At 41.1% G+C, this 69,358-nt stretch overlaps 2 protein-coding genes across 4 annotated transcripts; one reads left to right on the forward strand and one right to left on the reverse strand.

The window, feature by feature from the left end:
- Positions 1-10,921: 10,921 nt before the first annotated feature.
- rnf150b (ring finger protein 150b) lies at positions 10,922-36,597 on the forward strand. 3 transcript variants are annotated; one of them, XM_060937763.1, is made up of 7 exons: positions 10,922-11,654; positions 20,409-20,659; positions 23,825-23,896; positions 25,266-25,348; positions 27,201-27,303; positions 32,824-33,028; positions 33,788-36,597. In XM_060937763.1, the coding sequence occupies exons 1-7, from the start codon at positions 11,204-11,206 to the stop codon at positions 33,931-33,933; spliced, it is 1,311 nt and encodes a 436-aa protein (XP_060793746.1). In that variant the 5' UTR covers positions 10,922-11,203; the 3' UTR covers positions 33,934-36,597. The 3 variants fall into 3 exon arrangements, with proteins under 3 accessions (XP_060793746.1, XP_060793747.1, XP_060793748.1); XM_060937764.1 differs by having other exon boundaries at positions 27,201-27,297; XM_060937765.1 differs by lacking the exons at positions 25,266-25,348; positions 27,201-27,303.
- On the reverse strand, positions 36,551-60,291 carry LOC132895915 (protein phosphatase methylesterase 1-like; the record flags this gene model as incomplete). The annotated part of the gene is made up of 15 exons (XM_060936658.1): positions 36,551-37,060; positions 39,667-39,701; positions 41,143-41,210; positions 43,835-43,899; positions 44,734-44,778; positions 45,096-45,219; positions 48,109-48,235; positions 48,343-48,408; positions 48,570-48,660; positions 49,990-50,144; positions 50,872-50,923; positions 51,644-51,701; positions 58,684-58,776; positions 58,917-59,016; positions 60,179-60,291. Coding segments are annotated over 14 exons (1,182 nt in total), but the record flags the coding sequence as incomplete, so codon positions are not given.
- Between the last annotated feature and the right edge of the window lie 9,067 nt (positions 60,292-69,358).

Here is a 69,358-nt window from a genome sequence, read left to right on the forward strand (position 1 = left end):
TGTTCCAACATATTGAGAAACATCTCTGAGCTCTCAGATGAGTTTATCTCCTGAGCTTCTTCCTGTGAACATTTCATTAAATTAGTAACAGATCAGGTTGTCTTTGATGAACAGAGGTGGACAAAGTACCCAACTTCATTACTTAAGTCAAAGTACAGATCCTGCTGGTTAAATGTTACTCCGATACAAATGAAAGTTGTACAGTTAAATGTTTACTTACAGTGGTGCTTGAAAGTTTGTGAACCTTTTAGAATTTTCTATATTTCTGCATAAATATGACCTAAAACATCATCAGATTTTCACACAAGTCCTAAAAGTAGATAAAGAGAACCCAGTTAAACAAATGAGACACACATATTATACTTGGTCATTTATTTATTGATCCAATATTACATATCTGTGAGTGGCAAAAGTATGTGAACCTCTAGGATTAGCAGTTAATTTGAAGGTGAAATTAGAGTCAGGTGTTTTCAATCAAAGGGATGACAATCAGGTGTGAGTGGGCACCCTGTTTTATTTAAAGAACAGGGATCTATCAAAGTCTGATCTTCACAACACATGTTTGTGGAAGTGTATCATGGCACAAACAAAGGAGATTTCTGAGGAGCTCAGAAAAAGCGTTGTTGATGCTCATCACGCTGGAAAAGGTTACAAAACCATCTGTAAAGAGTTCGGACTCCAGCAATCCACAGTCAGACAGATTGTGTACAAATGGAGGAAATTCAAGACCATTGTTACCCTCCCCAGGAGTGGTTGACCAACAAAGATCACTCCAAGAGCAAGGCATGTAAATTGTGTTAGCATAACTCCGTTTTAACAGTGTCCAAGTTAACTAGCCATGTGTTAACTTTAGCCATGGACAAGGCGATGGCAACTTGGCAGGCAAATTCATGGAAAGTCATTTGACTAACCAGACTGCATACCTATTGCAATGTTATCGCTAGCTCTAAAAGCATAGACAACTTCACTGCAAGCTTTCTCTTGGAATAAAACATTTACAGACCTCAATATGCTTCCGCAGGTTGGATGGTGAGTTTTTGTAGGCTGTGATGTGGTTCGTTTTAGGTAAACAAAGCAAACATTTAAAATGAAATAAATCTTTAATCCTTTCAGAAAACTGAAACATGGGTTCATGGGCCATGAATACATGCATTCCCCAGAAGAACCGCCTCCTTCCATTCTGCCATCAACTGATTGTGTTCAAATAATGCTGCTGATAAATCATTGAACTTGATTTTACACAGTCTATGGACGTGACGTGACCCTAGTGATTACTGATAGACTGTTTCAGTGTCACCTGTGAAAAAACCAATCACGTTTTAGAAAAGAAAAGAAGAAACATCCATTTTCATAGTAACGAATAATGTAATTACTAACACTGGCCACTAGGCGGTGTGTCTCATCTCATCTCATCTCATCTCATTATCTCCAGCCGCTTTATCCTGTTCCACAGGATCGCAGGCAAGCTGGAGCCCATCCCAGCTGACCACGGGCGAAGGGCAGGGTGCACCCTGGACAAGTTGCCAGGCCATCACAGGGCTGACACAGAGACACATACCCCTTTTCCACCAAATCAGTTCCAGGGCTGGTTCGGGGCCAGTGCTGGTGCTGGTTCACAACTTGTTTAACTTGCAAGCCAGCTGAGAACCAGTTTGCTTTTCCATAGCTCGCGGTGCTAAGGGAAGACATGTCATTACATCGCTGTATACATCAGTTACGTCGCTACATTTGCATAAACCTTGGCGCGAATATCGAAGCAAAAACAACACGGAAGAAGCAGCAGCAGCAACAACAATAATAATAATGGATGACTTCACGTTTGTACAGCTGCTGCTTCTCGTCGCTTAAAAATGGCGATCTTTGCCGGTCTTGTTATTGTTGTTGGTCTTAACAACTCCGCCCCCCACTGACGTAAGCGGTTCTTTCCTCTGGCCCAGCAGAGAGTTGGTGCTAGCCTGGAACCAGTTTTTCTGGCCCCAGAGCCAGTTCTTTGTCAGTGGAAACAGAAAACCCGGTTCCAAACTAAGCACTGGCCCCGAACCAGCCCTGGAACTGCTTTGGTGGAAAAGGGGCAATAGACAACCATTCACACTCACATTCACACCTACGGTCAATTTAGAGTCACCAGTTAACCTAACCTGCATGTCTTTGGACTGTGGGGGAAACCGGAGCACCCAGAGGAAACCCACGCAGACACGGGGAGAACATGCGAACTCCGCACAGAAAGGCCCTCGCCGGCCACGGGGCTCGAACCCGGACCTTCTTGCTGTGAGGCGACAGCGCTAACCACTACACCACCATGCCTAGGCGGAGTGTATGACTGGTAATTACTATAACACTGGTATGGTGGCAGGGACGCACAGGACTGAAACAATCAGAAAACAACTCGATGGGTTTCTTTATGTGTCCACACTCTATGCCTCTGGGGCTCTGCTCGCGAGCTCCACTAATATAGTAATAATAATAATAATGACTGGCTTTTTACGTGGTATTTCAGATATATTCCATTCAGCTAGCGTGATACTGAACTCATCTTCGACTTGTTCAATATCATGCTTGCTGAATGGAATATATCTAATATACCACTCAATGTGGGGCGGTACGGTGGTGTAGTGGTTAGCACTGTTGCCTCACAGCAAGAAGATCTGGGTTTGAGCCCCGTGGCCGGCGAGGGCCTTTCTGTGCGGAGTTTGCATGTTCTCCCCATGTCCGCGTGGGTTTCCTCCGGGTGCTCCGGTTTCCCCCACAGTCCAAAGACATGCAGGTTAGGTTAACTGGTGACTCTAAATTGACCGTAGGTGTGAATGTGAGTGTGAATGGTTGTCTGTGTCTATGTGTCAGCCCTGTGATGACCTGGCGACTTGTCCAGGGTGTACCCCGCCTTTCGCCCGTAGTCAGCTGGGATAGGCTCCAGCTTGCCTGCGACCCTGTAGAATAGGATAAAGCGGCTAGAGATAATGAGATGAGATGAGATACCACTCAATGCCAGCCAATATTATTTAAATATTGCTAAGAATACTGCAATGTGAGGTTGGCTTATGGCAAGGATTCCCTGATGTTAACATAAGTTCAGCAAGTAACAAAGCCTTTATAAGTGTGCAACAGCTGCAATTTCAGTAGCAAGCAACATGTAGAAATGTTACAGCAATGTTTAAATTAAGATTATCTCACTTCTATGCAAAATAGGTATTATGCTATAAAGAAGTGACAAATCCAAACAATTGGCTTGAATGACTCCTCTGACCAATCCTGTGGTGCACATTTCTTCAATTAGTACCCATTTACTATTTAACATGCAAGAATGGAAGAAAAACTATCACCGTGGTTTCAGCTACTCCTGTTATATGTGACCTGACATTAAATGTGTATAGAGATATTCATCTCATCTCATCTCATTATCTCTAGCCGCTTTATCCTTCTACAGGGTCGCAGGCAAGCTGGAGCCTATCCCAGCTGACTACGGGCGAAAGGCGGGGTACACCCTGGACAAGTCGCCAGGTCATCACAGGGCTGACACATAGACACAGACAACCATTCACACTCACATTCACACCTACGGTCAATTTAGAGTCACCAGTTAACCTAACCTGCATATCTTTGGACTGTGGGGGAAACCGAAGCACCCGGAGGAAACCCACGCGGACACGGGGAGAACATGCAAACTCCACACAGAAAGGCCCTCGCCGGCCACGGGGCTCGAACCCGGACCTTCTTGCTGTGAGGCGACAGCGCTAACCACTACACCACCATGCCGCCCGTATAGAGATATTATGAAGAAAAATCTTAGGTGGAAGTAGCAGAGATCGTTGATGGTTCTAGTGAGTGTACTTAGCGAGTGCAGCTAGCTTGTTTTGCTAATCTGACAGCAAAGCTAGTATGAGGTTTAACAAATAAGAATTAAATTGTAGAATGGGCTTTAGGCTGTACATCTCGACTATTGCTGTTTCTCATTGGAACAAGAAATAAAAATGCTGGACAGGTCACGCCTACAAGAATCAACATTAGTGTTTACTACACATTTACAAGAAAGGAACTACAAACAACATGCTCGTGTGATTTTGTGTGTGTGTGTGTGTGTGTGTGTGTGTGTGTGTGTGTGTGTGTGTAATTGTATGTCCTTCTTCAGGTTTTTCACTGCAGTCGGGGTGAGGTGTGTCGATTAGTTCCTGTTCTCACCAGGCTTTCTATTTTTCTCTTTTGATGTTAATAAGAGAAAAAAATAATAATAAAACCCCAGCTTGTGTTATGTTTCTGAGAAACTGCAAAGAAGCATATTCCTCTGTTATGAAAATGTTGGAAAGCTTAAAGTTACAGCTTTACTCTGACTGTTGCAAAGCATTGACACTGGAGACTTCTTCAGTAACTGTTACATTAAGGTCTCCTTGCCATATCAACAATTATGCACATTTTTAAAAACCAGTCTATATTGTAAAAAAAATCCCTGTGTAAGTTGCTACTATAGAAACCATAACATATGAGAATGAGCCTTGTTGTGAATTGGGAATTCAACTCTAATATACTGTATATTCTATTTTTTCTTTCTTCAATCAGGACAAGTCTTCAGCACACACTTGGTGAAAAAGCAACACTTTTTCAGGTGTGTTATTAAAGTGTTATGGCTTGACTGTTCTAGCTGTCTCTGTTTTGTCTTTTCTGATGTGCTACTCGTGCATTTTTGCAAGTCGCCAGTGGTATGTCCACGGAGTTTACACTGTCCATGCTGGAACGGGATGGAAACCTCATACCAGGAGTGAGAGCAACCACCACACTATAATACCATCAAACTCAGGCTTTACAGGATGGCAGAACAGCCATAGCACTAACCTCCAGCCAGTCAGCATCCAGAGAGCACCGAATACTTTACATGTCCCTGCTGGAGCTGAGTCAGGTCTTGAGGTGAGCTCACACGTGACAGAGGGATCAGTCCAAAGGTTTGATGGTCTAGGCAGCCATGGTGCGTTTACCTGTCACAGTCTTCCTGACTGCAGTTACGCTCTGTCTAGAAAGGGAAAACACAGAGCACGAAGAAACACACGCTCTCTCTGAGACTGAACATACACTCTCACAGCAAATTCCCCAGTGTTGAATTAACACTTTCAGAGTTAATTTGTGACCAGTTGGACATATATACAGTGGTGCTTGAAAGTATGTGAACCCTTTAGAATTTTCTTCATTTCTGCATAAATATGACCTAAAACATCATCAGATTTTCACACAAGTCCTAAAAGTAGATAAAGAGAACCCACTTAAACAAACGAGACAAAAATATTATACTTGGTCATTTATTTATTGAGGAAAAGGATCCAATATTGCATATCTGTGAGTGGCAAAAGTATGTGAACCTTTACTTTCAGTATCTGGTGTGACCCTCTTGTGCAGCAATAACTGCAACTAAACATTTGCAGTAACTGTTGATCAGTCCTGCACACCGGCTTGGAGGAATTTTAGCCCATTCCTCCGTACAGAACAGCTTCAACTCTGGGATGTTGGTGGGTTTCCTCACATGAACTGCTCGCTTCAGGTCCTTCCACAACATTTCGATTGGATTAAGGTCAGGACTTTGACTTGGCCATTCCAAAACATTCACTTTATTCTTCTTTAACCATTCTTTGGTAGAACGACTTGTGTGCTTAGGGTCGTTGTCTTGCTGCATGACCCACCTTCTCTTGAGATTCAGTTCATGGACAGATGTCCTGACATTTTCCTTTAGAATTCACTGGTATAATTCAGAATTCATTGTTCCATCAATGATGGCAAGCCGTCCTGGCCCAGATGCAGCAAAACAGGCCCAAACCATGATACTACCACCACCATGTTTCACAGATGGGATGAGGTTCTTATGTTGGAATGCAGTGGTTTCCTTTCTCCAAACATAATGCTTCTCATTTAAACCAAAAAGTTCTATTTTGGTCTCATCTGTCCACAAAACATTTTTCCAATAGCCTTCTGGCTTGTCCACGTGATCTTTAGCAAACTGCAGATGAGCAGCAGTGTTCTTTTTGGAGAGCAGTGGCTTTCTCCTTGCAACCCTGCCATGCACACCATTGTTGTTCAGTGTTCTCCTGATGGTGGACTCAGGAACATTAACGTTAGCCAATGTGAGAGAGGCCTTCGGTTATTTAGAAATTACCCTGGGGTCCTTTGTGACCTCGCTGACTATTACACGCCTTACTCTTGGAGTGATCTTTGTTGGTCGACCACTCCTGGGGAGGGTAACAATGGTCTTGAATTTCCTCCATTTGTACACAATCTGTCTGACTGTGGATTGGTGGAGTCCAAACTCTTTAGAGATGGTTTTGTAACCTTTTCCAGCCTGATGAGCATCAACAACGCTTTTTCTGAGGCCCTCAGAAATCTCCTTTGTTCGTGCCATGATACACTTCCACAAACATGTGTTGTGAAGATCAGACTTTGATAGATCCCTGTTCTTTAAATAAAACAGGGTGCCCACTCACACCTGATTGTCGTCCCATTGATTGAAAACACCTGACTCTAATTTCACCTTCAAATTAACTGCTAATCCTAGAGGTTCACATACTTTTGCCACTCACAGATATGTAATATTGGATCATTTTCCTCAATAAATAAATGACCAAGTATGATATTTTTGTCTCATTTGTTTAACTGGGTTCTCTTTATCTACTTTCAGGACTTGTGTGAAAATCTGATGTTGTTTTAGGTCATATTTATGCAGAAATATAGAACATTCTAAAGGGTTCACAAACTTTCAAGCACCACTGTAAACACTCTGGGTGTTAATTCAACACTAGGGATTTTGCTGTGCTGTTACCCCTTTTCCACCAAATCAGTTCCAGGGCTGGTTCGGGGCCAGTGCTGGTGCTGGTTCACAACTCGTTCAACTTGTGAGCCAGCTGAGAACCAGTTTGCTTTTCCATAGCTTGTGGTGCTAAGGGGAGCCACGTCATTACGTCGCTGTATACGTCAGTTACATCTCTGTATACGTCAGTTACGTTGCTGCGTTTGCATAAACTTTGGCGCGAACATCGAAGCAACAACAACACGGAGAAGAAGAAGCAGCAATAACAACAACAAATAATGTGCCCCTTTTCCACAAAACCAGTTCCAGGGCTGGTTCGGGGCCAGTGCTTAGTTTGGAACCGGGTTTTTGGTTTCCACTGACAAAGAACTGGCACTAGGGCCAGAAAAAACGGTTCCAGGCTAGCACCAACTCTCTCCTGGGCCAGAGGAAAGAACTGCTTACGTCAGCGGGGGGGCGGAGTTGTTAAGACCAACAACAATAACAAGACCGTGAAAGATCGCCATTTTTAAGCGACGAGAAGCAGCAGCTGTACAAACGCAAAGTCATCCATTATTATTGTTGTTGTTGTTGCTGCTACTTCTTCTTCCGCGTTGTTTTTGCTTCGATATTCGCACCAAGGTTTATGCAAACGTAGCGATGTAATGACGTATACAGCGACGTAACTGAAGTATACAGCGACGTAATGGCGTATACAGCAACGTAATGACGTATACAGCGACGTAATGACATGGCTTCCCTTAGCACTGCGAGCTATGGAAAAGCAAACTGGTTCTCAGCTGGCTCGCAAGTTGAACTAGTTGTGAACCAGCACCAGCACTGGCCCCGAACCAGTCCTGGAACTGATTTGGTGGAAAAGGGGTAATGGATGACTTCGCGTTTGTACAGCTGCTGCTTCTTGTCGCTTAAAAATGGCGACCTTTCGTGGTCTTGCTATTGTTGTTGGTCTTAACAACTCCGCCCCCCCGCTGACGTAAGCGGTTCTTTCCTCTGGCCCAGCAGAGAGTTGGTGCTAGCCTGGAACAGGTTTTTCTGGCCCCAGAGCCAGTTCTTTGTCAGTGGTAACAGAAAACCCGGTTCCAAACTAAGCACTGGCCCCGAACCAGCCCTGGAACTGATTTGGTGGAAAAGGGGTAATGGATGACTTCGCGTTTGTACAGCTGCTGCTTCGTGTCGCTTAAAAATGGCGACCTTTCGTGGTCTTGCTATTGTTGTTGGTCTTAACAACTCCGCCCCCCCGCTGACGTAAGCGGTTCTTTCCTCTGGCCCAGCAGAGAGTTGGTGCTAGCCTGGAACAGGTTTTTCTGGCCCCAGAGCCAGTTCTTTGTCAGTGGTAACAGAAAACCCGGTTCCAAACTAAGCACTGGCCCCAAACCAGCCCTGGAACTGCTTTGGTGGAAAAGGGGCTTGTGTCAGCATACAGCCGGCCAACTGGACCACACCACACACATACTCTGGTTATCCTGGGGGGGGGGGAGCAAACGTTCTGGAAACTCTGAAATCTGAGAGAGAAGAGAGAGAGAGAGAGAGAGAGAGAGAGAGAGAGAGAGAGAGATTCCTTAAAGTGTAAAAAGATAGGAAGAAAGAATAGACAAGAAAAAAGAAAAACAAACAAGAAAGAAAAAAAATTATTTTAAACTGTGTCCATTTTTTGTTCCATGTGGTTGATAATAAAAGCACGTGTGTGTGTGTGTGTGTGTGTGTGTGTAAAACAGTAAACTGAACGGCTTGTCTCTGATTTCTTTCTTCTTCTTGAGCTTTTCTGTAACTCCACCACTGGGTGGCGCTGTTGCACGGTGTTCTGTGTGACGTCACCGGCAACCTCTACGCGTGAGGAGAAGAAGAAACTCTGAGGGCTGTGTTCCGATCCGCACATTGCTCACTGTGAAGTGCACTGTGTTTAGGGGTTAGTGATTCTTGAACCAGACTGTAGAACACGTTCTCATGATCCTGCTCCTAACATTAATATTGAATTGCTGGCAGAAAAGAATGAACACCCACATGAACAGAGTTTTTCTGTATATTGCAAAAACTACTTAGCTACTACCTTTCATGGATATCTACAACTTTTTACAGATGGCTCAAAGAATATGGAAAATGGCAAGTGTGGCATAGGACTTTACATTCCAAAGTTCCACAGGTCCTATGGGTACAGACTGACAAACTTCCTATCAATTTACTCAATAGAACTTACTGGAATAATCACTGCTCTACGTTGCCTTGAGGAAATCAAACCCTTAAAATCAATTATATGTACAGACTCACTGTCAGTTCTACAAAGCTTCTCATCAGGTAAAACAGCAAGAGATGACTTGCTTCTTGAATTGAAACATTTGTTAGCTCAACTTAGAAGTCTAGGACTTACTGTCCAATTTTGTTGGGTTCCAGCTCATACAGGACTCAAAGGCAATGAAATAGCAGACAAAACTGCCAAGGAAGCATTAGACCATGACAATGTTGAAATTCATGTTCCACTTGGGAAAAGGGAAGTTAAGTCTATCATTAAGTCGGAGATTATAACTAGATGGCAAGATGAATGGGAGGCTGACACTAAGGCCAAGTTTACATTAGACCGTATCTGTCTCGTTTTCTTCGCGGATGCACTGTCCGTTTACATTAAAACGTCTGGAAACGCCGGGAAACAGGAATCTGCCAGGGTCCACGTATTCAATCCAGATCGTGTCTGGTCCGGTGCTGTGTAAACATTGAGAATACGCGGATACGCTGTGCTGAGCTCTAGCTGGCGTCGTCATTGGACAACATCACTGTGACATCCACCTTCCTGATTCGCTGGCGTTGGTCATGTGACGCAACTGCTGAAAAACGGCGCGGACTTCCGCCTTGTATCACCTTTCATTAAAGAGTATAAAAGTATGAAAATACTGCAAATACTGATGCAAATACTGCCCATTGTGTAGTTATGATTGTCTTTAGGCTTGCCATCCTTCCATTTGCAAGTGGTAAGTGACGCGCATGCCCGACATGCACTGAGATCACACACACAGCGGCTCAGTCCCGAATCACTGCTCGTGCGCTCCACTCGCGCGCTCTGTGAGCTGCGCAGGGCCGGAGTGCGCACCCTCCAGAGGGCACTCGCTGTTCAGGGTGGAGTGATTTGGAGCGCAGGATGCCTGTGGAGCCGAGCGTATCCGTGTATTGGCGTTGCTGTGTGCACGCGAATCGTGTATTGGCGTTGCTGTGTGCACGCTAATCGTTTTAAAAACGTTAATCTGATGATCCGCTGATACGGTCTAATGTAAACCCCACCTAAGGGTAGACAGTACTTTAATATACAACAGCAAGTTGGGGGGAGGAGAATAACAACCATGGGACTTAGCAGAAAAGAGGAAGTGACCTACACAAGGTTGAGGTTAGGACATACTGGTCTCAACGCCACACTTCAAATACTTGGGAAAACTGATGGGCTTTGTGCTGAATGTCAGTTCAAGGAAGACGTAGAACACATTCTCTTCAGCTGTAAGAAGTATAACGATCATAGGGAAAAATGGTTAGAACAAAAAGGAGACATTCATAACGTTCTGAAGGAGGAGGGAATGCAGGGAAAGAGGATTAAAGCCCTTATGATGTATCTAACAGACACTGGACTAATGGGAAGAATTTAGCTTGTATACTTTCCTATTCCGGGCGGCTGACGGTGGTGTAGTGGTTAGCGCTGTCGCCTCACAGCAAGAAGGTCCGGGTTCGAGCCCTGTGGCCGGCGAGGGCCTTTCTGTGTGGAGTTTGCATGTTCTCCCCGTGTCCGCGTGGGTTTCCTCCGGGTGCTCTGGTTTCCCCCACAGTCCAAAGACATGCAGGTTAGGTTAACTGGTGACTCTAAATTGACCGTAGGTGTGAATGTGAGTGTGAATGGTTGTCTGTGTCTATGTGTCAGCCCTGTGATGACCTGGTGACTTGTCCAGGGTGTACCCCACCTTTCGCCCGTATAGTCAGCTGGGATAGGCTCCAGCTTGCCTGCGACCCTGTAGAACAGGATAAAGCGGCTAGAGATAATGAGATATTCCCCTTTTTTTTTCCTCATGCCGATGACTTGACCTGACCAACTCACACACTCCTGTACAGTAGGTGGCGATATACAATTAAATATTGTGAAACGCCAATAATCGAAAGAAGAAGAACGTTCTCATGAAATCCCACAATGCACCGGGGTGTTGTTCAGGACCGCGGAGTCGGTTTGGGACAAAACTATGGTGGTGTTTATGTGACGGAATGCAGGCGCACTGTGACAAACAAAACTCGTGAATCCGTTTATTAAAATCTGTCAAACACACGGTGGTTGTGATTCAGATGTAGGGGTTAGTGTGTAGGGATCAGGGCGCTATTAGAAATGCGACACACAAGAGCATAACATGGACTCGCGTTAGGAGTGGACGCGCTCGCGCTTCTGCACCCGAGAGCAAAGGGAGAATGTGGCGCTCGGTAACGGAGGCATGCCGCGGCCTCGCGCTGGCTGTGTGGCTCGTGTCGCTGTGCTCGGTGCGCGCGCCGTGCCTGGACTTCGCGGCGGAGAAGGAGGAGTGGTACACGGCCTTCGTCAGCGTCACGTACGTGGACCCGGTTACGGCGGAGCTGCGCACCGAGAAGAGCGAGTGCGGCCACTACGGAGAGCACTCCCCCAAGCGCGACGCCAAGGGCTTGCTCGCCACGGCGGCTTCAGCGCGCGAGCGCTACGCCTGCGACCCCAACACGCGCTTCGCCGTCCCCGACCGAGCCAGCGCGTGGATCGCCCTGGTCACGCGCGGAAACTGCACGTTCAGGGACAAAATCCGCCACGCGTCCGGACAGAACGCCTCCGCCGTGGTCATCTTTAACGTCGGGGCTTCCGACGCTAACGAGACCATCACCATGCCGCATTCAGGTAATTCTCAAACAAGCCGTTCAACATGTTCCGCTTTAAAACAACACCAGAAACAGGACGCACCGGTTTACAGCCAGCGTGACCAAACAGCTGGGAGAAGATCACTGACACCTCACCTGAGCCTGTGTGCGCTGTCTGTCAGAGAGAGAGATACCGGTCAGTTTACTCTAGAAAGGAAAACAAGTACAGGGAGGGAAGGAGGAAAGAACTACAGAATAGACAGAAAGGGGAAGGAAATACAACTTAAGAGCCATTGCAAGAATGTTAAAGGAAGAAATACAAATCTATCAAAATGTCGACAGGAGAAAGGGAAGAACCAGGAAGTAAGTAAGGTGGATGCAAAGACAGACAGCAGTAAAGAAATGAATGAGAAAGTAGAGAAGGAACAAAAGGGTAGAAGTCATGAAAGAAAGGAGGAAGAGAAGAAATCTGGGAAAGGAAAAGGGCAGTAAGGAATAAGGAAAGAAATGGAAAGGAAGAATGAAGATATAGGCTGAAAAGAATGAAGGAAGGGTGTCACAAAAGGATTCTTGCAGTGGTGCTTTTGTGGCTGGGGACTTTGGGGGCCGCCGCTGACTTGCTGACTTTGGGGGCCGCGGCTGACTTTGGGGGCCGCCGCTGACTTGCTGACTTTGGGGGCCGCGGCTGACTTTGGGGGCCGCCGCTGACTTGCTGACTTTGGGGGCCGCGGCTGACTTGCTGACTTTGGGGGCCGCCGCTGACTTTAGGGGCCGCGGCTGACTTGCTGACTTTGGGGGCCGCGGCTGACTTGCTGGTGGTTGTGTGTACTGAACTAGACCGAGAGGTACATGGTATTTATACTGTTTGAATTGCAGTTTACTCAAACTCTAAATTAAATATTAGAATATTTTGTTTTTTTTTTTGCGTGTGTGCAGTATGCTATAATTATCAAAATTGAAATAGAAAAATGCTTAAAGTTTTAGTTTACGTCTAATGTTTCTAGAACATTAAATTTTCACTTTCTTAAATAGCTGATGGAAAATATTGGACTTTTTCATGATCATCTAATTTTTTTTTAGATGCACCTGTATAGCTGGTTTTTCCAGTGCAAACCGTGACCTCGGTGGGCGTATCAATAGTTTGGAGAGGATGTAGAGTACAGCAATGGAGAATGCAACAAAAAAGGATACATATTCAGAAAAAAATTAATGAAAAAAATATCTGCAATTTGGTCAAAAAGCAGCAATTGTACATCGTCTGCATTTTCAATAGTCTCTTGTTGTACCATATAATTATTGAAACATGATTTTACTTTAATGTTTAACTTGCTATTGATTCTATCAAACTTGTCCACAAAAAACAAGTATAAGCTGTTCGATTTACTGTTAATTTCAATCTCTTGGTGGTTTGAAAAGCTGTTTTTTATTAGTGCGTGTCCTCATTAGCCACGGGCTAAACTGTAAGATTGATGATTTATTAAGAAGGGAGCTCATCATAAACTACATTAGAAATGTTAGCAAAGTGCTAATTCACGCCTGAGACAAAAATATCATAACTCCAAATAAATAAAAATCCACCACAGATTTAGGATATTAAACTTTTTATATGCGCTCTTAAAATAATATTGACTATTTTAAAACGATACATGTTCAACCTGCACACCAAAGTGTCTGAAATACTTCTGTTGTCATGGTAAAAAATAAATAAATAAATAAATAAAAATCTCAGGAATTAGCTAGAGAATTGAGAATTTTGTAAATTATGGAGAATGTTTCTTCTTTTGACAATTTTTGTATGTTCATAAGTTATAAAGTACTGAGTTGTTTATGGGAGTACAAAATGAGTTGAAGGGGGGGAAGCCTTTAGCATAGATTTTTTTTTTTTTTTAATCTGGGGTAAAAATAAACCGTGCTAATGCACTTAAATCTGATGTTTTTTCTTATTGAATACGATTTCTTATTTATTCTTATTTACTCACTCTTTTTGTTTATTTTCCACAAAGTATTACAACATGTCTGGAATATGACCGATCTGCTTGTTTGGTGTTTCACTGAGGTAGCAATGTTAAACTGTAGCTAACAATGTGCACAAGATTAAGACCAAAAATTACTGAAAAATCACCATGTACTCTTCTCAAACTATGTTGAGTTATTCAAAATGCTTAAATAGACTAGTTAGCGTGGTTTCATCCGATACTGTATGACAGTTATTTTTAAAAATGTATGCTGCTAGATCAGATAGCATAAAAAAAAGCCCTGCAGTGATGGCCATTTTGAATCTGGAACAGCTTGATTTATGTTTTCATTGCTAAATGAAACTTTATTCTGATATTTTATGAAGCTGTAGCTCAATAAATAATATTACTAATCCAACTCCTCATTTATAGTGATCATGTAAATCCAGTGCCTGATGCTGATTAAACTGCTCGTAATTTTCATTGCCTATTAGCAGGTAGCTCTAATCTTCAAAAGATGGGAAACGACCATTAGGATAACATGCATAGTTCATGTCTTTTGGCTGATCAAATACATTTGAGTAAAATGGATAAGGTATTTCTGAGCTTTTTTTTTTTTCATTAATATTTTAACGGTTTAGTGTCTGTATGCTGCCTGTTTTGGAAATGGAAAACTTGCAGCTGTAAATTTGTGTCTCGGCTCTGACTAATGCCTTCACATAGAAGCTGAACATGTAAACAAGCAAAACTTGCCACACAAGTTCTGCTTGATTTATACCATTTTTTTTATTCAGCGTTCTCAGAAGGATGATGTAATGTCGTCTCTGAATTCCCTTGGCTCATCCTGGATCAGAGCCTCCTCTATGTTAAGTCAAGTCAAGTTTATTTGTATAGCGCTTTTAACAATAAACATTGTCGCAAAGCAGATTTACAGAATTTGAGCAACTTAAAATATGAGCTAATTTTATCCCTAACCTATCCCCAATGAGCATACCTGTGGCGACGGTGGCAAGGAAAAACTCCCTCAGACAACATGAGGAAGAAACCTCGAGAGGAACCAGACTCAAAAGGGAACCCAGCCTCATTTGGACAACAACAGACAACATGACTATAACATTAACAGTCCTAACAAAGTCAGCTTCATTGACGCTATAAACCCCCCACTGACGGAAACCTGAGCGCAAAACTGTTCACGACAACTGTAGTCAGCAAGTCAACTGCAGTCCCCAGCCACAAGAGCACCACTGCAAGAGTCCAGAGCGTCCTCCAGGCGTGGCCCCCAAATGTCCACATGGAGCTGCCCTCCACAGGAGCGACGTGATGAGACTCCAACCAGACACAGGGCACCAGGATGGATCAGGCAGGTCCGAGGAACAGAAGAGGTCAGCATCTCGATCCCAGGACAGACATGTAACTCAGAGGGACAGATTTTTTTTTGGGGGGGGGGGGGAAGAGAGAAAACACAGGTTGTTTGGTATGCCCAGTGTCACCTGAATAAGTAGGAACAGTATGCATGTTGCACTGAGTACAAGCAGGGACTCTGGCAACTAACTATGACAGCATAACTAAAAGGGGAGAGCCAGAAGGTAACACAGGCATGAGGGAGCCCCGGGACATAAAGCAGCAGCCACTACACCGTCAACAAATTCGAGTGAGCAAGCGAGTGGGGACTGACAGCATCCATACATCCCAGTTTACCAAAACACTCTGACACTCAGATCTGGAGAGTCTGAGGACTCTCCAGATCTGCTCCTTTACCTCATAAACAACATTAACAAAAGGCTTGATTAAACAGATAAGTTTTCAGCCTAGACTTAAACACTGAGACTGTGTCTGATTCCCAAACACTACTTGGAAGGCTGTTCCATAACTGTGGGGCTTTGTAAGAAAAGGCTCTGCCCCCTGATGTAGCCTTCACTATACGAGGTACCAGCAGATAGCCTGCACCTTTTGATCCAAGTAGGTGTGGCGGGTCATAGAGGAGCAGAAGTTCACTCAGGTACTGTGGTGCGAGACCATTCAGTGCTTTAAAAGTCAATAGTAGTACTTTATAATCAATACGAATGTTATGATCAGTTATTTTGGTCAATATGAGTGTTTAGTCAGTTTGAAGAAGTGATGTGTTTACTAAAAACAGTGATTCTGGTTCTGTCCTAGTGACCAGAAGGTTGTGAGTTCAAGTTCCGGCACATCCAAAGAATTGTTGACGGATCCAAGACCGTTAACCTTTATCTTTTCAAGTTCTTTGCAATTATAAAAATGCTAACCCTACAACTCCAAATTAGAAAAAGTTGGGACGGTATGTTGAAATTGGAGCTGAAAACAAACATTTGTAAATAATCTTTGACATGTATTGCACTCAAAACAATACAACAGCACATTATTTGATGTTTTGCCGTGCTCTCTCATTTTATTGTATTTATTTTATACACTTTTTTAAAATAAACATCTTTAATTTTGATTATTGCAACACATTTCAAAAACTTTTGGGACAGTAAAGCCTTTACCACTTTAATGTTGCCTTTCCTTCTCACAACAGTTAAAAGATATTTTGGGACTGAAGACACCAACTGAAGTATTTAAATCATTATTTTTGTCCCATTCTTCTTGCAAACAGGCCTTAAATGAACAGTCCACCGTACTTCCATAATGAAATATGCTCTTATCTGAATTGAGACGAGCTGCTCCGTACCTCTCCGAGCTTTGCGCGACCTCCCAGTCAGTCAGACGCGCTGTCACTCCTGTTAGCAATGTAGCTAGGCTCAGTATGGCCAATGGTATTTTTTGGGGCTGTAGTTAGATGCGACCAAACTCTTCCACGTTTTTCCTGTTTACATAGGTTTATATGACCAGTGATATGAAACAAGTTCAGTTACACAAATTGAAACGTAGCGATTTTCTATGCTATGGAAAGTCCGCACTATAATGACAGGCGTACTAACACCTGCGCGCTTCGACAGCGCATTGATACGGAGCTCAGTATCAATGCGCTGTCGAAGCGCGCAGAAGGTGTTAGTACGCCTGTCATTATAGTGCGGACTTTCCATAGCATAGAAAATCGCTACGTTTCAATTTGTGTAACTGAACTTGTTTCATATCACTGGTCATATAAACCTATGTAAACAGGAAAAACGTGGAAGAGTTTGGTCGCATCTAACTACAGCCCCAAAAAATACCATTGGCCATACTGAGCCTAGCTACATTGCTAACAGGAGTGACAGCGCGTCTGACTGACTGGGAGGTCGCGCAAAGCTCGGAGAGGTACGGAGCAGCTCGTCTCAATTCAGATAAGAGCATATTTCATTATGGAAGTACAGTGGACTGTTCCTTTAAGGTGTGTAATAGTACGGGTCATCGTAGTTTTCGTGTTTTTCATTTCAAAATTTGCCACCATTCTCTATTGTGGACAGAGGCTCTTCTTCCTCAGTCATGCCTTTGTAATGTGTACAGAATGTGGTTTTTCATCTTGTTGAAATATCCCTGGAAAAGATGTCTTGAAGGCAGCATATGTTGCTTCAAAATCTCTCTGTACTTTTCTGCATTAATGCTGCCATCACAGAATTGTAAGTTACCTTTGCCAAGGGCATTGACACAACACCATACCATGACAGACCCTGGCTCTTGGACTTGTTGCTGGTAACAGTCTGGATGGTCCTTTTCGTCTTTGGTTCACAGCACATGGCATCCATTTCTTCCAAAAAAAGAGACCTGGAATACTGATTCATCTGACCACAATACACATTTCCACTGTGTGATGGTCCATCCCAGATGCCTCTGAGCCCAGAGAAGTCGGTGGTGCTTCTGGACACAGTTAACATAAGGCTTCCTTTTTGCACAGTATAGTTTTAACTGGTATTTGTGGATGTAACTCTGTATTGTGCTTGACAAAGGTTTGCCAAAGTAATCCAGAGCCCACGTGGTTAGATCAGCTATAGACCCCTTTCACATGACGTCACCGCGCCGCGAGATTTTGTTAGGCGCCATATTGGAAGACCAAATACATGCACTCACAATATAAAACAAAGTACGAGCGAGAGTAAAATGACACGATGGATGATAATTCTGGTTATGTGAGTACATTACCAGTTGCAGAAAGGGCACGGTATGTGGAGAAACTGGCTGTGATTGATGGGTTTGACCCATATGATAAGACTCGCGGCAAGGGAGAATGGAAACATAAGGAGGACCGGACACCAATTCTGCCATCTGTTTGCTACCCAGACATTGTAAACTATTTGTTGTTTACACCCAGTGCCTACACTCAGTGTTCGAACTATGCCGATATTTTCGGGGGGCCCCTTTTTTCCCTTGGGGGTGTGTGCTTGCACTTGTCTCGATGCGCGGATCTCCAAACACATGAGAAGCCTTGCGCTTGTCTCGGAGCGCGGATCTCCAAACACATGAGAAGCCTATCTTGCGCACATATTACGCGGACTCCACACCTCCACACACGCATCGCGTCTGAAGTCATAACTCATCAGGGGAAATCGTGTCCGCATTGGCATGTTCAAAAAACAACCTCACGTCAACAATGATACCACACACAAGAAAAAAAAAAACAGTCAGGCTACTCAACAACCAACCTGGCAGCAGCGAGCAAGCCCCAAACCATCCTTTATTATTATTATTATTATTATTATTATTAAATTGTAGAAGTCTGGGAGGCTTGCTCCTCATACAGTTTCAACTTGAGGCCAATTTATCATGTTTTAAATCTGAATTTCTTGTGTTTGCTTACCTCAAAGTGTCCGCAGATCATGCACAGACTTATCCATTATATCCACAGTTTTTTGCCAAGTCTCACACAGGTTTCTTTCAAGTCTACTGTTGGGCCAATAAATCATAAATAAAACAGCTCAGATTTGTTTGTTTAAGTCGTTTGCCACTCCACTTTATTCTCATGGGTTCACATACCGCTGCCGTTATTATCCCCTTATCACGAGTTTGTTGATCTTCCAAAATGGCGCAGGGTCTGTTTACTTCCGGTTTCGGGTGACGTCAGTGAAAGGGGTCTATAGATAAATGACGTTCTTGATGCAGTGCTGTCTGAGGGATCAGAGATCATGGGTGTTCAGCTTAGGCTTGCGCCCTTGCCTTTTATGCACTGAAATTTTTCCAGATTCCTTGAATTGTTTAATGATTAAATGCACCATAGAGGGTGAAATACCCAAATCCTTTCTTAGCTTTCTTTGAGGAACATTTCCTGTGCTCCTCAATATCATCTGATGGACCTACTTCTATCCTACTCTCCCATTCACAGTCTCAGATCTTCATCTTCTGGTCCATTTTGTTCCCAGATTTAAATTATCCACCATGGGTTCCAGGGCATTTAGGATTGTAGTCCCCAAGCTGTAGAATTCTCTCCCTCACAGCCTTTGTGATTTGTGCATCTCTTCCCAAACTCCACTTAAATCCTGATCTCTTTTCTCTCTCTGCTATCCCTCCTCTCCTGGTCACTGACTGTGTTTTTTCTTCCTCAATGTTTTGAGCTAGTCTGCTGTCTTTGTCCATGTTAACTATTGACTTTGTTGTTTTTCCTTCTCTGTGTCTGAGGTTACGTCTTCATTTGATCCGTTTTGATTTTTTTTTTTTTTTGTAGTGCAATACAGCTAGTCTGCTGTGTTTATGCTCATGTTAATTGTCATTTTTATTTTCCTTTTCTGTCTCTCTAATCTGTTATGTCTTCTTTTGTTTTTTTTTTTCGTAGTGCCATTACTCCTCCGTAAAGCGTCCTTGGGTTGGTGAATATAATAAACTTGCTGCTGTTAAATATTTCAGTGCAATTCTCGCACATTTGTCAACAAACTGGAGATCCTCGGCCCATCTTTTGTTCCTGAAACACAAGGCCTTTCCTGGACACCACCAATTTTATATAAGATTATGATTACAATCGTCTGTTGACGGGCAGCACGGTGGTGTAGTGGTTAGCGCTGTCACCTCACAGCAAGAAGGTCCTGGGTTCGAGCCCCGTGGCCGGCGAGGGCCTTTCTGTGTGGAGTTTGCATGTTCTCCCCGTGTCCGCGTGGGTTTCCTCCGGGTGCTCCGGTTTCCCCCACAGTCCAAAGACATGCAGGTTAGGTTAACTGGTGACTCTAAATTGAGCGTAGGTGTGAATGTGAGTGTGAATGGTTGTCTGTGTCTATGTGTCAGCCCTGTGATGACTTGGCGACTTGTCCAGGGTGTACCCCGCCTTTCGCCCGTAGTCAGCTGGGATAGGCTCCAGCTTGCCTGCAACCCTGTAGAAGGATAAAGCGGCTAGAGATAATGAGATGAGATCATCTGTTGACGTCACTTGTTTCAAATAACATCATTATTTAATTGTTTTGCCTCATTACTAGCCCTAAATGAAGTAGCCCAGACAAAGCATGAAATAGCTTGTGTTCATACTGTCTACAATGAAGTGCAAGTCGTAGTAGATTTAAAAATCACTGCTTTATTTTTATTTGCATTTTCCATACTGTCCCGCCTTTTTCTGATTTGGGGTTGTATTTCTAGGCATTATTATCCAGACACAATTTCAAGCTTGAAGTTTTTTGTAATCTTTCAAAAAAAAATAAAGTACAAATAAGCAAAACGAGAAGAACCATTCTAATGCATGTTCAGTAAATTTTATTAATTTTTATTTCTAATGCATGTTCAATACATTTTTATTAATTTTTATTGTGTTTTTGCAGTGTGAAAACTTGAGGTCTAAAATGTTTTTGATTTTTGCCCATAATTTTATTTTTACTTAATATTTCTCGTGTTCTCTTACTTTTCTTTCCTTGGCCTTATTTTTTTTTCTCTCCTGTGCTTTCTACTTTGTCATTTTCTTCCTCCTCCCTCACTCACACATTCAGGCACAGGTGACGTGGTAGCGATCATGATCCCCGAGCACAGAGGCCGTGAGCTGGTGCTGTTGCTGGAGAAGAACGTGACTGTGAACATGCACATCACCATCGGGACACGCAACTTGCAGAAGTACGTGAGCCGCACATCCGTCGTCTTCGTCTCCATCTCCTTCATTGTCCTCATGATCATCTCGCTGGCATCGCTTGTCTTCTACTACATCCAGAGGTTCAGATATGCCAACGCCAGAGATCGCAACCAGGTATATACACACACCACAAATATGGCCATGCAACATGAATGAGAACAGTCAGATTGAATTCATGTGGCTTTTTTGCCTATATGAATGCGTTGAGCAGTGTCTTCATCATCCAGCGCCAGCAGCACGGCAAAATGGGAGTGTGCAAAAATATCGTTTTATCGTTTTGTACAATTTGTCTGATTTGATCGATTTGTAACATTTTATGGATCAATCGTTTAGGGTAATTCGCTTTTTTTGGGGGGGGGTGCTGAACGATTTTCCAGGTTCATTTCTGCTATGATTAAACAGGGCCAGAAAATTAAATAGATGGACTCTGAACGCAACTATATTGTGTATGACAGAATAGGATGTCACTCCAGTGCAATTGTATCCCTTTCAGAAGCTTTTTTAATCCAGCCTTGAACTGGTGTGTTGGGGTGTTTTTTGTTATTTATATTTATTTATTGGAGACTTTCTAAAATAAATCCATAAGAAATCTGAAACTGAATGTCTGCCTGTTTTTTGTGATTATTTATCCATTTTTCCATGTTGGAAATAATTAGCATGTCTTATCCACTTGCAATCCCATCATACACTGTTTTGGAAGATAGCTACAAACATCAGTGGAGGACGGCGACAATAGCTGCGAAAACAGAAAAAGCTAGCCATGTGGCTTTTTTTTTTTTTGTCTGCCTTTTTTGCCTGCTGTCCTCCAGAGCAAAATGCAATGCATCCATTTAGTTGTCTCACAAGAAATATATATATATATATATATAATTTTTTTTGTGTGTTGGTGATGCAGATGATTTGTGCAAAGGTGTATTAAAGGGATAGTTCGGGATTTTTGACATGAATCTGTATGGCATCCCCATCAATAGTGTCGTGCAAACACACTGACTTACCCCTGACAGCATCCTGTGAGTCCAGTTCTTGTCCAGTTTTGGTCCAGACGAAAGTAGTCCGGCAAGTTTGTTGGGGTCACGAAAGTAAAACGTTTTTCGTCTCAAAACAGTATGTGTTCAAAAGAGTGATATATTTGCATCACAAAACCGTTACCAAATAAAAAGTCAGACCTCGCAATCGCTTGGCACTATTTTCTCTCCCTTCTTATCACTGCGCGCTGCCGGCTTCATCCAGCTGCGGCTCCAGCTTCAAGGATAAGCTGGAGCCGCATAAGTAGGAGTCCCGGCGGGTGGTTTGTATTCGATTCGTTTATATCCCGACCTTGTCAGCTGTCAGATTTATGTTCATGGACCCGGTAAGCTGGTAAATAATATTTATTTATTTTTTTCTTTACCAAATTCTAAGACAAAACGAGAGCGCCGGAAAGGGAAAACCGAGCCGAGCCGCCTCACGGCTGTAATGCAAATTGCTTTCCTCCTCAGTATACAAGTGCGCTTCCATGGCAGGGAAAAAGAAACTACCACTGCTGCCTATGTAGTGCCCTATTTATACAAATAGGAGTCATTCAGGATTCAGCCATGACACGGAGCAAAAACATGGCTGAATCCTGAATGACTCCTATTTGTATAAGTAGTCAGCTGGGATGGGCTCCAGCTTGCCTGCGACCCTGTAGAAGGATAAAGCGGCTAGAGATAATGAGATGAGATGAGAGGGCACTACATAGGCAGCAGTGGTAGTTTCTTTTTCCCTGCCATGGAAGCGCACTTGTATACTGAGGAGGAAAGCAATTTGCATTACAGCCGTGAGGCGGCTCGGCTCGGTTTTCCCTTTCGGGCGCTCTCGTTTTGTCTTATAATTTGGTAAAGAAAAAATAAATAAATATTATTTACCAGCTTACCGGGTCCATGAACATAAATCTGACAGCTGACAAGGTCGGGATATAAACGAATCGAATACAAACCACCCGCCGGGACTCCTACTTATGCGGCTCCAGCTTATCCTTGAAGCTGGAGCCGCAGCTGGATGAAGCCGGCAGCGCACAGTGATAAGAAGGGAGAGAAAATAGTGCCACGCGATTGCGAGGTCTGACTTTTTATTTGGCAACGGTTTTGTGATGCAAATATATCACTCTTTTGAACACATACTGTTTTGAGACGAAAAACGTTTTACTTTCGTGACCCCAACAAACTTGCCGGACTACTTTCATCTGGACCAAAACTGGACAAGAATTGGACTCACAGGATGCTGTCAGGGGTAAGTCAGTGTGTTTGCACGACACTATTGATGGGGATGCCATACAGATTCATGTCAAAAATCCCGAACTATCCCTTTAAGGTGCGCATGTGTACTGTTTTAGAGGACCGATGCGTTCACATTACTTAGATACAGGTCACTTATGAATGTAAATTGTCAAGAAAAGGCAAATCTAATCGGAGCAAAAAAATCAGAATTGAATGACAAGGCTTGAAACGTGAACATTAACCTAATACTTGTATTATCAGGTAAGCACACACCACAATCAGAAAAAAACACAAACACATGTGATGTGCACACACTCAAGAACAGCATGTTCTCTCACACCTATTAAGATAACAGTAAAGTATGAATTGCATTAAAAACATGTTGGGGGGGTGTGGGCTTCTTGTTTTTTTTTTTTTTTTTTTTTTTTGTGAGCAGTGTGGTTAGTTCAGCAGTGTCAGTGCTATGAGTAATGTGGAAAGAGTGCAGTCAGGCTGCAGCATGTTTGCTTGTAATGTTCTGTACAGATCCCAGTCTGCACTCCCGATGTTGGTTTATGGATGGTGAAGTGTGCTCCGAGGCTGAGACATGCAGAGCTGAGTGAGAGATGGGGAAAGAAGTCGGCCATTGGGGCTGATCCTGCTGCTGCACTTTTATTACTTCTGCTTTCTTCTCACAGCTGTGTGCGTGCGAGGGGGGAAAATAAGAGACCAGTGATAGATGGCTGTTAGCTGTTTAGTGCAAAGACTGCTGTCTGATGGACAGAGAGAGAGAGAGAGAAAGAGAGACACAAAGATGGAGAAAGAAAAAGAGTGAGAGAAAGACAGGGAGATTCATGAAGAGTGATGGAGTGAGAGAGGCAGAGAAAGACTAAAAGAAAAACGGAGAAGGAGACATGGAGGGAGAAAGCGATGGATCGAGAGAATGGGGAAAGAGAGAGAGAGCCATGAACTGAGAGAGATGGGGGGGGGGGGGGGAGACTGGTGTGTTCTGATGAACTGATTTAAAATAATTTCTGTCGTGTGCGTGTGTGTGTGTGTGTAGCGGCGACTTGGTGATGCAGCTAAAAAGGCCATCAGTCAGCTCCAAGTACGGACCATCAGGAAAGGAGACCAGGTGAAAACTCTCTCTCGCACGCGCGCACACGCGCACACAGTGTGTGTATTGAGGTATTTCACTCACGTGACTAAGTCATGTGATGCTGCCATTTTGGACGGCACGGCTCGAATCAGTTTGAACGCGAGGAAGGCGACAAACGAAAAACATAAAAAGAAAAAGGAGCGAGATGCAGAAAACACCTTCACTATCCAGCGACGTAGGGCATTTACAGGGCGAGCAGAGGGAGAGGTATTTGCAAAAATTGAGGTTAGCAGGCTTGGAGAACGACGTTTACCTGCTTCCACCAGGATTGTTCACTGACAGCTAAGATTTGTTCACATTTTCATTTACTTTCGGTCCTCAGGATAAACAAAATGTTATTAAATGTCATTGAAATAACTTCTTAGTCTGTTGAGACATGGCCCGTTATAAGTTGTTTTTTTTTTTTTTTTTCCTTTACTGTATTTACTAGTTTACTGAGCGCGCTCCGGGGCTGGCCGGGGCTAGCTAGCGCTCCGGGGCTGGCCGGGGCTAGCTAGCGCTCCGGGGCTGGCCGGGGCTAGCTAGCGCTCCGGGGCTGGCTGGCTCAGTAAACTAGTAAATACAGTAAAGGAAAAACTTGAGACTGAAAGGTTTTAACAGTCATCCAAATGACTGAATGTAAACGTTGCTACAGCAACATACTAGGTACTATGATGTTGACATTAGCTAGCTTGCCGTCCAAAATGGCGGACACCGGGGCGTCACGTGACCCTGTGACGTCAGGTGAAATACCTCAATATACAGATCCTACAGCGTTGATATCCGAATTGAGCAAACATTACTATATAAACTGTACCCAGTGCAAAAGTTTGAGCACGCACTCATTTTGTCCTGGGGTGTACAAACTTTTGCACCAATGTGAATGGTTTTTTGTTTTGTTCTTTTTTAATATAAAGTTTGTGTGTTCATACATAAAGGTTATTACTTCCACCAACTTTGTTGGAGAAGGTTATGTTTTCGGCTCTGTTTGTCTATTCCCAATGTAACTCAAAGTAGTGAATGGATTTTGATGAAATTTGGAGGAAAGATGAGCCATGGGCCAAGGAACAAATGATTACATTTTGATGCAAATGCAGATATGTATGCAGATCCAGAACATAACTAAATGAAGTAAATTTAGTGTACAGCTTTAGTATTACCCTAGGTTCAAGTGGATTTTTTTTTTTTTTTGGATGTGGCTTGGCGGAGGTCTGAACTTTACCAAGTGTCCTTCTAGTTTATATGGGGCAATGAAATATTTGAGAAATGTAAAGCAGGACATGGTGTTAATGGTACTTTACAGTTTGTTTTTTTTTTTTCTTTTTCTTATTTTTTATTAACTGTGTGTGTGTGAGAACCTCTCCAGGAGACAGAGTCAGACTTTGATAATTGTGCTGTGTGTATCGAGGGCTACAAACCTAATGATGTGGTGCGAATTCTCCCCTGTAGGTAAGGGCATGATAGTGAATGAACACACGTGTGTGTGTGTGTGTGTGTGTGTGTGTGTGTGTATGTATATATATATATATATATATATATATATATATATATATATATATATATATATATATATATAGTGGTGCTTGAAAGTTTGTGAACCCTTTAGAATTTTCTATATTTCTGAATAAATATGACTTAAAACATCATCAGATTTTCACACAAGTCCTAAAAGTAGATAAAGAGAACCCAGTTAAACAAATGAGACAAAAATATTATACTTGGTCATTTATCTACTGAGGAAAATAATCCAATATTACATATCTTTGAGTGGCAAAAGTATGTGAACCTCTCGGATTAGCAGTTAATTTGAAGGTGAAATTAGAGTCAGGTGTTTTCAATCAATTGGGATGGCAATCAGGTGTGAGTGGGCACCCTGTTTTATTTAAAGAACAGGGATCGATCAAAGTCTGATCTTCACAACACATGTTTGTGGAAATGTATCATGGCACGAACAAAGGAGGTTTCTGAGGACCTCAGAAAAAGCGTTGTTGATGCTCATCAGGCTGGAAAAGGTTACAAAACCATCTCTAAAGAGTTTGGACTCCACCAATCCACAGTCAGACAGATTGTGTACAAATGGAGGAAATTCAAGACCATTGTTACCCTCCCCAGGAGTGGTCGACCAACAATGATCACTCCAAGAGTAAGGCGTGTAATAGTCGGCGAGGTCACAAAGGACCCCAGGGTAACTTCTAAGCAACTGAAGGCCTCTTTCACATTGGCTAATGTTAATGTTCATGAGTCCACCATCAGGAGAACACTGAACAACAATGGTCTGCATGGCAGAGTTGCAAGGAGAAAGCCACTGCTCTCCAAAAAGAACATTGCTGCTTGTCTGCAGTTTGCTAAAGATCACATGGACAAGCCAGAAGGCTATTGGAAAAATGTTCTGTGGATGGATGAGACCAAAATAGAATTTTGGTTTAAATGAGAAGCATTATGTTTGCAGAAAGGAAACGACTGCATTACAGCATAAGAACCTTATCCCAGCTGTGAAACATGGTGGTGGTAGTATCATGGTTTGGGCCTGTTTTGCTGCATCTGGGCCAGGACGGCTTGCCATCATTGATGGAACAATGAATTCTGAATTATACCAGTGAATTCTAAAGGAAAATGTCAGGACATCTGTCCATGAACTGAATCTCAAGAGAAGGTGGGTCATGCAGCAAGACAACGACCCTAAGCACACAAGTCGTTCTACCAAAGAATGGTTAAAGAAGAATAAAGTGAATGTTTTGGAATGGCCAAGTCAAAGTCCTGACCTTAATCCAATCCAAATGTTGTGGAAGGACCTGAAGTGAGCAGTTCATGTGAGGAAACCCACCAACATCCCAGAGTTGAAGCTGTTTTGTTCAGAGGAATGGGCTAAAATTCCTCCAAGCCGGTGTGCAGGACTGATCAGCAGTTACCGCAAACGTTTAGTTGCAGTTATTGCTGCACAAGGGGGTCACACCAGATACTGAAAGCAAAGGTTCACATACTTTTGCCACTCACAGATATGTAATATTGGATCATTTTCCTCAATAAATAAACGACCAAGTATAATATTTTTGTCTCATTTGTTTAACTGGGTTCTCTTTATCTACTTTTCAGACTTGTGTGAAAATCTGATGATGTTTTAGGTCATATTTCTGCAGAAATATAGAAAATTCTAAAGGGTTCACAAACTTTCAAGCACCACTGTGCGTGTGTGTGTGTATATATATATATATATATATATATATATATATATATATATATATATATATATATATATATATAAAAAATACACACACAGTCTCATTCCTCTGTACTCCTGCAGGCATGTCTTCCATAAAGGCTGTGTTGATCCATGGCTGGTGGACCATCGCACGTGTCCTATGTGTAAAATGAATATCCTGAAAGCACTTGGACTCACGGTAGGGGTGCGTGTGCGCGCAGTTATTTTAAAATTTTAAAAAAATAAAAACTGTTTAGCCAGCGTAAATACAGGTTCTGCATTAATAACCCAAGAGGATGTGAGGAGAGAGAACTGGAGAGAGTGAGTGAGTGACTGGGAGAGATAAACAGGGAAAGATGGGGGGAGAGAGATACTGCAGGGTTTTTTTTTTTTTTTTTAACCCTTTCATGCTCACTTTGTAGGTTTAATGTTTCAAAAGGGAGACCCTGATGCTTCATCACCTCAGAGTCTATTGTAGTTGTGTGTTTGGTTACTATAGCAATGATTTTGTCATACAACCCCGATTCCAAAAAAGTTGGGACAAAGTACAAATTGTAAATAAAAACGGAATGCAATAATTTACAAATCTTAAAAATTGATATTGTATTCACAGTAGAACATAGACAACATATCAAATGTCGAAAGTGAGACATTTTGAAATTTCATGCCAAATATTGGCTCATTTGAAATTTCATGACAGCAACACATCTCAAAAAAGTTGGGACAGGGGCAATAAGAGGCTGAAAAAGTTAAAGGTACAAAAAAGGAACAGCTGGAGGAACAAATTGCAACTCATTAGGTCAATTGGCAATAGGTCATTAACATGACTGGGTATAATAGTAGAGCAGATAAGCAGATGAATCGTGCACAAGATGATAAAAGGATGAAACTTTCAGGGTTTGTTCTTGAGAGCATAATTAATTTAAGATCTGGAGGCGCTCTCAGTTTGACCTTGGAGGTCAATTAGAGGTCATTGAGGTCATCAATAGGACATTTCTATGCATGAGAGCTGAAATGGGTGTGTTTTTGGGAGCAATTTTGCTAAAAATGTACAGTAAGTATAAATATGCATGTATTAAGGCATAATCAAGTAAATAAACAAATAGATATACACCCATAGAGGTAAATGAATGAAATAAACAAACGTAATGATAACGTAAAATTGGGAAATGGCAGGTGAACTGTAACTGATGGATACCCAGGTAAACTACATAAATTTAATCATTATTTTTTATCATATATATAATATATATTCAAATCATGACTTAAACTTTCATTGCCATATCAAGGGAGGGGGATCTGGACAACTTTTTCAGCCATGAGAACCAGCCAGTACCACCATCCTTATCTCAAGGTGGCGCACTGAGACAGGGTACAAAATCTGATCTTGTACATTGTCTGATGTCTGTGGATGATGGTGTGTCTGAAACAACTATTGGTCATGTAGATGCTGTCGTCATTGATGGTGCTGCAGCTGTGCACATGTTGAAACCAGGTACCGTTAAAACATTCCAAGACTATGCAGACAATGTTTTTGTACCATATATAACATCGCAGTTGAAAGATACAAAACGTGTTGACATTGTTTGGGATGTTTACCAAACAAACAGCTTGAAAGCTATAGTCCGACAGATGAGGGGGAAAGGGACAAGAAGGAGAATGGAACCATGTACACACATATACCAAGAAACTGGAAGGATTTCTTATCTGTTAGTGAAAACAAAACAGAATTGTTCCACTTTCTTTCTGTTCAAATTGCTGCCATGGCATTAGCTCCTGGCAAAGAAGTATATGCCACAAACGAAAAAAATGTCCTCAGCTCTCCTGTTGACTGTGATGTAAGTAATTTGGTTCCATGCACTCGAGGAGGCAGACACAAGGCTATTCCTTCATGTGGCAGATGCTGCTAAAAAGGGACTTAAGAATGTGTTAGTTAGAACAGTGGATTCAGATGTGGTCATCTTGGCAGTAGCTGCATTTCAGAAAGTTGACCTTGAAGAAATGTGGATAGCCTTTGGAACTGGTCGCACTTTCTGCTATATTGGCATCCACAAGGTGGTTGCTGCTCTTGGTCCTTCCACCAGCGATGCTTTGCTCGCATTTCATTCTTTCACTGGCTGTGATACAACATCAGCATTCTGTGGCCGTGGTAAAAAGACTGCTTGGGACACGTGGCTTGTGTACCCAGAAGTCACGGAGGCTTTTCACGAAATGTTGCAAATGCCACAAGAACTGAGTGACCTGTCTTTGTCACAGCTGGAACGCTTTGTTGTTCTCATTTATGACAGAACAAGTGCATGTGTAGGTGTCAATGAGGCATGGAAACATCTTTTCACACGAAAGTCAAGATCGGTGGAAAACATCCCCCCTACACAAGCTGCTTTGAGACAACACATCAAACGAGCCATGTATCAGGCTCATGTATGGAACCTTGCCTTGGTTATTAGGCCCCAGTTGCCAAGTCCTTCAGACTGAGGATGGGTTAACAATGACGATGGATGGCAGCCACTTTGGACAACACTACCTGAGGCCTCACAGTCGTGCTATGAGCTTTTGCATTGTGGTTGCAAAAAGGGCTGTTGTAGTCACTGCAAATGCAAAAAGGCAGAATTGAAGTGTACTGCCCTTTGTGCATGTTCTGGAGACTGCAATGATTAGAATACTCACATTAGGTCTGTATCACTTGTATCACTCATTTGGAAGTCATTTTACAATTACAAAGTATATACTGCTTGGCAGTATGCTACAAAATCATAAAAGTTGTTGAAATTGACATAACACATCATATATTTTAGAGTGACCCTCATCTTAACCTTGACTTCTAAGTGTAATATCACTATAAATGGACCCTCATGACCTAGAAAAATGGAAATCCACATGTAATTACAATTTTTGTCACACTTGTATGATAAAATGCCCCAATTTTTAATCCTGCCCATTGAAATTGCACATAAGGGTCGATGACCTCTAAATGACCTCCAAGGTCAAACTGAGAGCACCTCCAGATCTTAAATTAATTGTTATGCCCTGGAGAACAAACCCTGAAAGTTTCATGCTTTTATCATGTTGTGCACAATTCTTATGTTTATAGGGCCTTAACAGCTCTACTATAAAAAGAGCATCTTGGAGTGACAGCGGCTCTCAGAAGTAAAGATGGGAAGAGGATCACCAATCCCCCTAATTCTGCACCGACAAATAGTGGAGCAATATCAGAAAGGAGTTCGACAGTGTAAAATTGCAAAGAGTTTGAACATATCATCTACAGTGCAGAATATCATCAAAAGATTCAGAGAATCTGGAAGAATCTCTGTGCGTAAGGGTCAAGGCCGGAAAACCATACTGGGTGCCCGTGATCTTCGGGCCCTTAGACGGCACTGCGTCACATACAGGCATGCTTCTGTATTGGAAATCACAAAATGGGCTCAGGAATATTTCCAGAGAACATTATCTGTGAACACAATTCACTGTGCCATCCGCCGTTGCCAGCTAAAACTCTATAGTTCAAAGAAGAAGCCGTATCTAAACATGATCCAGAAGCGCAGACGTCTTCTCTGGGCCAAGGCTCATTTAAAATGGACTGTGGCAAAGTGGAAAACTGTTCTATGGTCAGACGCATCAAAATGTGAAGTCCCTTATGGAAATCAGGGACGCCGTGTCATTCGGACTAAAGAGGAGAAGGACGACCCAAGTTGTTATCAGCGCTCAGTTCAGAAGCCTGCATCTCTGATGGTATGGGGTTGCATTAGTGCGTGTGGCATGGGCAGCTTACACATCTGGAAAGACACCATCAATGCTGAAAGGTATATCCAGGTTCTAGAGCAACATATGCTCACATCCAGACGACGTCTCTTTCAGGGAAGACCTTGCATTTTCCAACATGACCATGCCAAACCACATACTGCATCAATTACAGCATCATGGCTGCGTAGAAGAAGGGTCCGGGTACTGAACTGGCCAGCCTGCAGTCCAGATCTTTCACCCATAGAAAACATTTGGTGCATCATAAAACGGAAAATATGACAAAGACCTAAGACAGTTGAGCAACTAGAATCCTACATTAGACAAGAATGGGTTAACATTCCTATCCCTAAACTTGAGCAACTTGTCTCCTCAGTCCCCAGACGTTTACAGACTGTTGTAAAGAGAAAAGGGGATGTCTCACAGTGGTAAACATGGCCTTGTCCCAACTTTTTTGAGATGTGGTGTTGTCATGAAATTTAAAATCTCCTAATTTTTCTCTTTAAATGATACATTTTCTCAGTTTAAACATTTGATATGTCATCTATGTTCTATTCTGAATAAAATATGGAATTTTGAAACTTCCACATCATTGCATTCCGTTTTTATTTACAATTTGTACTTTGTCCCAACTTTTTTGGAATCGGGGTTGTGTGTGTGATATATATAATATAAATAAAATAAACAAGATGAAGCCACACCTTCTATATATAAAATAAAAAAACAAGATGAAGCCACACCTTCAGCACAGATTTATGTCACAAATTTAATCCAAGTATTCGTTTAAAAATGTGTACAATACAGTGAGTTCACGGGGTCTTTTAAAATGTTTTAAAAGGTAATACATCAATTTCGCAAAAATTAAGACTTTTATAATGTATTACTGACTGCTCTCAGTTTGACAAAGCTATGTAAAGGTCACTTTACAGGTTATAAACTAACAAGCATAATGCGGAAATGCAAGTTAAACTTAAAGTGCACCTACATTGTGGTGATGTTTCTGTAACATTTATGGTAGGAGTCTCCAGTGTCGGTCGATTTTTACAGTCAGAGGTAAAGCTGTAACGTTAAATTTTCCGGCATCTTCAGGAGTTTACACTTTTTTTGTGATTCCTTGGTAACATGGGAAGCTGTGGGTTTTTTGTTTTATTAAGTTTGAGAGCCTGGTGAGCAAACTGTTTATAGATTAAGAAAAGTATGTGTGTAACTATATATAGTGTGATAATGAATCGTGATACAAATTTGAGGATTTGATTCAATTAAATAAAAATTGAACCATGATTATCAGGCTGTGCAATCTGAGTATTTCCTAGCTGTAATTGTGTTGTTTAGACAGCAGAGTATACATAATGTACAGTAAAGAAATAATGTAAAATATCGGGAATACATATGACTTCACCTTAGGTGGAAGTAACACAGCACAAATGGTACCAAAAAAAAACCACACAAACCGATCTAAAAAGGGAAAGAGCTGTTGTGATTGTACAAATAGACTTCACAAGAAATCAGAGTTCTCTTTTACAGACTACTGAATACAACAGAAAAATGTTCATAAATGTGAGGTAGTAAATGTTCATAAAATTTGAATAAAAAATGTTTCACTTTAAATAATATTTTGGTTAATAAGCTATTTTACTCCAATGTTTACAAATTTGGGTAAATAGTGTTGGTTATTAAGAGAGAATATATTTTTTTTAATTTAACAAAAGGAATATTTAAGATGAAGAACAGGAAAATAAATGTTGCATTTTTGGTAATTTTCTTCATTTAAAAAAATTGACTTTTTTTTTTTCCCAAAAAATAAAAAATTTAGGAAAATCAAATCATGAACCCAGTATCGTGAATTGGGTTCATTGTAACATGTCTAATGTGTCCCTTAATTATTAAAAAATATTATTATTATTATTGGCAAGTTGCTATAATATAAAACACGCCTGAGGAATAGGACACTCTCTCTATCTGGTGTGTGTGTTTTCAACACTGTCAGTCGAGTGCAGAGTGCCTGGAGGAGCTCCCTCTGGACTACGAGCTGGCTGTTGGGGGTGTGGCCCTGAATGCCATGTTGATGAGCGATGATGTCCTGGCTGGTGACATCACAGGGGGGCGTGACCTTGGGGTGAGGATGGTGGGTCTCCCTCAGGTCTTCCTGGACTCGGAGCCCATCACAGAGGACACCTTACTGACTGAGCAGAGTGAGTTATGGGAGTTTTAGCACTAGTTTTGGGGTCCTCATTGTTTGCGATGTTTATAATGAACATTTTAATTGCTTGGTATTTTTGTAATAAACCAGGTTGTTCATTCTTGTTTTACAACAGGCATGCATGAAAGTTATAGATCACTGTAAAATTAGCACCAAGAATGTCTTTTAAAAATTAGATTCTTGCTAGCAAATACAATTATTAGAATTGGTATTATCGTACTTGTAGAGCTCAGACAAACGCAAGCTACTCAAAGTGATTTGAGATGTTAGTTATTGCTAGCCAACAACAAAAATTTGTGTTATTTGTATACACACTGTATATATAGTGTGTTTAGAATCAAGTAACAATTCGTGCTCACTGATAAACAAAATTAAAGATGGCATTTTTTTTTTTACTCTATAGCCTACTGTAACAACTGTAGTTATCTGCAGTAGCTAGATATGCTAATGTTAGTAAGAGAGCGCAGTTACTTTTCAGTGGATAAAATAGTTTAGCTAAAATATAGTATGTTCAGGTGTAACTAATGTAGCTTCAGCTAACAAACGAAAATAAAATAGCATGAATGCTAATTTATTCAGCTTAGCTAAAGTAATAAAAAAGCAAAATAACATGAATCAAAATTTGCATAATGTTTTGAGTTGTATCCTGGATTAAATAGTTTTTACTGAGAAAGATAATCAGGAAAGTAATGAGATTAGCATAGCAAATGAGAGATTAGCTTGTCTACAGTGTCGACTTTAATCTGTTCAGGTGAACTTCAGCCAATAGTGAGCAGCGGTTCAGAAGCATCGCTCACTGCAGGGGTAGAGGAATATGATATGGACACACCCACAGACAGCACGAAATGCCGACTGGGCAGCAGCCTTGGCCACTCAAATCATGGATGCGCAGAGTGAGTCGCGGAGTAGCCATGGCGACAGGTGACGCTGACTGAGCTTCCAGTGGAATCTCCTAGCCGATGACATCACACTATGACATCACTGCCTGCTGTATTCCTACCCTTTACTCTGTGTGTCGGTGTTTGAAGAGGAGACACACCAGTTCCTCTTTCTCTGTTGATGTACTTCAGAGTGTATGTTCGAGTCCCGTATATTCCGGATTATAAAACAATTTAACTGCGTATCAGGTGCTGGGGTGGATCATTTCACAATTATCATGTTGCAGGATTATAACTTGCCACACTGTGGCTGAGTTCTCAACACGACATTCAGCTTCGTACATGAAACATGTACACAGCAGCCATCACTAGAATACACCGAGACTATTCATTCAGCATTGATGCGAGCTGAGTGCTTTTATATTAAATATGCAAGGAAGATATTGAATAGTTTTATTTTACTGAGCTAGTCAAACTGTTAAATTTTGGGGAAAAAAAAAAAAAACACTGGTTATCTTTTTATTAGCATTATCCAAGTTGCGTTATTGATGTATATTGCTTTAGCTGAAAACTTAAGTGTTGCCCAAGGTGGAGTCATTCTTGGATTTAGCAATGTTTAGCTGCTGCTATGAGGCTGCTCAGTGTAACACTGGGGTATTCACTTGCTTATTCTGTTAAGAAAAAGATTTTTGGTAGCTTAGAACCTTGAGAGCTCTATGGATAAACACTGAACAGCCAACTCCTCTGCTAGCTATTCAGCTTTAACTAATGCACACCAATGACCACCTCTTGTAACAGCAAACTAACATAAGCTAGTTGGCTTTAATTTTTATGAAAGTTTGCATTTTTCTTTGTCGTTTTTTCCCCTCACTTTATTTCTGTCAGGTGTATACTGTATGTGTGATATATGACCTTTGTCTAAGAGGCTTAGCTGACAGCTAATCGAACAGAAAATGTGGTGACAGGATAGACCAGCTCCATTAGCTTAGCTAAGTTTACAAAAAAAAAATACAATTGGATTTTGGAAATGGCAATGCTAATGTAACTAATCCGAATCCAGCTAGTTTTTCACTGGATAAATTGAAGTACAAAGATGTAAAATCACTACAGGCTTCCTTCTTTTCGTCATATTCCTATTAGCTTTGCTAATAAACATTTAGCATAAATCTCACCTTAACTTCCACAAGTTAGCTTGAGAGAGATACTGTTACTATTTATTAACTCTAGTTTAGCTAAGCTTCTATATAGGTCATGTGACATTTATGGGTTTTATACTAGTGAATTGACTGTTTTTAAAAATGAGATTTCAGCAACTTGAACAGTACGTAGCTCAGCAGGAGGAACACTACACCCTTCACATGTTTTATAGTCCGGAAAATGCGCTACACTAGTTAGGTTTCAGCAGACAATCTGCTTTTGTTGCCTTCAAGTCCTCCTCAGCTGTTTGTACTTCACGATTTTGAAGTCGTTAAGTATGATGCAGAGCATGTTCAGGTGGTTGTGGGCCAAAACAAAATGGTTGCCCTGATTTTTATTGTTCTGTTAGATGAGAGGGTGAATATATTTTTGCGCCAATGCAACAAAATGAACAACGTTAGCTGAATAGCGTTTTTATACAGTTTAGTAGTATTCAAACAGGATTAGTTTTCCAGATAGAGGTCTGTTATGTAACATTCCCAGAGGACGATTGTTGTAATTCTGGTCAATTTGTACAGAATAAATAATCTGTATAAATCACAGATGGGCGCATCTTCACCACACATGCTCATACACTCAAGTCCAGGTGTGCTACATGCCTTATGTATTATAAGTGCTTGTTGTAGGGGGCATGGCCGTGCACATCGCGCTTGTCTGTTAATAGGTCACATGACCATTCTATGTCTGTAAGATGGCCCTGTGATAGGAACTTCCTGCTTCTCTTTATTGTTTTGGAGACGATAGAAGAGAGCGAACATTCCCTGGAGGGTCTTTTTTTTATTATTATTTTTTTTTAACTTATTGCTTTCTAGTAGTAATTGTTACCCTACCCATATCTGTAAAACTAATCCAGTCCAAAAAAAAAAGCAGCTGTATCCATGTCTACATCTACTTTTCTTCAAATCTGATGTAATGTCAAATTGTTTTATTGAGACGCTCACAACTCAACTTTTTTTTCTGTAGAAAAAAAAAAATCCAAGGCTGATCTCGTAATTCCAACATTTCCGTCAGGACCTGAAGGCCGCACTCATTCTGCTCGACAATCAATTTGTTTGTCTGATTCCTACATGGACTTACCTTCCATTCCATCTTCTCCCAAACTGAGTGGATTGAGGAGGGGAAAACCTCTCCACGATGTTTTAACACAGGAAAAAAAAAGCATTATTTTTATTTTTCTATCAAAGTGCATTTTGAAGTGTGGGAGAGTGCAGTGTTCAAGGATTGAAGTGGCCACAAAAGAAGAAGGGGGGGGGGAAGGAAAAAAAGCAAACTAGTGACTGGAGAGCTCTTTGCTTCTGTGAGATTTCTTTGTCTTTCCAGAAAGTGCTCTTGACCTTTGCAGACCACTGCATTTCATACGCCTAGAGCATGATGGCAAGCCTTTGCACATGTTTGTATGCGAGTGGATTCCATTGAACTTTGTAACTTTTTCTTCTGCACGATGATTTTATTGTATATTGTAAATAGAAACATTTTGTCAAACAGATTCTCCTTTTTTTCCTCTTTATTCTCTAGTTTTGTGCACTTTAACTGATTTGAAGTTTAATTTCATTTGATGACACACACACACACGCGCACCCTCTTTGGAGAATATCCTTGAACAAATCACACAGTTTCTGCTCTTTTCTGGTGAATATTTTGCACGTGGGTTAGACTGTGAATTGAATATGAATAAATTTTGTGAGTTTTCAGTAAAGCTTTTCATTCCCACTGAAATACCATCACAGTTATTTAGGTATTGATACGGATTCACTACACTGCCTTTACATACATCAAACACACAAGAAGAAAAAGATAACATCTTGGCGGGGGTGACGCAGCAGCAGTAAAGACTGGCATGTAGAAAAACAATGTAAAGTCATGATCATAATGTTGATGAAAAGGACTGGGGGTGAGGTTTTCTGCCTCGATAGGACACCGTGGAGAAAACACCTACTGGCAGGAAGGCACTGCAGACAAAAATGAAAGAAAACACAACTTTATTCATCCCACACTTGTGAAATTCCTCTCTGCATTTAACCCATCTGAAGCAGTGGACACACACGTGAGCAATGAGCACACACACATACCCAGAGCAGTGGGCAGCCATGCTAACAGCGTCCGAGGAGCAGTAGGGAGTTAGGTGCCTCACTCAAGGGCACCTCAGCCCAAGGCCATCCCATATTAACCTAACCGCATGTCTTTGGACTGGGGGGGACCGGAGCACCCAGAGGAAACCCACACAGACATGGGGAGAACATGCAAACTCCACACAGAAAGGCCCCCGCCAGCCGCTGGGCTTGAACCCAGAACCTTCTTGCTGTGAGGCGACCATGCTAACCACTTACACCACCATGCTGCCCAGTGTGAAGTTCAGTCAAAATTGAATAATCCAGTTAAATAGAAACCCTCCATCACAATTTTACAGGTGTGGGTCCGGATAGGATGGCATTGGACTTACAATCGATAAGTTATTGAGAATTAAAAATTTTACAGCGTTTTCTGGGGCAGCTTTTAGCCTTGGTGGTTGAATATCAAACCACCATGTACTGAACACAGAAGTGCACTACACTGGGTGTACAAACCATTAGCTTATAGACTGTACTGCACTTGTCTAGGGAGCACAGTGCAATTTGGAACTCAGCCATGTGCATGCACACGGGGTGAGATTGAGAGTCAGAGAAAAGTAATTAGTGTGCTTGCTCAAGCACACAGCAGCCGAAGGTAAGCACACTATTGTTCTTAAGTTTACTTATTCTGCCTTATTCCGACACGTTTTTTTGGATCCACTACTCCTCCTAGGGCGTTCGAGATAGAGACACCGTTCCAACTCTGAGACATCTGGGCCAAAGTGGTGTAGTGTGCTTGTATACAGCTTTTGGATCAACGTGCCTGTTCTCTTGTTCTTGTCATTTTTTCTTTTGTTTTTTTCCCATAGAGAATGAATAGGGCTCATGAATCAAATCGTCCTACTCGGACACGCTCCATCGCAGATGCACCAAACCTCATGTGATAATTCAGGCCAACTCCCCTGACACATACATGCAATCGGTTCTGACCCGCATTCATATTTTTCCTTTCTTTTTGCTCATCCCTTTTTCCTCCATAGGCTTGCATTGATTTTTGGCCCCATTGAGAATGAATGGTGTTTCAGGAGAAAAACTTTCACTCTCCATCAGTTTTTTTAACCAAGTGACCAAACTTCAAGAAACTTCACTTGATGCCTCAGGCCAAGTCCCCGCACAGATCCATCCCCTCATCTGAGACCTGCATTCGTCTTTTCCTTGGTTTTCATGCATCTCTTTATACCTCCATAGGCTTCCATTGATTTTTGGCCCCATTCAAATGACTGGAGTTTTGCTCAGTAACACTTCACCACACATCCACCAAACTTCATACGGCACCTCAGGCCAAATCACCCATCACACACACGATATCGGTTCTGACCCACACTCATCTTTGTCTTGCCTTTCATCTGTCCATTTTTTCTCCATTTTGCCGCTAATCAATGGAAGCTTGACTGAGTCATTCCTCACTTCCCCCATAAGTGATGATGCATTTGGCAAGGATCTGCTCATTTGAGACTTTGATAGCAAATCAACTTCAACTCAATGGCCACTTTATTAGGAATACTTACACGCACATACGATATCAATTAGCATATAAGCATTCACGTGTTACCATGCTAGCTGTTAGCATGTTACCCATTACGATATCATGCCTGCTGTTAGCTCGTGAGTTGTTAGCATGTTCACCATTAGCATGTTATCATGAGAGCTGTTAACATGTTAAGATTAGCATGGTAGCATGCAGAGTTCGCCTGAGCATGTTATCATGCTAACTGTTAGCTGTTAGCATGTCACCCTCAGCGTGTTAGCATGCTAAAAGTTAACATACTATCCATTAGCCTGTTAGCATGATAGCTGTCAGCATATTAGCCTTAAAGTGTTAGAATTTTAACAAATAGCATGTTACTCATTAGCATGTTAGAATGCTAGCTGTTAGCATGTTATCTATTAGCATGTTAGCATTAACATGTTAACATGCTAGCTTTTAGCATGTTAGTATGTTAACTGTTAGCATGCTAATTGTTAGCATGTTGGCATGCTAGCTTTTAGCATGATAGCTGTTCTGCTACAGCTCAGCAAGCATACTTTGCAAATGCAGTCTAGTTAATAATATTCCCTGAAATGCTTTTGTAAATTGAGTTTTTTTTCCTCACGCCGCTCACTCTGATTGGCTAACATCCAATTCTGTCATCCGCACCCACACATTCCGTTAGCCAACCAGAGTGAAGCTATTTACATATTTAAATTTGAATGCACACCACCAAAATCAGCCTGTTTTAACCTACAAAGGTTTTTATACCACGCTAACACAGCATGGAAAAAAAGAACCAATGTCTTTTTCAATGAAAAAAAAAAAAGTCACAAACTTTGCAAAAACATCTTAGGGAATAATACCAAACAATTGAACGGGGGTGAACCTTGAACCTTCACTGACAATTGAAAGGGGGTGTAATATGTTTCTTTTAAGTTTTCCAACATTTGACTGTTCGAGACTCCGTCACACTCACCTGCTGGAGTTCACCGCATGAAGGGATATGAGGAGCTGAGGAACAAAACACACGTACGATTAGGAATTAAGGTCTTGTACACTAAAATATGACTTTAATTACTGTTTTTAAAAGTCTAAACCAGTGTTTCCCAACCACTGTGCCGCGGCACATTAGTGTGCCGTGAGAGATCATCAGGTGTACTGTGGGACATTATCCAATTTCACTTAATTGTTCCGAAAATTATTTATTTACTGCAAATAACTTGTCTTCGTTCGTCTATGCCAGCTACATATAGTGACCAGCAGTACAATTAAATACTCTTCCAATAGATGGCAGCAGGTAGCTAATCAACCTGTGTATCTACCTGTTGCCATTCAAACAATAGAATTAGTAATGCTTCGGGTGTGACAGCGGTGATAGCGATAGCAGGGTTGAGAGTTTTCCGCTTTTCGGCGGATTTCCGCTTTTTCTGAGTAAAAATCAACCTTTTTATATTATGCCAAATCCGTTGAGATTTTTTTTTCATTTATTGAGGGGGGTTGGGGTATGTTCTTTCGTGATACTCAAGCGTAATTCATTCCTACGACGATGTTACATGTTTACATTTTCTCCATCTTTAGTCTCGCTAAGTCTCGTGGTAGAATACGTGTTATCTACAATAATTGGCCAAAACATCGCTGGCGAGAGCATGATAGCCAATCATAACAGTTCTTACAAAAGAGAGGACTGACCAGCTTTTGTCTTTGGGCAAAAAGCTGAAGAAGAAGTCGAAATGATCAAATGAAAACGAGAAGTGACTGTGAACTATAAATAATTGTATAAAGTGTACATAGACATTATCCCGTAAACTTAGCATTCGTTTGATTTAATACATTGAACATGTATATGATAGTCATTAAATCTGAATTAATGCTGACAGTTTTGAAAACTTAAATGTTTCAAAAGACTTCTTGAAGAAATCATATGCAACTAATGAGGACATAGGGAGAAAAGGTCAGTCACCCTAAGAAATCTTATTTAATATATGAACATTTTGATAATTAATAGAACTTAAGTTTAATGTGAATTTAGTTAGTCATTTTTGTTGATCATAAATTATAACCATACCCTTGAATGTAGAATGTGATTTTATTTTGAATTCAAACAATACTCCTATTGATTTGAAACATATTTTCATGTAAATATATAAAAAAGACAACAGATTATTTTTTTTTATCTACTACAGCTCAGATTGCAGGAAAAGTGGTTTGTAAGGCCTTATTTTTCAAAATTTTCCAGGGGGTATCCCCCCCCTTTGGCTTTGGCTTTATATATATAATATTACATTTTTGTGATATTTTTGTTTGGTGGTGTGCCGTGGGATTTTTCGAATGTAAAATATGTGCCGTGGCTCAAGAAAGGTTGGGAAACACTGGTCTAAACTGACCTCTGCAGAGTGATATTTTATAGTATTTGTTTAATCATTATTGACTAAAACCAAGAGATCCAACTCACCTCTTGGTTTCACTGCGAGCTTCAGCAAACTTGTGTCTGGTCATGAAGCTAGCGAGAGCATCAGCCACCTACAAATAACAGAAAAAAAACATCATGCATAACATCCCTTTGTAAATAATGGTAGTAGGGATTAATTTAACATGAGAAATAATGCCTATTAATTTTATTTTCTTAATTTTTATGTATTTTTTATTTTATTTGTCTTGGGGTGAAGGGAAGGTGTGCTTTTGGAGTGGGTTTTATTGCTCATTGTTTAATAATGTATGAAATAAGGATAATTATTTTTAAACATAAAGGTTTATTTATGTCACTAGTTAATTATACTGACAACAAACTAGAGTTGTAATAACTAAATATGGAGGAAAAAATGGCAAAAATAAAGTTTTGGTGATAAATGTAAACACATTTATTCAACATTTACTTCAGTGTTTTTCTGCAGCTATGAAGCTAATGTGGCTAACAGGAACACAGTAGAAGTCATTAAAAATCTTGCTCAAATTGTCATATTTGCTTCTTTTTTTTTAATGAACAATATTTTCATTTGTGGAACTTTAAAGCTGAAAGGAGTGACGCAGAACCATGGCCTCACTTTTTGTTTATAAATGCCTTGAGACCTCAAGAATGGCATAGGAATAGTTTTAAGCGTTAACAATAAATCTAATATAGTAATTTTACAATTAAAATGATTCATATAGGTAGTGGTCTGAGTGAATGACCTTGACGTCCATAACGTCACCGCAGGAAGGCTATCGGTCTCATCACCATTTTGGCTATACTAAAAGACAGAACTGACTGCAACTTCGAGCTTCCATTTTGAGCTAATTTATCACCATGCCACGTAGAAGTGTTGCTGGCGGGTGCAGCAACATGACAGGAGGTGGATTTACGTTGCATTCATGGCCCAAGAATGTTCAAACTGCAAAGATTTGGACGCATTTTGCAAGAAGTTCACGGGCACATTGGGCACCTACGAAGTGGTCTCTCCCCTGCTCTGCACATTTTACTGAAGACTTGTATGAGACCTCTGATCTGTTGAGGAGCGTTGGCTATAAGCCCGTATTGAAAGAGGGTGCAGTACCAACAATTAAAGGAAAAGAAAACTATAAGAAAAGGAAAGTAAGTTCAGTTGCACCAGTTCTCCCAGAGTGTGAGCCGAGAGTTGTTGCTAAAACCCGGGATGGAACGTGATGGGACGTGACCTCCCCACGGTTGTTGGTAAAATTGGTGACGTCCCGTCCTGGGTTTTAGTAATTGCCTGAGCCGAGCAGTAATGGCAGAGTACTCAGTATGGAGAAAATGGAGAATGAGTGGACCAGCCATCTGATTTCTCCACTGGATATGCTCGCCTCAGCAGCAATATCTTGCCCTTATGTGGAAGAAGCGAATGAGTGGAGAACTGAACGAACAACTGAAAGTCAGATTGTTTCAAAACAATTGGCCACAAGATCGGCCTTCAAGAAGCGAGAACACAGATGGGTAAGCTCCAACTCTCAATTTGGATACAAAATAACACTACTCGTTTACCTGCATTTAGATTAATATGTACTTGTATTACATAAGTATTAATACAATACTTGCATTGTGTATTTAAGTTACCGGTATAAGATTATTTAATTGGCTTCAGAATGCGATTGTCTCAGTTCATCTGATTATTTAATTAACCTTTTATGTTTTATCAGTGAAAATGCATGCATGTACATGTATGTTGCATAAGTTATAACACCCATCCTGTTTTAATGAGAGTCAACCCACAGTCAGTGAAGTCAAATCAGTCTTAGTTGAGCAAGTCGGTAACGGTATTTCTTACTTTCACCATAAATTTTTATTTATATGACTTTGGTCTATAGCTGTCAAAGGCCTCGGCTTTAAAACCGGTTCCCGCTGTGACGTCACGCACTCAGGGCTGGCTGGCTCAGCGGGGCAGCTCGAACGCCAACTTTGCGGTCGATTTGAACTCTCAAAAATATATATATTTTTTATTCCCATTTACGCAGCATACAAGAGTCAAGGATGGAGATACTATCCACTCAGAAATGTATTTAAAAATAAAAGTTCTGCGTATCTCCTTTAAGATGGACATCAAGCTGGGGTGATTTCAAAATGGCTGCCGTTGTAACTTTGAGGAGTTCAGCTACTGGTGATGTTTTATTCATTTGGGAAAAACTAAAGAAGCAAACTCTGGACACAAAATGTAGCTTTGGTTGATTACTACTTTGGGGTGAAAAAAATGAACAAATGTACTTTTTTCTTTAATTCATTCTGTATGGTACTAATTTGGGCGGCACGGTGGTGTAGTGGTTAGCGCTGTCGCCTCACAGCAAGAAGGTCCTGGGTTCGAGCCCCGTGGCCGGCGAGGGCCTTTCTGTGTGGAGTTTGCATGTTCTCCCCGTGTCCGCGTGGGTTTCCTCCGGGTGCTCCGGTTTCCCCCACAGTCCAAAGACATGCAGGTTAGGTTGACTGGTGACTCTAAATTGACCGTAGGTGTGAATGTGAGTGTGAATGGTTGTCTGTGTCTATGTGTCAGCCCTGTGATGACCTGGCGACTTGTCCAGGGTGTACTCCGCCTTTCGCCCGTAGTCAGCTGGGATAGGCTCCAGCTTGCCTGCGACCCTGTAGAAGGATAAAGCGGCTAGAGATAATGAATGAGATGAGATGGTACTAATTTTTAATGTGTGAACTGTCAGACACCTACCTTATCTGGTGTGTCCTCGTGCACGGCATGACCACAAGGGGGCAGCACCTGCATCATGAATTTACCTAAAGACAAAATATAAAAATTAAAGTCACCTTCATTAGGAGTTTTACAGATTCAAAATCACCTTTATGGGTACTACTTGCTTGGTAATGGTGACTGAATGGATCCCTAAATAAATGATGGCATACAAAGCCATTTATTAATGATATTTAGAAACTTTTTCAAATAAGTTTTCTTTGGAACTGTGCTTATAAGTGAAGGAGGCAGGGCGTGTGTGCCTGTCAGTCACAGTGAAGGGGCGTGGCCAGTGTCTGTCAATCTCAGTGAAAGGGGCATGGCCTCTCCTCAAAGCTATTAAGCTGTAAGTCACACAAATACACTATAATAAGAAAGATCCAGAAATGTTTTTTTTTTTAAAGAACTCTTAGGGGTTCTTCAGTTGTCCCACATCAATAGAGTGAAGGGGCTACATGGCAACCCCTTAAATGTTTCTATGTAGCCCCTCCACTCTATTGTTTCCTTATCAGAGGGGGCTGCAAATAGAATTAAGAGGAGTGAAATGAAATTGGAGAAAAGCATCAGAATCTTATTTCTTGAAGCTGTTATTTTGTACGTGGGCGATTTTTATTGATGTCACGTCCAAATCTCTTCCGTTACTCTGTTATAAAGCTGTGTGCTTAGGAAGGAGAACAAGTTGCTCTTAGCCAGTATTTGGCATGCTGTAGATTGGAGAGTGTGTGTGTGTGTGTGTGTGTGTTGGTTATTATTAGCAGTAAAGCTCCTTGACTGACTGCACCAGGTGTCTGCTCAGCTGGGCCTGTTACTACAGCAGGGTTTTTTTCTGTCACTGGATATTTTGGGTCGTTAGTGAGAGCATCTAAAGCAGACTAACTCACCTTGCATTTGGCCGATGGTTAAGTCTCTGTCCAATCGATCGATACCTGCAAACAGGACACACAGCTCATAATAATAAACACCAACAGTGTGTGTAAAATATGTAATTGCACTCCAGTCAGAAGGCAGCAACCTAGATAGGCAATTTTGTGTTTCTGACATAAATGTATTTGTTAGCTAGATGTCATAATTTGAATGGAGTCTAGTTGTGTTTGGAACAGGGATGGTGTGTGTGTGTGTGTGTGTGTGTGTGTGTGTGTGTGTGTGTGTGTTAATAAATTTCCCTTTTAAATTAAAAGAATGATTTGGTTTATTATAATGAGTTATGTGAGTCATTTCTCTTTTTAAAGTCTGTGTTTGTGACCTGCGAGCAACAGCAGTTTCGGCACGTTACAGCCCAAGAACAGGTTGGAGATTCCTCTGAACCAGCCATCCCAGTACTTTTCTGCTTTAGACAAGTCAATCCTCCAACTGTATACGCTGGAGGGCTGTAGAAAAACACACACACACACACACACACACACACACACACACACACAGAGAGAGAGTAAGGCTGGTGGTGGGGTGTATAAGTCCTCACTGATGTTGGTTGCTGTACATAAGGCCACTGGTTTTTCAATTCTGTTTCCTCTGAATTTTGCTTAAGTCTCAGGTGATGTCTGTAACTGGATTCCTCACTCACACTACACACCTTATCTCTTAGTTTAAAAGTGAAAACTTTTACTTTAAATCAGTTTTTACCCTAAAACTCATTTTGGTAATGAGGCATTGAGATAAAGAACCAGATACTATTTCTGTATAGTGACTTAATAACAATGAACTGGCAACTGTATGGATAGATATCTGTCTTTCAGTGTATTTCGCTTTCTCAGTCTGTTTTCCTCATCTCATCTCATCTCATTATTTCTAGCCGCTTTATCCTGTTCTACAGGGTCGCAGGCAAGCTGGAGCCTATCCCAGCTGACTACGGGCGAAAGGCGGGGTACACCCTGGACAAGTCGCCAGGTCACCACAGGGCTGACACATAGACACAGACAACCATTCACACTCACATTCACACCTACGGTCAATTTAGAGTCACCAGTTAGCCTAACCTGCATGTCTTTGGGGGAAACCGGAGCACCCGGACGAAACCCACACGGACACGGGGAGAACATGCAAACTGCGCACAGAAAGGCCCTCGCCGGCCACGGGGCTCGAACCCGGACCTTCTTGCTGTGAGGCGACAGCGCTAACCACTACGTCACCGTGCCACTGATTTATTTTTTTTTTGGGGGGGGGGTAACCATTTGATTTACACAACATGCCTACCACTTTAAAGGTGCACATTGTTGTTTTATTGTGACGCAAGCAATAATTAAGATGAAAAAACAGAAATCTGGAGTGTGCATCGGTATTCACCCCCCAAAGTCAATACTTTGTAGAGCCACCTTTTGCTGCAATTACAGCTACAAGTCTCTTGGGGTATGTCTCTATTAGCTTAGCACATCTAGCCACTGGGATTTTTGCCCATTCCTCAAGGCAAAACTGCGTTGGTGTACAGCAATCTTCAAGTTATGCCAAATATTCTCAATTGGATTGAGGTCTGGGCTTTGATTAGGCCATTCCAAGACATTTAAATGTTTCCCTTTAAACCACTCCAGTGTAGCTTTAGCAGTATGTTTAGGGTCATTGTCCTGCTGGAACGTAAACCTTCATCCCAGTCTCAAACCTCTGGCCGACTCAAACAGGTTTTCCTCCAGAATTGCCCTGTATTTAGTGCCATCCATCTTTCCTTCAGTCCTGACCAGCTGTCCTGTCTCTGCAGATGAAAAATATCCCCACAGCATGATGCTGCCACCACCATGCTTCACTGTAGGAATGGTGTTCTCAGGGTGTTAGGTTTGCGCCACACATGTCGTTTCTCATGATGGCCAAAAAGATCAGTTTTAGTTTCATCTGACCAGAGAATCTTCTTCCATGTGTTTGGGGAGTCTGCCACATGCTGTTGGGAAAACTCCAAGTGTGTTTTCTTAAGAAATGATGTTTTTCTAGCCACTTTTCCATAAAGCCCCCCTCTGTGGAGTGTATGGCTTAAAGTGGTCCTATGGACAGATACTCCCATATCTGCTGTGGATCTTTGCAGCTCCTTCAGTGTTATCTTTGGTGTCTTTGTTGCATCTCTGATTAATGCTCTCCTTGCCCGGTCTGTGAGTTTTGGTGGGCGGCCTTCTCTTGTCAGGTTTGTAGTGGTGACATGTTCTTTCCATTTTGCTATAATGGATTTAATGGTGCTCCCTGGGATATTCAAAGTTTGGGATATTTTTTATAACCCAACCCTGATCTATACTTCTCCACAACTTTGTCTCTGACCTGTTTGGAGGCTCCTTGGTTTTCATGTTGCTTGCTTAGTCATGTTGCAGAGTCAGGGTCCTTCCAGAACAGGTTGATTTACACAGACGACATGTGACAGATCATGTGACACTTTGATTGCACACAGGTGGATCTTAATCAACTAATTATGTGACTTATCAAGTGAATTGGTTGGACCAGCTCTTAGTTAGGGGTTTCATACGAAAGGGGGTGAATACCTATGCACACTCCAGATTTCTGTTTTTTCATCTTAATTATTGTTTGTGTCACAATAAAACAACAATGTGCACCTTTAAAGTGGTAGGCATGTTGTGTAAATCAAATGGTGCTAATCCCCCCAAAAAATCCATTTTAATTCTAGCTTGTAATGCAAGAAAACAAGACAAACACCAAGGGGGATGAATACTTTTGCAAAACACTACGCAGATATCTGTCTGTCTGTCTGTCTGTCTGTCTGTCTGTCTGTCTTTGTGTTTCTCTCTCACTCTCTCACTCTCTCTCACTCTCTCTGGATGTGTTGATTTTTACCACTATCTATCTGTTCAGCTGTCTGTATTACTTTAGGCCTGGAAAATGAAATTAGAGAGCAGTAATAAAATGTCCACAAAGCCATACTGCATTACAGCGTGTGTTTGTGTGTGTGTGCTCATGCGTGTGTGTGTGCGTGCTTGTACTTGCTAAATATTGAGGACTGGAATACATTATTTTACCAACAGATTTAGGACATTTTTTGGAAGTGAGGACATTTTGGCTGGTCCTCACTTCTTCAAAGGGCTGTTTGAGGGTTAAGATTTAGTTTTAGGGTTCAGGTTAGAATTAGGTTTAGATTAGATAAAACTTTATTGATCCCTTTGGGCGGGTTCCCTCAGGGAAATTAAGAATTAGGGTTAAATTAGGTCAGGGTAAGGGTTGAGGTTAGGCAGGTAGTTGTGATAGTTAAGGTTATGGTCAGGGGCTAGGGAACGCATTATGTCAATGAGAGTCCCCACAAATATAGAAGTACAAGAATATTTGTGTGTCCCCACCTCTGATGCCGTGCTCTCTGCTTTGTCAGTGACATAGTTCAGGTCATAAAACTCCTCATGACCCTCAGCAACACTCTCTGTCACTGGGCTCACCTGCTCAGCCGAGTCTCCGTCCTCAACCTCACACCTTTCATTCAGAAAGCATGATGAATAAATAAGAACACTAGTCATCACAGAAGAGTGGAATAATTATTATTAAGTGGGTTTTTTTTGGAAGCTGTGAGAGAACAGTACCTCCTCACTTGGCCCACCATTGATACTTTGGCTGATTCCAGGTTTCTGATCTGCCCGCTTTTAACACTACAAAAGCAGAGGACAGAGAGTTACAGTACTGTTCAAACTTCTGCATGGTTTAAGATGGATTGTGTTATAATATTCTAGAGCACACAATAAGACTGATTATCATTCTTTTTACAGCATTAGAACAGGGATATGTGGATGTGTGAGACTTTATTAATGACCTCCACTCGATGGCGTGATCAATGGATTTGAAGGACCGGGGTCGTCCTTTCAGGAAGTTCTGCATGCTGTGAAGCACGTCCATGGCGCTCCCTACAGAGACAACACTTCAACTTTAAATATTTATACATTTACTTTGACAACCACAGAATGTTGGCTCATGACCAGGCATTTGTTCAGGTAGAGGGTGCAGGGAAAATATGAAGTTAGAATCTTATGATTTTGATTGGCAAAGTTTTATTTAATTTGTTGCATAGTGTTAACATTTTAAAACTGTGATTGTCTTGAGATGCATGGTTTAAATCTAACACACATCTTGTACTGTACCAAAGGTTTGGACACACCTTCCAATTCAATGTTTTTTCTTAATCTTTTTAATTAAAAGTCACTTCATGTCTTAAAGTAATGATGGGTATAATTTCTCTTTACATAACTGAACGGTTCTTGACATAATATGGATTACTATAGTTGTGGAATAGGGCTATTTACTGTATTTTTATTATTTACTATTTACTGTTTGATCACAAACACATTAAGGCGGCAAGAAATTGTACTAATTAACTTTTGACGAGACACACCTGTTAATAGAAAAGCATTCCAGGTGACTACCTCATGAAGCTGGTTAAGATAATGCCAATGGTGTGCAAAGTGTCATCAAGGTAAACGCTGGCTATTTTGAAGAATCTAAAATATGAAATATACTTTGTATTTTAACACTTTTTTTTTTACCACATAATTCCATCTATGTTCCACATGTTATTTTATAGTTTTGAAGTCTTCAGTATTGTTCTACAATATAGAAAATAGTCAAAATACAGAAAAACCTATGAATGAGTATGGGTGTACAAACTTTTGACTAGTACTGTATATAATCGGATTATATACACCTGTATACCAAAACATATAATCCTTTTCTGTAAGGTGGCATTTATTTTACATTTAGGTAAAGCTGTTATGTTAAGTTTTCTGACATCTTACAGAGGAGTTTGCGGTTTCTTGGTAACATGACAAGCTGTGCTTTTCTTTTCTTTTCTTTTTTTGTCTTATTAACTTCAAGAGAGGAAAAAAGAGAGGATGGTCAGGAGATTATTGTCTAGTTGCTCTGACTTGTTCTGAATCATTCCATAATGTTAAATGTAACTCTAATTTGATAAAAAGTAAAAGAAAAATAAATTTGCTGTGCAGTAAGAAGAATTTTGGGATGTACTGTTATAGGAAGCTCCAGTATAGTAACGGTAAATCCGCTTCATCACACCTCTTCGGTGTTGATTATTTTCCTATAATTGCATGACATGAAAAGTTTTATTTCTTACTTATTATAAATGCATGAATTTAACTGAGTGTGGAGATTCAGCAGGAGAGTTTCCAGCAGTGATATATAAGTATATTGTACTGTAACATAATTACAGAATAATCGCTCACCCTCTACAACGTCGATAACAACCAGGCCGACCACCGAGGGCAGCAGACTTCCACTGGCTGCATGCACAGCTATGGCTCCACCCATACTGTGACCAACCAGAATGATAGGGGGGGGGACTTCCCCATATGTGGCTCGCACCACATTGGCTACATCTCTGTGGAAAGCACAGCAACTGGCATTAGTCAAGTAATATTTAACTGATGGCTATAATGAAAGAAGGAAGATAAATAAATAAACAGGCGGCACGGTGGTGTAGTGGTTAGCGCTGTCGCCTCACAGCAAGAAGGTCCTGGGTTCGAGCCCCGGGGCCGGCGAGGGCCTTTCTGTGTGGAGTTTGCATGTTCTCCCCGTGTCCACGTGGGTTTCCTCCGGGTGCTCCGGTTTCCCCCACAGTCCAAAGACATGCAGGTTAGGTTAACTGGTGACTCTAAATTGACCGTAGGTGTGAATGTGAGTGTGAATGGTTGTCTGTGTCTATGTGTCAGCCCTGTGATGACCTGGCGACTTGTCCAGGGTGTACCCCGCCTTTCGCCCGTAGTCAGCTGGGATAGGCTCCAGCTTGCCTGCGACCCTGTAGAAGGATAAAGCGGCTAGAGATAATGAGATGAGATAAATAAACAGTGCTTATTTCTGGGAATTTCCATCTGTTCATGATTGATAATTTCAGAACTCTGTCTTTACTTACATTTGTAACATGTATACTTGCATAAATGATGGATAAAATGTGCCTCTGATCTTTTGCGGTGATTTGAGTGATCAGATTTAAGCTCTTAATCCTTAACCAGACAATTGAATAGAAGAGTACTCCGGTTTTCAGTCCCACTGGATAAAAGTGTTTGTTGAAGGATTAAACGTGTGTGTGTGTGTGTGTGTGAGATTACCTGGACATGGTCTGGGTGGAGAGGTCATCAGCATGCCGGACTTGAGTAGCACCTGTAGCACACACCAGTATGACCAGCTTACTAAACTCTAACATACAATACCAATCAAAAGTTTGAACAAACCTTTTAATTCAGTGGTTTTTCCTTATTTTTATTAATTAAAATACACTTCATGTCTTAAAGTAATGACGGATGTCGTTTCTCTTTACTTAGTTGAGTGGTTCTTGACATAACACGGGTAGCTACAGTTGTGGAATAGAGCTATTTACTGTATTTTATTATTTACTATTTACTGTTGGATCTCAAACTCATTAAGAAGGCAAGAAATTGCACTAATTAACTTTTGACAAGGCACACACGTTAATTGAAAAGCATTCCAGGTGACTGCCTCATGAAGCTGGTTAAGATAATGCCAATAGTGTAGAAAGCATCATCAACGTAAACACTGGATACTTTGAAGAATCTAAAATATGAAACATATTTTGTTTAACATCTTTCTGTTTACCACATAATTCCATATATAATCCATATGTTATTTCATAGTGTTTGATATTTTCAGTATTGTTCTATAATGTAGAAAATAGTCAAAATACAGAAAAACCTATGAATGAGTAGGCGTGTCAGCTGGGATAGGCTTCAGCTTGCCTGCGATCCTGTAGAACAGGATAAGCGGCTACAGATAATGGGTGGATGGATGGAGTAGGGGTGTCCAAACTTTTGGCTGGTACTGTAAATGGTATTATTTTTTCTTATACTCAACCTTTGACCTTACCATGTCCTCGTAGATCCATGGCCAGAACCCGACAGGTGACCCTACTTGTCATGGCCGCCTGCAGAGAGACAGAACCATGACTCAATCTCAGTTATATCATTCACAATGTACGTTGATTATTGCATGTGCATATAGGGACTAGAAAAGACCAGTGTGATAAACTAGCTAATATCGACATTAGCTTAAATCTACTCACTGGAGAACATACAGTACTGTGCAAAAGCCTTAGGCACATGTAAAGAAATGCTGTAGACCAAAAATGGCTTAAAAATAATAAAATGAAATGTTTCAACATTTAAAAAAATACTTTAAACAGCAGTAAGCCAGCATAAATGAAACAAAGTCAATATTTGGTGTGAGACGACCCTTTGCTTTGAAAAAAAAAATAGTAGTCTCAGGTACAGTGAGTGCAGTTTTATAAGGAAATGAGCTGTAGGTTTTACTGAGCATCTTACAGAACCAGCCGCAGTTCTTCTGGACACTTTGACTGTCACACTCGCTTCTTCATTTTGCACCAAAACCCAGTAGCCTTCATTATGTTTTCTTTTTTAATCTGAAAAGTGGTCTCTTCTGTAATAAGCTGCTCAGATACAAACTTTTTTTTTGTAACATTTAATTTTGTCCTGGAAAACAAATGTTTGGAACTCTAAAATGTTTTTGTACTTTTGTACTCAAGCGAGTAGGACACTTCTTTGCTTTGCTCCTGCTTGATCTTTATTTTTTTAATTTTTCACTTAATTTCCACTATTTCTTCATTTTATTTTTCACCTTTACAAGATAAGTTAGCTTTTAAAACAAAATGCCAGGGGGCAAAAAATCCAGGAGATCCTGCAGAAAATGCACAGAACTAGAACAGAGGATTTCTATCCTGGAATCAAAGATTGATGCCCTGCCAAAGACGGACGAATCAAGAGAAATATCTCACGAAAGGAGTACAGAAACAGTGGCTGAGAATGCAGAGATTGCACCCTGACAGGCCGATGGCATTGCAGATCGAGTGGATGAATACATCGATCTAACAGAGAAAAATGTGAGTACAGAAACTGGCACACGATGGGTGGCAGGCCCAAAAATAAAAACAGAAGAGTAATTACCTCAACACCAGTTCGTTCTGATACTATACAACCCATGCTCCACAGCCATGCTATTAGAAATAGAGCCAGGTCTACAAACTACAATAGGATTTACAGTCCTATGGAAAATCCACAGCCCATAAGGCTTCAGAACAAATTTGAATGCCTCAGGGATGTGGAAGCAGAATTTTCAGGCGGACAAGCACATCATAGAAAGAGATCGCACCACAACCGAAGAGCTGTGGGAAGAGGCAAAAAGCAGCTCGTAACACCACCTGATCCCACAACCCTTGTTCTTGGTGATTCCACTGTAAGACATTTAAAAGGACATGGGATGATTATTTGCTGCCTTCCAAATGCATCCATCTCTGACACCAAAGACAGCATTTTGAAACTCATGTCCGAGCATAAAACTATCAAACGTATTGTTGTGCATGTGGGAGCAAATGATGTTTTCAGAGAACAGCTGTTTGTCCAAGATGATTTCAGAAAACTTTTTTCTGACCTCTATAAGACTAGAATACAATCTTTTATCAGTGGCCCACTCCCTGCAAGGGGAAGTTTTGCATTTACTAGACTCTTCAGTCTTAACACCTGGCTTGGAAAAACTTGTTTTTCATTTGGTATGAATTTCATAGACAATTTTAACCTTTTCTGGAATCGCAGAGAATTCTTCAGGCCAAATAGCACTGAACTCAGCCGGATTGGGACCAAAGTTTTGGCTGATCACTACAGCCTCTCTCTCCAGCATGCATTCTTTTCTCAGCCAACATTGGGCAGAACTGCTGAGAAGTGCTCACAGACTGACCCAGTTACAGATATCAACAAAACCTCTGCAAAGCCAAAACAACTATCCATGCAAGCACAGCAGAGATGCTTCAACAAGGACACACAGCCATCTGGGGCAGACTGCCAAGGACATCAACAATCACATGCACTGTAAAAAAAATATTTGTTGTTTTAACTCAGGGGTGTCAAACCTGATCCATAAAGGGCCATGTGGCTGCAGGTTTTCATTCCAGCCATGCAGCAGCACCCTGATTTGGCTTATTCAATCAACTGACACACCCACCCTTTAATCAAGGGTGGGTGTGGCTGCAAGTATTTGACTGTGTGAAGACAGTTCAGTTGACTGAATGAGCCAAGTCAGGTGTGCTGCTGCATGGCTGGAATGAAAACCTGCAGCCACAAGGCCCTTTATGGATCAGGTTTGACACCCCTGTTTTAACTTAAAAAAGTTAGTGCAAGGGCTGCCTTAAAATTTTGAGTTCACTGGAATTCATATAGTAAGTTAAATTGTTGTGAACTTACTATATTAATTTCAGTGAACTCAAAATTTTAAGGCAGCCCTTAAGGCAACCCTTGCACTAACTTTTTTAAGTTAAAACAACAAATCATTTTTTACAGTGTGGAGAATGTGAGCATGTTGTTAACAATGGGCAGCCACAGATATCTGCATCGCCCATCCAGATTGAGGACCTGACCAAAGACAATCATGCCAAGGCTGCATCATCCACATCTCGACCCCATGCAAGTATCACAGAGACTGTCAGGGAGACAGTCACCACAGAGACAGTCATGGAGACACTCACAAAGACCTCACCAAAGTCCCAATCTCAGTCTCGCTCTTCTGACTTTATTGTACCATCCCCGTCTCCCCCCTGCATGGATTTCCCTAAAAGTATGCAGAGATTGCTGCCAATGGCTGCACTCTCTTTTTCCAGCCCAAATCATTCGCGACAAGCAGTGAACCCAGTTCATCAAAAATCAACCAACAGACTGAACTGTGTTCGCCCAGGACTTTCAGCTGGCTACCAATCTTTTTCACCATCTAAAAAATACATGACATCTCCAATCCTTCCCCCTTCCAACCTCATGGAATATACCGTACAGAGTCTTGTATGATGTGCTGTGGGTCCCTGCATTGGGTGTAGTTTTGAAAACAAGCTGGGACCCAGTATGCCTATGCCATTCTCTATTCCTGTGTTGATAAGAAATAGAAAACATAGAACATATTTAACCCAGGGGATAAACCAGTCTAGTCTCCTTCCTGTTTCAAAACAACATCAGAGTGCCCAAGTGGATATTACTTCTAGACTTTCTGTAAAGCTAGCTCTTCTGAACGTTAGATCACTTTCAAACAAGTCATTTTTAATTAATGATCTTATTTGCAAACACAATCTTGATTTTTTGCTTCTAACTGAAACATGGCTGGATCAAGCAAAGAGTGCTACCACCCTTATTGAAGCAGCTCCCCCAAATTTTAATTTCATGAGTGCTACCCGACATGGGAAAGGTGGAGGGATTGCAAATATATTCAATGCCTCTTTTCAATGTAAACAGTCCTCGCTTGGTGATTTTACATCCTTTGAACACTTATGTGCACTTGTTACATGCTCTCCTAACATATTGTTATTAACTATTTACAGGCCTCCGAGACATTCAACCAAAGTTTTTCTGGAAGAGTTTGGTGAACTATTGTCAGTCATTTACTCAGAGTTTGACTGTCTTATTATATCTGGGGATTTTAACTTGCATGTAGATAATCCTGAAGACACTTATGCCAGAGAACTACTTTCACTTATTGACAACTTCAACCTAGTACAACATGTACAGGGGCCCACTCTCGTGGTCATACCCTTGACCTTGTTATCGCAAAGGGTCTTGCTGTTTCTACTACTGTTGTTGACCTGGCCTTATCTGATCATTTCTGTGTTTTCTCTGATGTTTCTATGTCCCCTCACATTCAGAACAGCTCAATGACTATGGGTAGGAGAGTCATAAACGACAACACGTGTTCTCTTTGAGCAAGCTCTCTCACGGATCTCAACTAAAATGTCAGACTCTGTAGACGAATTACTGGAAATTTTTAATTTAAATATGACCCAAATTATGGATGATATTGCTCCATTCAAAATCAAAAGAGTCAATGACAAGCAGAAAGCACCATGGAAGCAATACCCAGCTGTTAAACTGCTAAAGAGAGAATGTAGGAAGACTGAAAGAAAATGGCGCAAATCTAAACTTCACATCCATTATCAAATCCATAAAGAGATGCTTTGTAAATATAATTGTGAAATTGGTAAAGCAAGACAGTCTTTCTTCTCCAACATCATCAACAGGAATATGAACAATGCCTGTGTGCTATTTTCAACAGTAGAGAAGCTAACTAATCCCCACCACAATTAGCACCTGAACTTCTCTCAGTTAATAAATGCAATGAGTTTGCATCCTTCTTCAAAGGTAAAATTGATAAAATACGGCAGAATATTGCTCATAATATATCTCAGTTGCAAATAACTGAAAAGCTGCAATCACCAGTGACACAGACAGACAATTTCAACACAATGTCAGAATTTTGTTTGATTGATTACGAGACTCTTGAAAAAACTGTACAAAATCTCAGTTCCTCAACATCTGAATTGGACATTCTGCCCACCAACTTTTTTAAGTCTGTTCTTCACCTCATAATTACAGATGTGCTTCAGATCATAAATACATCCCTAGAGACTGGCATTGTTCCTGTGTCCCTGAAAAAAGCCATTGTAAAGCCCCTACTTAAAAAGAATAATCTGGATGCTTCAGTATTGAACAACTACAGGCCAATATCAAATCTACCATTCATTGGGAAAATCCTTGAAAAAATTGTCTTCAATCAATTAACTGCCTTCTTGATATCAAACAGCTGTTTTGATAACTTTCAGTCAGGATTTCGTGCCAATCACAGCACTGAAACAGCACTGATTAAAGTTATACTGTAAATGACATACGTCTTAATACCGATGCAGGCAAAACATCGGTCCTGGTGTTACTGGACCTCAGTGCACCTTTTGATACTGTTGATCACAACATATTGCTATATTGACTTGAACACTGGGTTGGGTTGACTAGTAAAGTTATCACTTGGTTAAAATCATACTTAAAAGATAGAAGCATCTTTGTTACCATGGGAAATTGTACCTCAACATCAATGTCCTTGACCTGTGGTGTCCCCCAGGGGTCGATCCTTGAACCATTACTATTCAACCTTTATATGCTCCCACTTGGACAAATTATCAAGAACAACTCAATTTTGTATCACTGCTATGCAGATGACACCCAAATTTATTTTGCTCTATCACCTAATGATTATGCCCCCTTTGAATGTCTCTACCAGTGTATCGACCAAATCAACAATTGGATGTCACAAAATTTTCTTCAGCTGAACACAGATAAAACAGAAGTAATTCTATTTGGGAAAAAAGATGAAAGACTCAGGATTACCACTATTCTTGACACAAAGGGGATTAAAACAAAAGATATGGTTAAAAATCTTGGTGTTTTCATTGACAGCAAGCTAAACTTTGACAGTCACATGAAAGCAATCACTAAATCGCCATTTTATCACCTAAAAAACATTTCCAAACTAAGAGGACTTACGTCAAAAAATGATCTGGAAAAACTTATACATGCCTTCATCTCTAGTAGGGTTGACTACTGCAATGGCCTTTTCACAGGCCTGCCAAAAAAGACCATCAAACGACTTCAGGTGATTCAAAATGCAGCGGCTAGGGTTCTCACACGAACAAAAAGAACAGAGCACATTACTCCAATTCTAAGGTCCCTTCACTGGCTTCCAGTAAGCTACAGAATTGACTTTAAAGCATTGCTGCTGGTGTACAAATCTCTAAATGGTACAGGGCCCAATTACCTCTCTGATATGTTGCAGCGGCCTAACCCAATCAAATCTACCAGATCGCAACAGAAAAATTTACTATTAAAACCAGTTGTTAAAACAAAGTGTGGTGAAGCAGCTTTTAGCTACTATGCAGTGCAGCTATGGAACCAACTGCCAGAGGACATCAAAAATGCTCCTGCTGTTGGCAGCTTCAAATCTAGATTAAAGACCAAGCTGTTTTCAGATGCTTTCTGCTAACTGATAAATATCATCTTTACATGTTTTAAACTTTACTTAACTTTTATTCCATTTTATTCTGCTGTTTTTTACTGAACTTTTACTTCATTTTATTACTTTATTTCTACTATTGTTTAATTCTTATATTATTTATATTTTTCTCTCTTCTTCCCCCTTTATTTTATGTAATTTTATTTTCTATTGTTTACTGTTTTGCCTTTACCTCTGTAAAGCACATTGAACTGCCACTGTGTATGAAATGCGCTATATAAATAAACTTGCCTTGCCTTACTGACTTGATAATGCAGAATTCATAAAATAGAAATCTATAACAAAGTTTGTATGAAAAAAAGAAGGTGCCTAAGATGTTTGCACAGTACTGTATATTAATCACACAATAGCTAAGTAAAATTAGCTAGCTTGTTAGAAAAGTTGGCTACTGGTTTTTAATTATATGGTATAATATTTAGCATAGTGTCATCTAGCATGTGAATGGACTTAACACCAGATAGCTACAGTTAGCTAAGTTACACCACGATGGGCGGCATGGTGGTGTAAGTGGTTAGCACGGTCGCCTCACAGCAAGAAGGTTCTGGGTTAGCGGCTGGTGGGGGCCTTTCTGTGCAGAGTTTGCATGTTGTCTGCGTGGGTTTCCTCTGGGTGCTTTGGTTTCCCCCACAGTTCAAAGACATGTGGTTAGGTTAATATGGGATGGCCTTGGGCTGAGGTGCCCTTGAGCGAGGCACTTAACTCCCAACTGGGTGCTGTTAGCATGGCTGTCCACTGCTCTGGGTATGTGTGTGTTCACTGCTTCAGATGGGTTAAATGCAGAGAGGAATTTCACAAGTGTGTGATTTCTTTCTTAAGCAGTGCTACTTTTAACGAGCTGGATTGTTACATAGTGGAGCAACAATTTAAAAAAGAAAACAAAAACAGAGGTCAGTGGTGATGTCATATGTTCTGGATTACAACTGCCCAATCCAAGTTCAAGCTCCTCCCCTTTTGACCCAGTGATGCCTGTTAGTCAGCAAAATCAAAGCATGTGAAATGAATGGTGTGTGGGTGAGACGTACAGTAAAGACAGCCCAGGACAGGGCTGAATGTCCTCCTCCATGCAGCAGCACCAGCAGTGGACCGTCCTGTCCACTCTTATACACACGGAACACGTACACACACATGCCTGTCAAGGAATCATACCATGTTTGCACATAGACACAGCAGCTATAGGACACACTTTGTAAGTAAGCCTGATAAACCAGAGGCTGCACTAGCAATACTACTCAACACCTTTGCTTGTGAAGGATATGTCCTTGCTTTCTGCCGAGCCCACCACTACGTCGTCCATCATCTCAAAGTATTCGCTCCATGACACTGGGGAATAATCTCTTTTTCTGCCCACTCCATGACTGAAGCATGAGAAAGATGAAAAACAATGGCAGGTTTCCAGGCTTATATTAATTGTTATAATGCGTTATGTTTCTATAGTAACAGCTCATTCAGACGGACTCCTACAACACACTCCACATGTTCTGTAAATAAAAAGGAGATTTTTATTCAGCATTTATGGAAGGAGTCTTTAGTGTCCATGCTTTAGAACAGTACGAGGTAAAACTGTAACTAAGTTTTTCCGATATCTTCAGGACAGAAGAGTTTATGAAACTTTATCAGTAACATGACAATGTTTTTTTCCTTTTTAACAGATGATGAATGGATGAGGTGGCACGGTGGTGTAGTGGTTAGTGCTGTCGCCTCACAGCAAGAAGGTCCGGGTTCAAGCCCCATAGCCGGCGAGGGCCTTCCTGTGCGGAGTTTGCATGTTCTCCCCGTGTCCGCGTGGGTTTCCTCCGGGTGCTCCGGTTTCCCCCACAGTCCAAAGACATGCATTTTAGGTTAACTGGTGGCTCTAAATTGACCGTAGGTGTGAATGTGAGTGTGAATGGTTGTCTGTGTCTATGTGTCAACCCTGTGATGACCTGGCGACTTGTCCAGGGTGTACCCCGCCTTTCGCCCGCAGTCAGCTGGGATAGGCTCCAGCTCGCCTGCGACCCTGTAGAACAGGATAAAGCGGCTAGAGATAATGAGATGAGATGAATGGATGAATTAATAGATTAAATAATGTAGAGAATTTGGGTATAAATGACTAAAACAACGATGTAATAAAGACGTTTATGTTATAGTCATTACCTCGTTAAAATCAATATCGACAGTTATACAGCTGAATGCAAAAGTTTGTATCCCCATGGTTTCTGGTTAGATTTCTTTATTTTTAAAAAACAACAACAACAAAAATTATTTATTAATTAAATGAAGTCCAAGAAATTACAATTTAAACGTAGGTCCACAATAAGTTTTCAGAGAAATCAGCAGAAAAAAAAAAATCTAAATAGGAACAAGGTCACATTGTCTTGTACCCGGTCACTTGTTATACAGATATATATGTAATTACACAAAGAGGAAGAGCTATAGATGGATAAATACAGTCTGATGCTAACACATACAAATTGATGTGAAAACAGACAGATGAATAAACACACACACACACACACACACACACACACACAGTCTTACTTCTCAGTGTCAAAGTTTTCCTCCCACATGCTGGTGTCGGTGTTCAGCTGCAACTCGGAGTCAGGCACAGAGGAACAGCTCTCTGACCTGCTGCACTCGGAGGCCATCAGACACAGAGAGAGAGAGAGAGAGCGAGTGTGTGTGTGTGTGTGTGTGTGTGTGTGTGTGTGTGTGTGTGTGTGTGTATTCATGTGTGTGCAGAGTTTAGAAAAGTGACACACACCAGGCACTCAGCTGAAGAGCCTGCAGGTGCAGCAGACAGGTGGATCAATCACAGAGTGCAGACGGAGCATAGATTTTCTCAGAATACACCCAGAGTCAGGTGTTTTTGTGATCTAAGGGTCAAGAGCCAGTGTGTGCGTGTCAGTGGGAATTCATTTCAATGACTGCTTCTTGTATATTCTGCAAAAATAATGTAGCATCATTTAGTTTGTTTGTATTGAGAGAGAATGAGAGAAGCGTGGATTTCTTTAGCCATCTCAGCAGGAAAAGAAGTCTTTAAAAATCATCTCTGTATTAAATTTTTATTGGTTTGAAAGTAAATAGTGACTGAAGTAAGAAATAAAACACTCGTGTTATAGGAAAACAATCAACCATGAGGCGGTGTGATGAAGCCAAGTTCCTGTTACCACTCTGAAGCTGAACAATTTCCTATACGTACAGCATGTACTTTTATACCACAGTAATTCACCAGTGATTGTATTTTTTTAATTTATTAAAGAACACATCATACTTTTTTATGTATATATAGTTGCATTTAATGCTGTAGAACATCTGAAACAAGTTAGTTCCTGTTCTTGCTTACATTACAGCAGCACTAAACATAGAAAATTCATTCCCTCACCAGCCCCTCATTTTCCCTCTCTGTTGAAGTTAATCAGAGAAGAAGAAAAAAATGCAGCTTATCATGTTACTGAGAAACTGCAAAGCATAAACACCTCTGTCCTGAACATATCAGAAAGCTTACAGACTATTACAAAGTGCTTAAACTGGAGACTCCTTTCATAAATGTTACTAAAAGTAAACGTCTCCTTACAGAAAATGTCACAATTTCAAAGATTATACATTATTTTGTAACTACTGTCAGAGCTGCTGTTCTTCTCACTCACTTCTTCCAGCTTGTCCCACTTATGTGTGTGGGGTCACTGCAATGTGGACCCTATTGATCCACCTGTCATATTAATTGGAGCATAGTTTTACACTGGATGCCCTTCTTGCCACAACCTTCCCATTTCCAGGCTTGGGAAACAACCATTCACACCTATGGACAATTTAGAGCAGCCAGTTAACCTAACTGCATGTCTTTGGTTTTGTGAGGGAAACCAGAGCACCCGGAGGAAATCCACACAGACACAGAGAGAACATGCAAACTCCACACAGAAAGGCTGGCCACTGGGCTCGAACCCAGAACCTTCTTGTTGTGAGGTGACAGTGCTAACCACCATACTGCCCACTGTCAGAACTGCTGTTATAGAAATATAATCAGCACCTTCTGAAATAATCAAAATTAAAACTGAGCCAGTGTTTTGGTCTAATAGAATGTAAAGCAAAAGCTTGACTTGACCAAAAAGAGGAAGAGATCAGTGAAGTGATGTAGAAGATGTGGGAATCTGAAAAGACAACATTCTAAATAATTTTTTAAACAGATCTGTGATCCAGAGCACTGGAAGACGGGAACATTATCATAGAAAGTGTTTTTTTTTTAATATATATTTCTTCATGTTTACCATGAAGAATAGGCTACATTAGGAAAGTCTGAGTGTCTACTTTATAGCATGTGGTGGAAAATCCCAAACGCTGTATTGTCTGTTTTATGCATGTTTTCTCTCTCTCTCTCTCTCTCTCTCTCTCTCTCTCTCTCTCTCTCTCTCTCTCTCAGGTGTTGATGACAGCAATGGCAGGTTGCTAGGTGACCTATATAGCATAACCTAACTATAAACAACTAGCAGGTCATGACAACAACATAATGATGCGCTTTGAGTCTGATGCTCTTTTATTCACAGCAACAATGAAAAAATCTCCAGAGACCTCAAATGTAGAAATAACCAGAGCTCCAGAACTGCTCATTGAAATAAAATACAAACATTTGTTTCTAGGAAATAATAAGAAAACAAGAAAACAAACTCAGTAAATGAAAGGAGTAAATGGTTTATCATCATCATCATCATCATCATCTTGTGTGCCATATTCTTCCAGCCCCATGGATTGTCATGAATCACACAAGTCTGGAGGAGTCGGAGTCATAACCATCTCAAATATCACACTGACTTCAGTGGAGTAAAACAAACATTCAGCATTCAAACTTAGATTTGCAACAAGTACTGAATTCTTAGAGCTGAACATTTTAAGGAGGTGTTTTGTTTTGTTTTTTTTGCACTGAATGCATGAATCTTGTGTAGAGATCTCGCTTTAGGATGAATAAAGCTGCACTGTAAACCCAACATGCAGCAGCAGCATTGTTATTTTTTCGCAGCTGGAGCTCGAGACAGTCGCCAGCACAGACACACCGCACTGGACTTTCTTACAGCCGACATTTTCTTACATTATTTCACACTGTGCACTGCGTGAACCCCTCAACATGCACATATTTGTCTCTGTTTTAATTCCACGCAGCTGATGCATCACTTGGTGCTGATAATGATGATGTGCAGGATGGGAAGTGTTCAGTATCCGTGTGTGGAACTGTGTCACCTCTCACTGTCTGATGCAGGTGAGTTGCATGATCTTAATGCACAGACTTGCAATGTTATATTAGCTGCAGGACACTTTAAGTGTAAATATAGGCTAAATGTAACATTTCATGTCTTAGATCGTAAGCCTTTAAAGAAAGGAACAAAACACAGGTGGTGTGATGAAGCAAAGTTACCGTTACTACCATAAAGTGTTTTATTCCTCTTATACCACAGCAATTTGCAGATGTTTACAACTGTTGTGGAATGTCTGAAAATTAGTTTCTCTCTCTCTCTCATTTAATAAAAATGGATATAAATAAGATGTATTTTTATTTTTAAAAATGCATATAAATAACTGTAACACATGCCTAAATTCCTCTGTGCTAAATTCTTTCCCACACCAGAAAACCTAAATTTACCATTTTGAGACTGTTAGAAGTTGCTGACCTTGGAGACTCCTTCCATAAATGTATACAGAAAACATCACCATATCAATGATTACTGTTACTATAGAAGCGATAATGTATTAGAACATGTGCATTAATATAAACATGTGATGTGCAGCTGCACTACCGCCAGAAGTCAGCAGCCATATTGTATTAATATGGATTCTAAGGTTACTTATATGGTTATATTCATAGGCTGTTTATAGGGTTATTTCTTTTTCCCTACTCCTAACAACACATGAGTCAATATTCAATTGTTCAATGTACTGTACCATGATACACTATATGGCCAAAAGTTTGTGGACAATCTGTTGCCACAAAGTTGGAGACACACAGTTATATAGAATGTCGTTGTATGCTGTAGCATTACAATTTCCCTCTACTGGAACCATTGTTGTAGTCAAGTCACTAAATCTCGAGTCCCCAGTGTTCAAGTCCGAGTCAAGTCCAAGTCATTAAAGAAAATTTCAAGTTGAGTCTGAGTCCACTATTGATCTGAGTCGAGTCCAAGAACAAGACTCCAACCGCACCATTTGACGGTGGCTGTTGCCGCCTTTATGTGAAACTGTCTCTGTTACTGTGTTGGACTAACATTACTGCTTGACTGTCCCATTTTAGTTACTAGGCTACAGACAAAAAGCTTGTTCATCACTCAGCAAGCCCTGCTATTAACAGGGCAAATAACATGAAAGAGGGTTAACATTAGCTAGTTCATCGGTCTGCAAGCAAGGCCCACTATCAATAGAGCAATGAACATAGTGTGTCACTTACTTCTCTGGGTGGAGTCTTACCAAATGACAGTTGAAGTTCAAGGTTGTCCCCGTCGTCTCCTCGATAGTTCTTCATATGGAACATACAGTATAGCAGTGCATTTTTCCCCACCATACGAGAAGTCTGTATAAGCAAAGTGGACAATCCTAGGGACATTCTCTCCAGGCATTTTAACGCCATTAATGTTAGTTTGCTCCTGAACATGACGTATGAACAGGTGAGTGTGCATTCTCTTGCACAAAATTAGTATTAAAATTAATGTCGATATAAATGTCTTATACCAAATTATTATGGCATGTTACAAAAAATAAAGAAAAAAATCAGAATTCTTATCTCCAATTTATGAGTCTGAATGCAGTTCATGCATGAGTCCAAGTCCAAGTCCGAGTCATCAGTTGTTAAGTCCAAGTCAGGTCACGAATCCTTAAAATGAAGGCATGAGTCGGACTCAAGGCCGAGTCCTGGACTCAAGTGCTATAAGTCTGATTGGAACGAAGAGATTCAAACCTGTACTACATAAAAAAATCCATTTTGGGGATTATTTTGTAGCATGAAATCTTGATTATTTCAAAATCAAACTTGTTTATTATTATTTATTTATCTATTTGTTTATTTATTTACCTACCACAGTGTGGATGTGGCACTTCGACCAGTAAAACAAGACCCTTCTTTGAGTAATAATAATCTACCAGTACAAACCAGATGGACTCTCACTCAAGCCACCTCCATAACAAGCCCATATGCTACAAGACTGAGTCCAGATCCAAAAACCAGCACCAAGAGGCCACTGTGCCTCTAAGCATGAGAGGAGGAACTGGGTCCTTTGGAGTAAAAAATGGAGTAAAGTTAATAAATTCCCCTATGCAAACCAAAACACTAACAAATGCTGTTACACCAACTACTTTAGCTACTGAACCTGCTACAGCATCAACAGCTACTTCAAGAACACTTCTTGTCCCAGCAGCTACAACTTCATCCATCACTTCAACCACTATTCTGCTGACTAAAATCTCTGACAAGCATGCTGATGGGATCACTCAATGTACCACACTGACTGCAGGAACCAGTGAGCACAAGATAAAGTACTCCAGAGAAGGAGAACTGAAAACCTCTAGTAAAAACTCCTCCAAGCACATCCACAAAACCATGTCTCAGATTAGTGCATACACAGATTTGCAGAAGAGCCTCCAAAAAACACCTCCAGGAGTTGTAACAACAAGAACAGCTCTGCCTAAAACTGTCCAACAAACAACTTTTTCTCAAATCCCCAACAGTGTGTCCAAGCTAGAGCTCAGATCCAGTCCTACTCCAACAATTGCAGTGGATCAAGCTGAAATCTCCTGTAAGGGGAGAAGCAAAGAGGTGGTGCCATCACTCTCACGCAAATTTAATAACAACAGGGCATGTGTAATGGAAGACAGGCAAGAGGTGCATAGTGTGCAACCACTGGGGACAAAACAGAGCAAGGTAGAAATGCTCCAGTGGAATGAAGATGAAGAGAAGAACAGAGACAAGAAAGGAGAAGAAGGCATCCTTAAGGACATACAAGTGGGATGCACTCTCAGAGAAAGTGACATCACTCTTCAGGTATCATCTAAATGCTCCCTTTTTTCACTAGACAAGCTACAGCTATCACCAGGGGCAACAACCACCTCTGCATCACTGGTGAATGAGACAGCAGGCATGACGGATGGAAATGCCATGGCCCAGGAAAGACAGTGTGAGAGAGAAAAAAGCAGGGAGTGGAAGGAAGGCATTGAAGAAAGAAAAACCCTTGAAAAGAAAAGTGGACAAAAAGGGAAAGCCCAGGAGAAAAAGACCAAAGAGAAAATAGAGAAAGAAAGGAATGGCCAGGACACAAACAATGAAGCCAAAGAGAAAGAAAGGCAGCAAAGCAAAATGGAAGTGTCAATACAAGAAAAGAAATCGAACCAGATCTTCAAGAGCTTCAAAGATGCCACAACAATGACTGAGGAGAACCCTGTTCCTGTCCAAACACTTGATGCTGCTGTGCAGACAGAGCTCTTGTATGAGGATTCTGAAATTCAGGCTGTTGTAGAGGTCAGCAACATGTTCACAACCATGAGCCCAAACATGACACATCCACCCTGGAGCCAAATGGACCATGAGAAGGTTTCTGGACCTGCCAGTATGAGCTTAGAAAATGGACATGATGTCAGCTTAGACTCAGGTTTAGCACCAAGAATGTTTGCATCAGTGGGATCCATGGCTAAAAGTCTGAGCCCAACTCCTAACAAGTCGTCCATCTCCTCAAACCCTAATCAGCAACATATCTGTCAAACTGAGATTGAATTGTTCAGCCAATCCACTCTATCTGACAGTTTGTCTTTACTTGATGAAAATAATTCACAAGCTTATCCAACAAGGTCTGGCCTTGAAAGGGAACCCAAGCAAGTGGACAGAGATCAAGACCAAGCAGAGATGGATCCATTTCCAGAGGTGGCATGGGATGAGCAAGGGATGACGTGGGAGGTTTATGGAGCGGCTGTGGATATGGAGTCTCTTGGCTGTGCCATCCAGAATCACCTCCAACGTAAGATCCAAGAACATGAGCAGCACATCAGACACCTCCGAAAGTCTGTCTCACTCTCAGAGCACTCAAATGGTGATCAGAAACGAGCAAGAAAGAAGAAGAAGAAGCAAAGGAATATATTCTGGTCACTGTTCCAAAGACCCACTTGCTGCTTGAAGACCAAATCTGAAGCGTAAATTGTTTAATGACTATATATGTGGTAGTGTACATATTTTTGCAAGTTCAGGTCACACAAACTAAATGGTATGGTCTGAAATTGGGTGAGAAATTTGAGAACATTTGCTGGAGTTCTGGGTAGCTTCTGTTTTCTGTTAGACTTCTTGGGAAGGAGTTGTTGAATGGTTGAGATGGGAGTGGTGGTGTGGTATGACTAGAGAAAGTTGTAGATGGATTTATAGAAAGCTAAGTAGGAATCCTGATTTGTGCAAAATAAAAGCATTGGCATTAGCTCTATTGTCAAAGGGATTGCAAGTTCAAGTCCTGATGATCCTCCATCTGTGGTCTGGAGTCCAAAAGAGAAAATTGAGTGGTAATTGGCAAATGGGGGTTATTTGCTGGAATAGTGTTATATAATAGCACTTTCAGATCATTCCCCCCAAAAAATAACAATTAATAAACAATCTGAATCTCTAGACTGCCACACACTTACTGTTGTCACGACTGCAAAGGCCATTGTGGGATTGGGAGGTTATGTTTAAAATGAATGGACAGGATACAAGATGGATGTTTTTCCTTAGGCTTGAAGTTATAATAGTATTGTTCGGCTCCAATATATCTACCAATGGTAATTGAGTCATGCTAATAATAACACACTGTTTGTTCTGAATGTCTGATAGGAACTTCATCATGGTATTTTAACACTGTGTTCCAAGCACTCACACTGTACCGTATGTACCAAGGGCGGCTGGTGCATAAGGGCGATTGGGCGACGCACTGCCAAAACGAAAAAAAAAAAAAAGTTTTTTTTCTTTTTTTTAAAACAAACTTTCACCAGCGCTGCTCGAGGCCAGTTTAATCTGTCTCTGGGTATCATTGTCCAATCAGGGTGGTCTTGCTTCTAGAGTACCGCCCCTTTTGGGGCAATTTCAGTCATGCTGAAAATCGCCAAAGAGTTCACTGATAGAGTCCCATGTTAATATATATTTTTTCTCCTGACTGACACTTCAATGCAATCTCTATGGGTTCCGGGGGGGCTTGCCCTAACGTGCTTCCGTCACTGCGAAGTGCGGCAAAATTGCGTTCGATCCACTCAGTTTCTGAGGTGAGATGGATGCAGAAAGCAATTCAGTGTGGTCCTTAAAAGAAGTTCCATTTAGTCAGCGATCAAATCGAGCTAAATTGGCAACAATACAAGCTGGACCCCCCTCGACCAAATCTAAACATAAAACAAATTTTGACAAGGGGGGAAATCATATACTCGAGGTTTTACTTCAACATGGTCCCAGCGCAAATCCTGGCGAGCTGGCTGCGAGGACGCCTCAGCGGTTTTCTGCTACCCCTGCTTACTTTTCCACCCTGGAGGTGGCTCCACAGACAACACTGCTTGGACGGTCACTGGAGTTTCGGACATGCATCATTTGTCAGAGAAAATAAAAAAACATGAGTCATCAAAGATTCACATGGGCAGCTGCCTGAAATTTTCGGCTTTTTGGAGAGTGAACATCGCTACACAGCTGGATGAGGGCTACAGGCTAGCAGTTCACTGCCACAACGATGAGGTGAGCAAGAACAGGCACATATTAAACCGGCTCATCCAATGCGTGAAATTTTGTGGAGTGTTCGAGTTAGCTCTACGAGGCAAAGACGAAACTGAGGGCTCCAGTCACCGTGGTGTTTTTCTGGGTTTGGTTGACTTCGTGACTCACACACACACAGTCACAGAATCCGTTCACTTTTGATGTTTTCAATGTGCATTTTTATATTTGCCACACTTTGCTCTGAGAGTTAGCACTTTGGTAATATCCTTGGTAAATACCAGTAATTGCAAGATCTAAAGATCCACTCATCTATTTATTCAACTGCTATTGTTATGTTAGCCAACTATTTACAATGTTTTGTTACAGTAAGTGCACTTTCCTGTTTGTCCTTAAGTTGCACAGTCTGTAAAATTCTTGCTGGTCATGGAGTTTGAAGTACAAAATCTATTTACAGAACATTCTGTAGAACAGTTGACTTGCTACCTAGGTCAATTTACTTCAGTCCTGTGGACATTTATGGTCCGTGTAGACATAACGGGGGAAAATTGCCCCCCCCTGAAAAAAAATTCAGGAGCCACCACTGGTATCTACCATGCAGTTAACCCAGTTAGACAGGTGTTGTAGGTGTTAACTCAATTAGACAGTGTCACACTGATGCACTTTAGCTTCACCTGAATCCATTTTTTAATTTGGTGGTGTAATTAATTGGTGATAGATTTATAATAATCTGTGGCTAGGTGGTGCTGTCTAAACCCTCACTTTCATATTATATTGTGTTTTTAGACCAGTATTTTCTAATCTGGGTCCTTGAGCACCAATCAACTACACATTTCATAGTACCATATCTTGTTACTTCCTGATTTTCCTTCAATTTTTGACTCCAGTTCTAACTTTTCCATGCTTTATTCATCATTACTAGTATCATTGTGTCTTGTGTACATATCCATCCTTTGCATGCACATCACTGTAGTTTTAAGAGATTACCTAATTCCCTAACTATATAGTTCCCTTCTTTTCACTTCCTAGTCCTAGTTATGGTC

Source organism: Neoarius graeffei, chromosome 13, assembly GCF_027579695.1.
Source record: "Neoarius graeffei isolate fNeoGra1 chromosome 13, fNeoGra1.pri, whole genome shotgun sequence".
Lineage (NCBI taxonomy): Eukaryota > Metazoa > Chordata > Actinopteri > Siluriformes > Ariidae > Neoarius > Neoarius graeffei.

What these genes read in the sequence shown, in the direction of transcription:
- rnf150b (XM_060937763.1), top strand. Translation starts at nt 11,204, where the DNA reads ATGTGGCGCTCGGTAACGGAGGCATGCCGCGGCCTCGCGCTGGCTGTG. An exon ending in GTGCGAATTCTCCCCTGTAG is followed by an intron (nt 25,349 to 27,200) that starts GTAAGGGCATGA and finishes GTACTCCTGCAG; the next exon opens with GCATGTCTTCCATAAAGGCT. An exon ending in CACCTTACTGACTGAGCAGA is followed by an intron (nt 33,029 to 33,787) that starts GTGAGTTATGGG and finishes TAATCTGTTCAG; the next exon opens with GTGAACTTCAGCCAATAGTG.